Source organism: Rosa chinensis, chromosome 1 (assembly GCF_002994745.2).
Source record: "Rosa chinensis cultivar Old Blush chromosome 1, RchiOBHm-V2, whole genome shotgun sequence".
NCBI classification, from domain to species: Eukaryota; Viridiplantae; Streptophyta; class Magnoliopsida; order Rosales; family Rosaceae; genus Rosa; species Rosa chinensis.
The window spans coordinates 26,071,632-26,143,720 of NC_037088.1; the positions used below are offsets into that span (position 1 = coordinate 26,071,632).

At 38.1% G+C, this 72,089-nt stretch overlaps 3 protein-coding genes and 3 long non-coding RNA genes across 7 annotated transcripts; 3 read left to right on the forward strand and 3 right to left on the reverse strand.

Moving 5' to 3' along the window:
• Positions 1 to 965: 965 nt before the first annotated feature.
• Positions 966 to 3,074, reverse strand: LOC112191690. Its single transcript, XR_002933067.2, has 5 exons — positions 2,953 to 3,074; positions 2,630 to 2,753; positions 2,339 to 2,439; positions 2,056 to 2,209; positions 966 to 1,635 (listed from the first exon to the last, which is right to left on the reverse strand). It is a non-coding gene; the product is annotated as an uncharacterized LOC112191690 (long non-coding RNA).
• An 8,260-nt stretch (positions 3,075 to 11,334) lies between these two features.
• Positions 11,335 to 11,780, reverse strand: LOC112191701. The gene is made up of 2 exons (XR_002933072.2): positions 11,629 to 11,780; positions 11,335 to 11,515 (listed from the first exon to the last, which is right to left on the reverse strand). It is a non-coding gene; the product is annotated as an uncharacterized LOC112191701 (long non-coding RNA).
• A 16,510-nt stretch (positions 11,781 to 28,290) lies between these two features.
• Positions 28,291 to 34,156, forward strand: LOC112163909 (protein GLUTELIN PRECURSOR ACCUMULATION 3). The gene is made up of 13 exons (XM_024300175.2): positions 28,291 to 28,328; positions 28,907 to 28,956; positions 29,572 to 29,707; positions 29,805 to 29,833; positions 29,961 to 30,057; positions 30,145 to 30,200; positions 30,329 to 30,436; positions 30,859 to 30,915; positions 31,557 to 31,648; positions 32,345 to 32,429; positions 32,864 to 33,016; positions 33,635 to 33,736; positions 34,015 to 34,156. Exons 1-12 carry the CDS (start codon positions 28,291 to 28,293, stop codon positions 33,691 to 33,693), a joined length of 960 nt encoding a protein of 319 aa, XP_024155943.2. The 3' UTR covers positions 33,694 to 33,736; positions 34,015 to 34,156.
• A 7,976-nt stretch (positions 34,157 to 42,132) lies between these two features.
• On the forward strand, positions 42,133 to 42,982 carry LOC121052248. 2 transcript variants are annotated; one of them, XM_040516878.1, is made up of 3 exons: positions 42,133 to 42,669; positions 42,736 to 42,747; positions 42,825 to 42,982. In XM_040516878.1, exons 1-3 carry the CDS (start codon positions 42,231 to 42,233, stop codon positions 42,860 to 42,862), a joined length of 489 nt encoding a protein of 162 aa, XP_040372812.1. In that variant the 5' UTR covers positions 42,133 to 42,230; the 3' UTR covers positions 42,863 to 42,982. The 2 variants fall into 2 exon arrangements, with proteins under 2 accessions (XP_040372812.1, XP_040372809.1); XM_040516875.1 differs by having other exon boundaries at positions 42,133 to 42,747.
• Positions 42,983 to 48,464: 5,482 nt separating this feature from the next.
• Positions 48,465 to 51,168, reverse strand: LOC112163918 (nardilysin-like). The gene is made up of 6 exons (XM_040505738.1): positions 51,074 to 51,168; positions 50,031 to 50,274; positions 49,549 to 49,624; positions 49,424 to 49,470; positions 49,080 to 49,188; positions 48,465 to 48,482 (listed from the first exon to the last, which is right to left on the reverse strand). Exons 1-5 carry the CDS (start codon positions 51,166 to 51,168, stop codon positions 49,138 to 49,140), a joined length of 513 nt encoding a protein of 170 aa, XP_040361672.1. The 3' UTR covers positions 48,465 to 48,482; positions 49,080 to 49,137.
• Positions 51,169 to 53,008: 1,840 nt separating this feature from the next.
• On the forward strand, positions 53,009 to 54,681 carry LOC121052250. Its single transcript, XR_005808666.1, has 3 exons — positions 53,009 to 53,201; positions 53,972 to 54,044; positions 54,349 to 54,681. It is a non-coding gene; the product is annotated as an uncharacterized LOC121052250 (long non-coding RNA).
• The last annotated feature ends 17,408 nt before the right edge of the window (positions 54,682 to 72,089 follow it).

A 72,089-nucleotide genomic window follows, 5' to 3' on the forward strand; every position in this document is an offset into this window, starting at 1 on the left:
CGTCATAAAAAACATTTTATGACATTTTTCAAACGTCATTGAATGTTTTTGTGTAGTAGTGGAGCGAGTTAACAATACTGGACATAAGCCTAAGCGCCTGATAAACATTAATCACATGATAGTATTGGCAGAAAAAATGACATGATTATATTGAACAAGCAATGAACTAAAAGATGCACAACACAACTGACTTCTACCGACACAAATACATATGAAAAGTTGCTTGTAAGTGTCAGTTTTGCAGAGACATGTGGCATTTGCTCAAATTTTGCAGTACAATGGTGAATTATTTGTCTTCATGAGATTAAGATCAAAAGGATTATCTAGTCCAATGCTCAAATTTTGATGTTTCACCATTAATCGAGACAGTCTGATTATATGCATTGAAAACCATTTTCAAATAATGACGCAATTCATTGAGTGACTTACCTGGACATGAAGACTTAGAAAGTGAAGAGGCCAAGAATGCAGGTCATTGTGTTGAAATAGTGTACAATTGTGGCTTGACATTATCCGAATACAGAAAATTTATAATTGAAAACGATATCAGTAACTTGATATTTAGGCTATTTAGCATATAAGACTAACTACTTTTTTGAATTTTGAGGATTGGAAATTCATTGCCTTTTGCTTTATTGAGTTCAATTGAGAGTCTGAGAGCAGAATTCTAATGTTTTGCTCGCTCCATCATATGAATTTATATTTGTGATTGTGGTTGATAGTTGAAAGTTGAAGAAATTGTCCATTCTAGTTAAAGTTCAAAAGACAAAGTAGAGATAACTCGACATCAAGATGTACGTAGAAACAAGCAAAGGCCACTGGCGTTGCATATATGCTATAAAGTGGCTCCGCCACTGGCTGGCCATTAGTATGATTGAATCACCAAATCAAACCCAACCATATCACATCAAGGAGATTAAATTGCAGTACTAAGACCAAAAGAAAAAGAAAAAAAAATGAAAAAAAAAAAAAAAAAACCAGCAGGCAGCAATATATTTTCACTAAAAAAATTGAGTGAATCAATATAATTTTTATATCAATGTATCTACAATGGTTTCGATTTTCACTTTCATCGCCCAGGTGGGTTGTAATCAACGCAAATAATACCTGGCAAACAATAAGACCTCAAAATGCTCAGTTTCCATCAAAAATTCAGAAACCATCTATAAATTTTCAACAAATTAATGAGCATTTTTAAAGGCATCTTAAAGGCTGTAAGGTCTTCAATGACTTGTACAGACTCCGGCCGTGCTTCAGCATATTTCAAGTCTGTTTCGCATCCCCAAACATGAATTGCAAGTCAGTCTCCGACACTTGGGAGATGACTGTTGCAAATTTGTTTTTGTACCAGTTCATGACATCGTCCTTCTGAATGCTTCTGAGTTGTTCTGCTTCCTGTTTTGTATAGTCAAACATATACTTGCAGATCAACATTTATTTGAATAGTTCAGAGCTCGAGCATTAGAAAGGTCTAGGCAAAGCTTCCAGCAGGCAGAGAGGATATATACACTACATTTTATCGGTAATCTGTAACCAATATCGATTGGTTTCATAATGGAGGGATGGATCTTTCTCCAATAGCTTTGCAATTGGTCCAGCTCTGTAATTCTCAAAAGAGACATCATCCAGTCATTGCTGCAAATGCGACCACATTTTAGTTATAAGAAATTCCGCGTCCAACAATCATATATGATATATCGTTTTGCAGATGCTCAATAAGAAACCCACACGAGCTAAACCAAGTACGTGAGCATAACAAAATAAAATCAGATTCCCATGATCAAGAAATGCCTTGTACATTTCATTATGGCACCTCAAGTTGCAAGATCCTATAATCTTGGTTTTAAAAACTGTATACATGCATAGTAATCTTGGTTTTAAAAAGTGTATAATCTTGGTTTTTACAGTTAACAGTTCATGCTTCTGAAGTGTTTACAAAAAAGATTGGGTAAAACCTTAACCTCGTATTATTATTAATTTATTATTATCATTTCGCTATTAAGGGGGGACAAAGCCCCTTAAACTAGCAGTTTCAAAGGAACCTTGAATGCTTACCAACAACTCCTCCAGTCTATTTATAAAGTTCTCAACTCTCCTTTGCAAGTAGATCGGGTTGTCCTCAGCTGACTGAACGCAAAAATAAAATCCAAATGTATTGCAAGTAACCCACGGGCCACAATGAACAGTACAACCAAGCTGCTCCTTCGTCCTATTTCCAGAAGTACAAGGGCAATCGTAAGACTATACATCAAATTATAAATTCATCCAACTACAATATCACATACAATTTCTTTAGCTAATAAGAGTAAATGTAATACTCTCAGACTCGATAAATTACCTTAGCTGATTGAAAAGTGGTTCCTCCACAATTTCATTGAAAAGATCTAACACGGCTCTCAATCTAGGGGACTCGATCCTCAATTCCCGCTCAATTTGAAGCTGCAATGTGAAATCAAAACCAAGGGCCACACATAAGCCAAAGGCACATTTATATAGAAAACCAAAAAAATAAATAATTAATACTTATTCACCAAAATTGTATAGAAAACCTAAATCACCGAATTTGTTTTAGACTTATTCTTCACACTGATATCTCTAATGAGGTTAGCAGAAGGAGGAAGACAAATACACTGTTCACTACGCATCAGTTCAATTGGAAGTGGTTGTACACCAAAATTTGTTTTAAATATATCTGAAAGCCTGATTGCTTCTTTTTCTGACAAATTTCCATGACAGAGGCTTTCAATGTACACCTGTGCATATTAAGGAGACAGTAAGTTGAAATAATTCTATCCTTTTTACAGGAAACTACAATATATAATCACTAGACATCACATCTAACAGCCAATCTCCAATTCCTCCAGTATTTCTTACCACTCTCTACTTGATGGTTACACATGAAACTGGAAAAAAAGGAAATCAACAATCCTGGACTGTTTGTGTGTACTGTACCTTGGACCAAAGCTGAGGAATAAATGACTTCACATCAGAAATAGAAAGTCCACTTAAAATGTGCAACTTCTCATCAACATCATACAATCTCTGGAACAAAACTAGCAACTCTCAAGCATGTAGAGTGACTCAAAGGCTTCACATTGGTGTTCTTTAACTTTCGCTCCATATCTTCTTTAATAACCTGTTAAGTGTACCTGTCATAAACAAGCCCAAAACCAGCAAGGTATTCTTATCTATATGAAACTTAAACCAGACATAGAGCGGATAGCAGGGATGAATGTCTAAGCATACCATAAAACGATCAGAAATTGGCATGAAACTTTTGGTTGTTTTCAGAATCTTTGACAACAGAGCTGGAAGCTTGTCATTGAAACCGTAGACCCTTAGCTCCAGCCTGTCAGTCGATACAGATACCAAAGTTTCCAGATTGGCAGCACTAGCCTACATGCAGAGATAAGTCAATGAGGACAACCTGACCAATATTTTTCTACAAAATCGAGTATACCCTTCATAGACATCGGTAAACATTTCTTTAGTTCTCAAAATTAGCTACGCAAGGCTGGGGAAGACTACCATTATAAATTAAATTCAAGTTCAAAATAAGTGAGTTGTCAAGAATGGAGAGAGAACACATTTGTAATTTATAACTTGTATGATAAAAGGTAACAGCAGGTTTAGGGAAACATCGGTAAACGTTTCTTTAGTTCTCAAAATTAGCTATGCAAGGCTCGGGAAGACTACCATTATAAATTAAATTCAAGATCAAAATAAGTGAGTTGTCAAGAATGGAGAGAGAACACATTTGTAATTTATAACTTGCATGATAAAAGGTAACGGCAGGTACTTTATTTGGAAGTTACCTAAACCAATTTTCTAATTTTCAAGTCTGTACTATAAGTTACTATAGAATTCAGGTTCCTCTAGTGCACAAACTTGGATGCAGACTACACGGAGATTAAAAAAATGATCGAAATGCAAGTGTCTTCACCACCCCACCACCCCCCCCCCCAACAAAAAGAAAAAAAAAAGCATTAAGCACCAGCCATTAAAACTAAACCACAAAGGCTTTTGTCAATATGAGATGAGGTAATAACCAGATAAACAATCTCATTCAGCTCATCTTTGAGGAGGGATACTATAGTTCAGTCAAGACACAACTCTTCATATTATCACATCCACCCTTGGGATTGATGCGGAAATAAGTATTTTGCCCACGGAAGTTTTCAAGTACTATCAAGTTTGTACCAGAACTTCACCAATGGCTCATCCAGTATACATCTCGGAGAAGCTGTATCTGTAGTATCAAGACCATCAGAACATATGAAAAAATCAGTAGGAATGAACTCATTCTTTTCTGGGAGATGCAATGAAACATCAATTTCTGGAGGGTCATTCCACAAATCTATCAAAGATGGAGATATATCTTCCTCAGTATAATGTGACCCAGACCAAGGTTCGCACCGGAAATTTGAAACAGTTAAAACAAATACACGGAAATGTCAATGCTTAAAATTTGCTTCACTTAGTATAACCCAGAAAACAAATGCTTATGGCATGATTTAACATATAAATAGACAGAGAAATCAAGGTCCACTCTGAGTCACAAATAATAAAATTACAAGGGATAACACGAAAAAACCATCTATGAGACACTTCCTATAATGATGCAATGAGAAACACAATCTAAGAACACCAAAACAATAAAATAGAACAAGATATATAAGAAGCACCCTTCTTCTGTTTGGCGTAAGAGACAAATATTACCTTATGTTTGGAATAGATATAGTGGGGAATGTGAGATTGAATTGGTTGAAAGTGGGATGATATGTAGTCATCAAATAAGTCATGTTTTCTAGTTTATTCTTAAAATGAATTAAAGTAATAAGGGTGTAATTGATATCATCTATGTGAGATGTGCTTAGTTTTACGGAAATGGTAAAATTTGACAAAGTTTCATGCCCTAAAGTCATACAAAAATGTGAGAGCTTTGTAGTAGAATATTTATCTTATGGGATTTTGAATCATACGGAACTTTTAATTGTGAGGTAATTTCTTTCGCAACTTCTCCTTTACGTTTGTTTGAAGATCCCTTTATATGTTTTTTTTAAGTGCTACCAATAGTTAACGGAGTAACTAGAGCTTGGATTATAATTCCATTATCATCTATCCAAATGTACAAAAGATTTCAAAAGTCCTTAGTGGGAATTATTTGTGCCTTTTAAGGTCATCCTTCTCTTATGATGTGTGTTCACTCATTTTTCAGGAAAGATTTTTAACAAATCTACCTCTGATTCACTAAGTTTGGTTTTGGCAATTTTTTGGTTCGTTGGTTAGTATGTGTTCATAAATCAATGTGTTTGAAGCAATTTCCATGTGAATGGATTACATTAGTTATTTAAAATCTGATTGGTGGGTATGTGGTGTGTATAGTGTCGGCAGAATATCAGGTTTTCCTGGATCAACACATTGTTTGTCATTTCATAAAAAATGGAGGATTTGAATCATAAAGTATTTATAGACCTGGGAAAAAAATGCAAACAGTACCTGACTTTTGGTCCATTAGTAACTTTAGTACCTGAAAAAAAAAATATCACTTTGGTATCTGAAGTTCGGACCCCGACCTAACTTTAGTACCTGAAACACTGTTGGCCGTTACGGCGTCAGATAGGTGGCAAATATTGAAGGATAATTTTGTCATTTCATATTTTATTCATTATTTTTTTTCTTTAAGCATTTTTCCTCTCTCTCTCTCTCTCTCTCTCTCTCTCTCTCTCTCTCTCTCTCTCTCTCTCTCTCTCTCTCCCCTGTTCTTTATTATCTTCTTCTTCCCTCTCTCCAGATCTTCATTTTCCTAAGCACCAACCCTATCATATCACGCATAACTATCATATGATGGGTTTCACATCAGGCAATTGCATTATTTAAAGGCACGTGATTTTTGATGAACATCAATTCCCCATGAAGTTCCATTCTTTTACAACCCATTCTTCATCACCCTCAGATCATCATAAATCAATTCCATGTTTGTTTCAACTTCTTGTCATTTATCTCCACATTCCATCTCTCAGTCTCAGCAGAACCAGTACTTTCACCTTGTGCGAGCCACCACAAGCAACAACAATGTTTCTTCGGACTTTGATTGCAATAATCAAGATCCTACTGATACAACAAATGCATTTTTTTCGCGGCTTTTCTTTTGCTGACCAGAATGGTGGGTCCTCTTTGGCTATCAAGAATCTCTGTAAGGCTATGACAGCAAAAAAGGCATCAGAGATATCAGATAACAACAAAAATCATAGGGATCAAAGCGTTTTGAAGGAGATTAACCACAATTAAGTAAAAATTATCAAAAATAACGCAAAATCTCAATTTCAGCCCCATCACAATTCACATGTAATAATCAAGAACAAGCAAGTAAGCATTTTAATTGCCAAAGCAAACCATAATTACACACAATCCCAACTACCATCGATGGTGAAAACACATCATTAAACACCCAAAACCCAGAAACACGAGCAAATTACAAAGCTGAGCAGCCTAAATCAAGATTGAAGACGCCTTCGACAGTAACAAAAACCAATTTCAGAGTAACAAACAATAGCCCATGTAAGAAACCTAATACAAAAAACACAGTTGCAATATCAATTCAATTCTGCTACGCAATTAAACATTCAAGAAGCAATTGATGAGGAAGGCAAGATGAAGTGTCGTCATCGTCTTGGGTCAAGGTGACGACACCTTCGACGGTTGAAGTGCCCTTAAGGATGGCAACAACCTTCTTGGTGGCAGCGACGACCGTGAGGGGCTTGGGGGAGGCGGCGGCGGCGAGAGACATGGATTGGGATTGGGATTTGATGGGGAGCTTGAGAGAGACACTGTGGAAGGCGGAGTGGATAGTTGGGCAGGGGTTACGGGTTTGAATTTGGGCAAAGAGAGAGGGGGATGAGTGAGCTGAGAGCATCACAGAATGGGCTACTATGGCCGCCAGTGCTGCTTGCATTGGTTGGTGCAGAAGGGGAAATGAAGATGATGATGACGATGATAATCCACCCCATTCTGTGTAAATTTCAATCGACTCAAGACTGGGTAAAAATGGGAACTTACCCCAATCTGCAGGGAGGAGGAGGAAAACGAAGATCTGGAAAGAGGGAAGAAGAAGATAATAAAGAACATGGGAGAGAGAGAGAGAGAGAGAGAGAGAGAGAGAGAGAGAGAGAGAGAGAGAGAGGAAAAATGCTTAAAGAAAAAAAAAAATGAATAAAACATGAAATAACGAAATTACCCTTCAATATATGCCACCTGTCTGACGCCGTAACGGCCAACAATGTTTTAGGTACTAAAGTTGGGACGGGGTCCGAACTTCCGGTACCAAAGTGATATTTTTTTTTTTGTCAGGTACTGTTTGCATTTTTTTTCCCTATACACCCATTAGAAAAGGAATGAAGGACTACGGTGCCATGGCTAAGGTTTTATACATTTTTCATTCTGCCAAAAAAAAAAAAAACAAAGGTCTCCAATCTCTTTGATAACTTCACATATCTTAATTTTTGCTTGAGGATTGTTGAGAACTGACATCACTTGAAGTTTAAGATGATCTAATTTTTATGGATGCTAATATAGGGTTTCTGTTTACTGACTAGATACTCAATCTATTTGTGTCAGTTTTACAGCACCTAAAATCAATGGGCTAGAATTTTGTTTCTATACTTTGTATGTCATGTTTCCATATTTTTTTTATTTTGATAGTACCCAGGATGTATGTAAGAGGCATTTTTTGTATTGTCAAAGATGTATGAAGGAGTTGGTAGTATGTTTCTTTCGTGTCATGTATAAGAGTTTTGGTTGAATGTACTCTTTGATGAAATATTTTCTAGCTCAGGATCCTTTCACCTTACTAGAGGTTCTTTTATTGCAAGATAATAGCCACCAAAGAGACTTCAATAGAGGAAGTTGGGTTTTTTTGATGCGATAGAGGAAGCCGGGTTTAAACTCATTGTTTCCATGGTGGTTGTCATTGGTGTCCAAAAAAAAAAATGGCATTGTAAATTGAATATGCAAGGAGGGACTTGAAGAAAACATCTATGATCACTATGCCAAAAAGGCCTTCAGACGACAGAACTGTTCTGTCGTCTGAACGAACAAAAATGTGTCGTCTAGTACGGTGTCGTCTCTTGGGGGCATCAGACAACAGAAGTGTTATGTCGTCTGATTTTTCAGACGACATAAAAAAATAAAAATCTTGTGTTGTCTGATGAGTTTTGCATTTTGGGAACATTGTGATCTGTATCTTTAAAAGCATTCAAACAACAGTTTTGTATTGTCTGATAAATAAAACAACCACAGTATTTTTTAAATGCTATTGTGTGAAGCATATTTGCAAGACTTATTTGTGTGGTCTGAATGCCCTTAAATAAGAAATATGAAACCTCGTATGTAGTGTCTTCTCTCATACAACAACAATTAAAGGTTGTGCTAATTTACTTTAAACGATAATTATATGTGGTCGTAAAGAGCATCAGAGGACAATTAAGTGTCGTTCTAGGGTAGGTTTGTATGACATTTAAGTGTTGTGTGAAAGGTTTTGAAATTATACATATGTGATGTTGGGAAATGGTTTAGACAATAGATATCATATTCTTTCTGTTATGTCAGTCTCATTACGACGACAATTTACTGTCGTTTGAGATTATTTTGACAACAAATATTTGTGGTCTGAATATAAAAAGGACCACTAATAGTACATGTTTTATATTGTCTGTAATCACGTCCAATCACACTTATTTGTTGTTGTTATACACTTTAGCCAATACTTTTAACTAACTTATGTTGTTGTTTTGCCTTTCAGACTACAATTTTCTGTTGTCCCATTGTCAAAAAAACAATAGACTTCTTATTGGTTTTTGTGTTGTGTCTATGCAGCTGCAACCACACGTTTTGGTGTGCTTTTGTTGTAGGTTGCAGTTTGTGACGACACATTTTAGTAGTCCCCTGTACAATTGGTATGCATGCATTCTGGAAATTAAAATTGGCTATTCCTGAAACCATAAAATCCACATCCAAAATCATATTGCAATTTCCATTAATCCACCATTGTCTCATGTACACAAACCTAATCATCAACATCAGTTCTAAATGGCCCATATCTACTAATCTGAGCAGCCATCAAAATATATGCATGCAGTACTGCTTGCTAATAATCCAGAAGCACTAGACAACATAGCAAAATAGCTAGCAGTACTGCAATCAAAATCTGGCCTATATATATATATATATATCAACTATGCATGTCCAAACGCTGATGCTACATATCCCCAACTATTAATTAACCTACACACTAGTTATCTTTGAACTTAAGAACATACTTCGCCCACTCTGCCCGGACAACATCAGCATTCTCCACTGTGTGTAGTAATTTGCTTTTTTTTTTCTCACTGCAAGGACAATAAGGACAGAAGCTTAGTTGATCACAATTGATTAATCCAATAAATCACTATTACAGTAGATTAGTTACTGATTACCTTAGCACTCCACTCTTGGTTTTTGTCCTTAGCACTCCATTAATCGTGTTTCCCAGATCATTTATAGAAAGCAAATGAAAAAAAAAATATTTAATTCTGAATTCTCACTTCACCGGGAAATTGGATGGGGAAGACCAGCAAAAGGAAATGTAAAGGATCAAAATAACAAGAGAATGCTAACCTTAAGAAAAAAGCCACAGCCAGTCAGTTCAAGAAGTCCCTGCATCACAATTTTATGGTGAAAAATTGGAAAACCATTGGGCATAAAGAATTAAGCACGTATGGGATACCAAGGCTATTTGCCTTGAGAAGTTCAGAATCATCTTTTTAACTATTTTGTACCTTTATGACAGCAACGAGAAGATTCCTCCATGCAAGAAATTGTTCCTGCAGACAATAGTATAAATTAAACAAATGCGGAAAATTAAGCTTCATATCTAGCACTACAAAGAGGATCAGGTCTAACTCCATTTATATACAAAGAGGATCAGGTCTAACTCCATTTATATGTAGGTAGCAGGATATGCAGACTCATATTCCTCAAGTTAACTTTGTGATCACTAGTCCTGTGTCACTAAATCTGGACCAACTGTAAATCTTATAAACATTACACATGCTTTATTCATTACAATGCTAAAACTACAAGATCCGCTTATTCGTCCGTTCATTCCTCATGTTATCTTACATAAATTCCTGTTTCACTAAATCATTTATAACAGCAAACAAAAGCTTTATCTACTGCATTACAAGTTAAAACTAAAAGGCTGCTCATTCATCTTACTGTTTTTACATTGATACAAAATCTTGTTTCACTAACCAACTCTAACCCTTTCTAACATCAAACAAAACTTCTATTCCCTGTGTTACGATGCTAAAGCTCAAACTCTGAATGGTCAACAAAATTCATCATATCATAAGTAATAATTCTTGTTTCAGAAAACCCTAACCAACTCTAAACCTTGCACTAAAAAAAAAAAAAAAAAGTTTGATGACCACATTGCAATGCTACAACTAGTCCCACCTAACTAGAGAGAATGCTTAAAAAACTTATAAGACAAGAGTTAAGGTAAATAAATCAAGTGACACCTACTGCAGAAAAAAAAAAAAAAAAAAAAAAAACCAATAAAGAGAGGAAGCTATAAGGAAATATGTAATACTCACCTTACTGATCCTAAATATGTTGCAAATCCCCCCTTCTTGATTCCCAATCTTGATGATCTCATGTTGGCAACTGCAATCCGGTGTTCGTATTGCCTGAATTCAAAAGCGTATGCATTGAAATCAGAAAGTCAATAAACATAGTTCAAATTAAGATAAAAACTTAATAATAACACAAAATTAATATTTTCAAAATCTATTATTCCTGCTATCAATATTATTTACATATTTCCTCAAAGGAGAAATAATAACAATATCTAACCAGCTTATTAGCACTAATTTACATTGAATCATTTGAACTTACACAATAGCTAATTAGTTATAACATAAAGAAAGGCTCTGCCATTTTTACCCAACGTGCTGGAACACTTCTCGACAAAAGCTGCAAAATATCAGTTGCCTTGAAAATAATGTCTTCATCTTCAGCCCCTTTAGTTTTAGAGACCTTCATTTTACCCTCAACCTGAGCATAATTAGAAAACCAACGATTTAATATGTGCATCATATCTTACCCAATTTGAAGTAAACTAGTGGTGAATCCAGAGTAGATTTCACAATGATCAACAATCCATATTAATATACAAACTCTAGAAGAGTTGTCACAGACAAGATTGATGATACATACCAGATCTAGCTGTAAGACTGCTGAACCAATTCTTCCACCTTAAAAATTAATGAAACAGATGTCATAAATGTAGAATAGTTTACCTCCAACATAAGCCTAGTAGATTCTTTGAGATTTGCTATATAATTGTAAGAACATTTTACGGAGCTTATCATCGTGACACGCGTAAAGCAATGTGAAGTCCATACACATTTTACACATCTTTCCAAGCATCATTTTAACTCTCTAACATACCTAGTAAAGAATGCTTTCAAGTAGCCTACATTGACAAACACACTCCCTTTAGATACTGAAAATAAAACTTGAATAAATATAACATATGGCTATAACATCAGAAAAGTTTCGGATGGAATCATGAAATTGAGTCCTTACCAACAGAACTTTCATTCATAGATTCGCTTTCTCTTCAAAAGTGTTGGAAATATAATCACTGAACCAATAAGGAAAAGCACAAATAATGTTTTAAAATCGTAGAGGTCCTTGACTGACTTAAGATCCCCAAGAGCAAGGCCAGCCTGAAAAAATAACCAAAACCAGCAGCTATCAGTTACTGAAATGAAAATTGAACCCTCTTCTTTTTGGACTCCACTTTGAAGCACATGTGAAGATATTAAGAATTATCAATAGTGAAGTGTGGAACTTACCCCTCAAAATACATCAGTAGTAGTTTCTTTATAAGTTTTCTTTAAAATAGACTAGCTTTTTTCAGGTTGAAAACCAAAAGCTTCAGCATGAATCCATGATAATCCCAACAAAGTTACTAGCATCAAGTTAAAGATAATTTCGCAAGAGTTAGCTACCACAGCATTTCTCAAATGGATAGATCACACTCAGCAAACATTCCTCAAATAACTACACAGCAGCCTTACTAACGATAAATAGGATAAACAGGTTTGCAATTCACCATAAATTCTTGGAAATACTCGACAACATTGCTTCCATTAAGATTCATACAATTGAAAATGGGAGAAATTTGAACAATAAGAAGTCTAGAACTTCGGGATGACCTTCTATTACCCTCTATATTTATGTCCTCATTGCAGACAGCATAAGCATGAAGAACACTTACTTAGAGGAGGGTTCATCAAACTATATGCTTGTGTCATGTACAGGAGTCAAGTACTAGGAACAAAATTAACTTTCTTTACATCCGGACGGGTCATACAGAATATAATCAAATAAAGACAGTACTTTACATAGGGTTTTTTTTTAGGATTATACTATGTTAATAACATAATATATATATATATATATATATATATATATATATATTTGGCTACATATGTTGGTGACATTCTTAGATATTTAATTTAGCCTAATGTTATTAGGAACCAACTATCCTAGTTGTTCTAGAATTATTTGCCAGACAGATTTGATGAACGAATAGAAATCCTCCATTGCTGAATCTTGAATACCTCTCCTCTAATTGTACTTGCTGTCTCCATAGACTATCTAATATCTCATACTTATTCCTCCGTTTATTCTGTTCCGCCTTCTACAAACCATAACCTTTCTGTTATATCCTTTAGTTTCATAAGGCCTGATCTTACTACCAGTTGGTTCTATATCACACAATTCAAACGGGGCATGATGTGAGGGAACTCCAGTAGACACATGGTGCAAAGAGAGAACAAAACCAGAAGCTTTACTAGAATCCTTTAGTCAATCAGGATAGGTGGTGAATAGTGGCTTAATGCCTAGATCAGTCGATCTGCCACAGTTGGCTACAGGCTAACTTTGCTAGCTGTTGGCTTAAGACCAATAAATTATAAATAGGCTGTTTATATCTGGACCCTAGGAGTAATGGGACATGATGCGGGGAAAATGCAGTAGACATATAGTTCAAAGAGAGAACAAAACCAAAAGCTTTTCTAGAATCGCCAGTCAACCACGATAAGTGGTGAATATTGGCTCAGTGCCTGGATCTGAAGTGCTGGTTACAGGACCTTGCTAGCTGTTGGCTGGATAATATAGTCCTTATTTATATCTGCACCCTATGAGTAATGGGCCTTGATGTGAGGGAACTCCAGTAGATACGTAGTGGAAACAGATGATAAAACCAGACGTTTTTCTAGAATTGCTGGTCAACCACTATAGGTGGTGAATAGTGGCTCAGTGCCTCAATCTGCCCCAGCTGGCTACAGGCTACCTCAGTTAGCTGCTGGCTGAAGACCAATATATTATAAATAGGCCAGGTGACTTAACTCTATTCATCTCACACATTCATTTAGAAACAACTAAAGAGTAAAGTGTCAAACAGAAAACCTCAAGTATTCCCGAAAGAATTAGAGTATATTAGATATTGGGCAACCCAGTAATATACTTGTGGTGCCTGCATAATGAATAAGAATACCTTGAGCAGACCAAGGAGTAAAATGACAAGTACTCTAATCATCTAAAGCTGATTAGATAATACAGCCAAGAAAACTAAGTTGCTCAAACTATGGGTTTTAATTACCCCATTTCGTTTTCTCCTACAAATTCCTGGTCATGAATTGGTGGGTGTAGTCTTGCAGAAAGTTGAGATATTGATGATCATCAATGACTCCAGACTTTAGCATGTAATTATAAATTTGTCTGAACAAAGATGATTACTATTATTCAAATAGATGGCTATGTAAACCATATTTCAAAATTTCTCCATGATCAAATTACAAGGACTGTAACCATAACTGACCCAGGTAAGGTGTGATTGCATAGCATCACAACTTATTATGATATATTTGAGGTTAAACGGTAATAAAACCTGACTATATGTATTCTTATATATTCCTCACTACACTTACCAAACCTAAGGGGGTGTTACCCAAGAATAAAAGCCACAAAAAGAAGATAAAAACATGTAAAGAAGACATAGGATGTAGAAAAGAAGAATTTAGTAGGTGCCCTTCATTTCCTTTTAATGACCATTTCCCAATAAGATATCTTATAGATAAGATAATAATCAAGAAGCTTTTCGGTGCAATACATACCAAGCTTCTGCTATTGACATAATCATTTTGCCTTGATATGTGGAAAAAGAGAGTTTCAAATTTCCTTGACTAACTTCAACAGTCAACTTTTCCCTACTTTGAAAGGAGTAATACTTGTTTATTATCCTCACATACCTTGGGGTATACAACAACTAAGACAGTCGACGATAACAACAACACAGAACAAGAAAATTTTGGTTAATAAGCATAAACTATCAACCTCACATCAAATCCAGAAACCTAAACCCACAGTTGATCAACAATTCCAAACAAACACCTTATCCAAGACCCACAATCACAATCAGACTCATATTTTCAGGGTTTTAAGACCTTACGATGCTAATCTAGCTAGATCATCAACAAAACCATAAAGAACAAAAAATTATATAAAGAACAAATCAGACCCGTATCAGATGATGACACTAATTGATGATCTAGACCAAACCCAGAACAAAATTCTCATCGAATTACAGACCAGACCGATCCAAATCAGAACTTGACCACAAACCCACAATCAGACCAATCAGAATCGCAAAATTGAAAACAAAGCAAGCTCAAAAAAAAAGAAGAAGAGGGGTTTTGGGGACGGACCAATTTGGCATTGATGTTCTTGTTCCCGGTGGTGGCCATAAGAGTAATCGATGCAATGATCAGAATAATTGATTGGAAGTGAAAACGTTGATGAATTAGTGAATAAGTGTTATCAACTTGGGCAAGTTAAGCAACTTCTTCTCCTGCAAAAGAGCTACATATGGAATTACTGAATAAGTATTATCAGGACACAATATAAACGACAATAAATAAGACAATAAACAACACCTTCAGTCATTGAATAAATGTTCGCCTGAATGTCAGTATAGGGACAAGTACGCCTCGAAATACTTACAAATTGTACCATCTCCAGGATAACTTATCTAGTGCGCTATTTCTCTAAGACCATATCTCCTCAAAGCAGAAAATGGATATAGAGTAATACACTATGAATTGTCGTGTCAATGAAACAATAAAATTTTAAAGAGACAGTATTATTAGAATTAGTAAATTCATACCGCTTCTTCTTCTCCTGCAAACTTTTCATTTGCTTCTTGTAATGATTCTCTATATACTGCTTTGCAGCTGCAACCTTCTGCTTGGTTACATTTGAAGGTACTTCTTCCGTTGCTGTTGGTCCTTTTGACGCCTCTTTCCCATTACCTCTTGTATCCCTACTCTTTGAAGACTTCACCTTCTCTTTGGACTTGAATTTTTTCAACAAGGACCTCACAAACTCCTTTTTTTTTTTCACTCAACTAAATCAAAAGCACAAAACCCACACTTTTAAATGTACATTTTATCTCCCTGATACTGAAGTGAACATAAGTCATCAGATAGAGAGTCTCATAGAAACTTCTCTAAGCCCATTCATCATCAACTACACATTGAGCAATGCATGCTTCCTGCATTGACAAACAAACCAAACACTCGTTAATTAACCAATTATAATTCAAATCACGTCCCCAATAACCCATCTCTATCCGATTATAAACAAACCGATTATAAACAAAAACAGATGGAAAACAATTGGCTGCACTGTCTGTTGCAGTCAATGCAAGTAACATTCACAAGACAATACAAGATCACAAACACATATAGTCAAGAGAAAACAAGAAATACTGAAAACCAGGTCAGTCAGCCAAAAGTTTCTCATTTGGATTCCTAGCATGTAGTCAATGTGGTACTCAATTCACACTCAATAACACTTAATAACTACGCAATACAAAACCCATTACAAGTATACCGTAAACAAACCCACAAAGTCATCACCTTTGTCGATTTTTGTTTTCTTGAAAGAAAAGAGTACAAATTGACAGTAGTCAAATGTCATGAACATTTTCAAATCTGGAAGCACAACTTCCATCCATTTACATTTTCGGCTATAACAAGAACCAAGAAAGGCCCTTAAATTAGCCGAAACCCACACAAACAACCACTTTACTAAAAAAAACAGCAAATCTAGCATCCCAACCTTACTGCTTTCTCCTATGAACAGACAACTCAACATACCCAATTCCGAAACTTGAAAAAGAATCCTTCTTGACGATCCAAACAACCCAACTGAGATTACCCATTAACATACACTACAGATCAAAGCTTAAGCTAAACTTACATTCGATACAATACCATAAAAACACAGCGGCTTAGTTCTAATTCCCCTACAATGACCCCTGCCACATGTCTGATAGGAGCATTTTAATGCGACGTTTTAACTGCATTTCCCTACATTTTCTGCGTTATTTCCTTAATAAAACTCTGTTTAGGAAAGTTTCCATTCTTCCAATGGGAAAGTTCCTAATTGTAGAAAGTTTCCGTTTTGTAGTTTCTATTTTCCATTTTTAGAAAGTTTCCATTTTAGTTTAAGAAAGTTTCCATTTCTTATTTTAGAAAGCTTCTATTTTCAGGTTTTTGGAATAAATAAGCAGAATTGAGTTCATAAATGGAACGAGAAGTTTCATGAAGATGACATGGCAAGGAGAGAATCAAGGAAGAGTTTTTTTTTAAAAAAAAGAAAATATATTTTCCTTGGGGATTAAATTTGCCGTGTAATACTTAAGGAAAAACAAGGTGACAACGTGGGAATTGAAGATGATTGATTGAGGATTTCAAGGAGAGATTTTCTTGGGAGACTTTTATGGAAAGAAATATTGTTGGAGGAATAATTTGGTGTGATTGCCAACGTGAAAATCAGAAATAATCAAGGAGATGACGCCAAGAGAGATTCAAGGGAGATATTTATGGAAGGAAAATATGTGTGCACCAAGGAAAAGCTAAAAAGGTGTCTAGATTCATCCCTAAATTCCTTAAAGGAATGTTGGCCGAAATTCATGAAGAAAATCAGAATAATTTCAAGGAAATTCGGCAATTAAATATTAGGGAGGTATTTTAGAGAATTATGATTGGTTGGAACACATCACAAGGCTTACTTGGCATTCTATGATTGGTTGGACCACATCACAAGCTTACTTGGCGAATTATCATTGGTTGAAGCTATGTGGAAAATTCTGATTGCTTTGTGAACCCTAGCCATGCTCCTATATAAAACTCCCCTTTCTCAACGTCAAGGGTTCCTCTCCCCATACAATTTACACTTTAGAAAAAAATCAGAAAATCTTCTTAGCATAGCCGTGAGTTTCTCCATCCTCTAGTCATCTCCACGAGTTCAAGCAAGGCCAAGGGAGAAGAAGCATAGCCGTGAGCATCCATCATCCATCTCCAACCTTGAAGCTTGCTTTCGAGATTCAAGAGACCACCACATCAATCGTTCATCACCATCCCCATCTCACGGTGTAATCCGATTCTCCTTTGTAACCTTTGCTTTGAATTTCGTTGGTTATGAACTAGTTGACATATGTGTTTGAACAAATATTAATTTCTGGAATTTTTATGATTAATTGAGAATTTTCAGATTCATATTATTGTTCTTCGAGAGTTGCTTGTGTGGGTTTGTTTAATTAAATTTGCGTTATAGATAACTTTTGTATTTTAATCTTATGTGGTTGCAAACACTTAGGGTTTCGATATAATTGGTGCTAGGTTTAAGAACATGAAATCGACTTTTCGTTTTGTGTAAACTTGAATCAAAGTAGTAAAGGTTTTGTACAAAGATCGAATTTAATTAACGAGGATTGCAATTAGGTGGACTTTTCCATACTAAGTTGTACACTTGAGTTGATAGCCTTTCTCTCTGTGTAATGCGTTAAACATGACATGATTGACTAGCTTTCTAGGGTTTGATTGCATGTTTGATAGGATTAATCTAGGTGCTTTCGCTTAGGTTAATTAGCATTGAAAAGTAAAATATGGGAAATTGTTTGCTTTCGAACGTTTCACATGATCAACTCCTTTCTCATGACTTAGATGAACAATATTAGGGTTTGAGTCAATTTTAATCATATGTTTCGATTTTGATCTTTGTTCTCTCATTCCACTCGTATTTTTATGTTTTTGCATTTTAATTGTTTTGTTAACTTAGTTTTATTTTCGAAAAACCAAAAACAAAATCCCCCCTTTTCGTAAATATGTATATATTTTGTTATATCTTTGTAAATATTATACTTTGTTTTAATTTTAATTGTTTAACTGTTTGACAATGACAGGTGTACCCTCAATCCCCGGAATAGAACGATCCCTACTTACTTTTACTACTAATGACATTTCAGGGTTAAATTGTGCGCTTGCTTTCAGGCGCATCAATGTCCTTGGATCCAGGATGAGGGAAATCACACCACCTGTTCTGAAATTGTAGGAAGCTCTTCAGAAATTCACGCAAGGAAGTATCACTAGCCACTGACAATAATGTGAACCAATTAGAACAACAGCAGCTAGAGATCAATAAACAAAAATCAAAACTTAGAAAACAGAAATCCTAACAGTTCTTTCATCAAATTATGACAAGACAAATCCACCATTACCTTGTTTCCAAAATTCCTTAAGGTTTAGCTTGGGCAATAAAGAAAGCTCTCTATTGAGAAACTTGACGACTCTCTGAGACTCCACGGCGTTCAATCCACCTTCGTCGGCACCGAGGCCAGCGACAACCGCCTCATCTTGGGGCAATTAATTCACGAAATTTCCCTTGGTCGACACCCACTCACCTCTCTCTCCCATCCGAACCCTACTACTACTACTACTACTCTCCGACGGCGTAGAAGCAGCAGCACTTGAAACTTCGGCATTGGACGGCTGGGATAGCGATTGCCGAAGAGAGGCAGAGAGCGTGGGATTTGGGGATTTAGGGCTTCTGGGACGATTCTGGCCTTGATTTTTGGGGACGAAGACCTTTTGGGTTTTGGCGAAACCCTTGCTTCCTCTGGCTTGCCTATTGGTGTTGCCTTGAGGGTTCCGGTGACTCGACATGGCCTAGAAGATCCCAATCGAAATTCTAGAGAGCTCTACTAGTTGCTGGAGAGCTCCATAATCCGAACACGAAAGATGAAATAGAGACCAAGAAGAAGAAGGATAGGCTAAGAAGAATAATCGAGAGAGTGAGAATCGAGGTGAGAATCGAGATCTTAGAGAGCTGAGAAAGCTGAAGAGTTCGAGGGATAGAGGTCAAAAAGCACACGTCGCGGGTTCTAGGTTAGGTTGAGAGAGCAGAGTGAGAAGGAGAGAAAATCACTTAATTTGTGAGGGATAGAGGTCAAAAAAGCACAAGTCAAAGTTTTTTTTAAAACAGCCTCCACATTTAGACAACATTTAAATGTTGTTTGAATGTCACAACATTTTCTAATCAACTAGGGCTATTTGAGAGGGAAAATATTCAATCAACTTTTGGATATCCCTCCAAATTTGAGATAGGAAATCACCACCTTCTACAACTACACAAATGTGTTGTCTGAAAGGTCACCATTTATCCAAATTTGAGATAGGAAATCACCACCTTCTACAACTACACAAATGTGTTGTCTGAAAGGTCACCATTTATCCAAATTTGAGATAGGAAATCACCACCTTCTACAACTACACAAATGTGTTGTCTGAATGCTCACCATTTATCCAAATTTGAGATAGGAAATCACCACCTTCTACAACTACACAAATGTGTTGTCTGAATGCTTACCATTTTTCCAAATTAAACCAGTATGGTTTTAGTGTATATTCAGACAACAGAAAAAAAACTTATGTCGTCTGAAAAACTCAGACGACATAAAACAAAACTTATGTCGTCTGACGTGTGTCGTCTGAAGGCCTTTTTGGCATAGTGGATAAGAATTTTTTCTTTTGTGTCATGTGAGATGGATTGCAACCACATGTACTAAATATCATTATTGTAATTATTGTATTTATTCAGTTACTTATACAAGAATGTATTGCTATATTATTGGATGTCTACTTTTTGGCTTAGTTTTTTCCTAAAGGAGGGGTCATCATTTGGCCCTTAGGCCCTAACCCGCCCGGCCCGTAGGGCCGAAGTTTGACCCTTTTTAAAATAAGGTAGGGTATGGGCTAGGGGTCATCATGGGCTGGGCTAGGGCCGGACCTACCCTAAATTTTAGGGCTTAGGGTAGGGCCGGGCCTAGTCAAAGTCAACAAAATTTAGGGCCCGGTGGGGTAGGGGTGAGGTTTAAATATGCTAATCCTTACCCGCCCGAAAAGTCCGAGTCACTAGGGCCAAAAGGGCCTGGTCGGGCCGACCTTCCAAATATGGCCAAATAGGGCCGAAATGGGCCTAAAAGGGCTTTAATTTGTTTAACAAAAAGAAATACATTATTCTTTTTTCCTTAAAATGTGGCTCCATGGTCATATAGGCAATATAAGACTCATTGTTTTTTGTTGATCATATTTAATATATATATATATATATATATATATATATATATATTGAGATGAACTTATAAGTTATGACATTTATAAATATTAGTTAATGAGGTTATATTTAATTAACTATCTCTCTAAATCTCTAAATTAATTTTTATTTAACAAAGGAAACAAGAATTAAAGAAAATAAAGCTTAGGAAATCAATTACCAAAAAAGAGATAAGTTGTATGCTATAGAAAAAAGAGAAATTTATTTTTTAAATAGTAAAAATAGAAAATATTAGGGCTTAAACGGGCAGGCCTAGAGGGCTGGGCCCTAACGGGCTCAAACGGGTAGGGCTGAAGGGCCAAATGATGACCCCTAGTACTATGGGCCATGAGAATGAAACCCGGCCCGTTTGAGACCTTTAGGGCCAAGCCCGGCCCGACCCTTTAGGCCCGCCGGAATATGCCATAATAATTTTCTATTTTTTAATTATTATTATTATTTTTTATAATATGCAATTTATCTCTTTTTTTGTGATTGATTTCTTAAGCTTTGTTTTCTTTAGTTTTTATTTTATTTGTTACATAATAATTAATATTAGGAGATTTAGAGAGATAGTTAATTGAATATAACCACCTTAACTAATATTAATAAATGTTATAAGTTAATTCCTACACACACACATATTAAATATGATCAACTAAAAACAATGTCTTATATTACCTATATAACCATTAAGTCACATTTTGAGGAAAAAAAATAAAGTAAGTTTTTTTTTTATTAAACAAAATAAGGCCCTTTTCAGCCCTATTTGGCCCTATTCGGAAGGTCGGCCAGACCCGGCCCTAATAGATCGGACCCTAAATTTTGTTGAGTTTGACTAGACCTGGCCCGACTCGACCCTAGCCCGGCCCATGATGACCCCTATGTGTATGTATTGTCTAATATATAACATCCCTTACCCCCCCCCCCCCCCCCCCAAACACTATGTGTTAAATGTAGATTAAATTAAAATTAGAGAATATAGGTCCTGCCCGGCCTGAATAAATGAGGGCTATCCGACTTGACCCGAAAAAAACTCGCAAAACCCAATTTATATAGATGGGTTTGGATCTTGAAATTTATAATGAAACCCGACCAGGTCAGGCCGGTCATTATATAAAAATATTACAAGGCCCTTCTCAAACCTGCTATAGACAAAGCCGCAACCTGGCCCGTTGACGACCCCTAAATTTAGGTTTGGCCATTAAAAACGGAATAACCGATCCAGGCTCGAACGGGTCGATTTAAAAAGCTTGATTTTTACTGTTTTGTCTCGGCCCGGCCCGAATCGAGACAACAGAACGGGCTGTGGTTTCAGTTTATAAAATTCGGGATAGGCCCGACCTGTACCGAAATATAAGATTTTATACTTATTTTTGGTTTTAACACATGTCTCAGTGTGATTAGTTATTTGGTTAAGCCTATACCCCTATTATAAACTCTACCACACCAAATTCTACTCAATCTCATTTTTTTTGGGAAAATGATCATTTACCCGATTTTAGGCTAAAAATTGTCCACTTGCTCCACAAACTATTTTTTAACCCCATTTACCCAAAACACTCTAAGGGATTATTTCCCCTTTACCCAATTAATTCTTTTTTTTTTTTTTTTTTTTTTTTTTTTTAAGACTTTTTTACTCTCTCCTTCTTTCTCACTTAGAGAGAGAAGTCACCTTCCACCTTGCTGTGCTCCGGTGACCAGTGGCAGGCGCGGTCTCCAGCGACCGGACTCCGGCGAACGGTGACGGGATTCCTGCGAGAATCCGGTCACCGGTAACCGAAATCCGGCGACCGATGACTGGAATCCTGAATCCGGCTATTATTGCCCACCAGTAATCATATTACTGCCCCCAGTAATCATATTATTGCCTCCCAAAAATCATATTATTGCCGTCCAGTGAATTGTATGAACTCCCAAAACCAAAATGAATATACTACAGGAACAATTGATCAATTTATAATCATATTACTGCCCCCCAGTAATCATATTATTGCCCCCCAATACAAAGTCCAATGTCTCTACTGCCTCCCAATAGACCACCAAAAATGCACCATTTTGTATGATTCACATATAATTTGGCTTTAATACACAAAAAACAACAGGTAACTTATCAATACACCACACTATAGTGATCCCTGCCCCTCATTTCAAAGTCTACTGGGGGCCAATAATGTGTCTACTGGCCCCAGTAGCCAGGAAATGTATTGGGTAGCAAAAAAAAAAAAAAAACCAGAAACTGATTTGGGCACCCAATCACCATCTTCGGCGGCACCGTGGCTTCGTCTCCGGCTTCTGAAGGCTATACGTCGGTCGACGTTCGGGTCTGGACGACAAGTCTGGTTGAGTCAGTTGCACTGGGGTGTGTACCAGTGATAATAGCCGACAAAATCGAAACCCAAGAACCCAGATGATGAGTACAGCAGATCTCGTCGATGCATCAGACCAGATCGTGAATCATCTTCAGACGCCGACGTCAATGACCCAAATTCTTCAGACGCTGCCGACGTTCGACCCATACTCCATTTCGGCAAGAGATCAGACTTGAACCAAAACCAAGTCGAACCAAACCCGGCCACTTCCAATCGTCGGCCACCTCAACTTCTTCCATATTGACGCGCCGGAATAGAACCTGACAACGCCGCCGTGGCTCCTAATCGATCCGCTCCCAAATCGGATTCCGAGGCTTCGGCGATGTCGTCTCTGCCGTCGATGAAAGAGAGGAAGCGTGTGTGAGAGAGAGAGAGAGAGAGAGAGAGAGAGAGAGAGAGAGAGAGAGAGAGTCTGAGAGGAAAGAGTTTAATAGGGGTAAAACTGTCACTATAGGTTAGATTGGGTAAACGGGGTTAAATAACTCTCGGTGGAGTAAGTGGGCAATTTTTGACCAAAAATTGGGTAAGTGGTCACGGATCTTTTTTTTTTTTGATACGTACTCTCACTCTCACTCTCACTCTCACTCAGACCCCCTCTTTCCCATTTTGATAAACCCAGAAAATGTAATTCTCAATTCAACCATCATTCCCTAATCACCTTCACCAATTCGTCAACGATTTCTTTACGGTTTAACGAGGACTTTCGTCCCATACCGAAACCGATCGGTGAGAGAAGATGCATTACCGGGTTCGAGCTTCTTCGTCTGATTTCGCCGGAACTCTTCCCCAACCTCGCAGGCAAACCCTTGTCTCTCCGTCTCTATTCCATGTTATGTATTATTAACTCTGGAGGTTTTTCCATCTGAATTTGTCATGTGTTTGAATTCTCAGTGGTCACACTGCCGTTAACATTGGAAAATCCAAAGTGACAACCGCCTCATCTTGGGGCAATTAATTCACGAAATTTCCCTTGGTCGACACCCACTCACCTCTCTCTCCCATCCGAACCCTACTACTACTACTACTACTCTCCGACGGCGTAGAAGCAGCAGCACTTGAAACTTCGGCATTGGACGGCTGGGATAGCGATTGCCGAAGAGAGGCAGAGAGCGTGGGATTTGGGGATTTAGGGCTTCTGGGACGATTCTGGCCTTGATTTTTGGGGACGAAGACCTTTTGGGTTTTGGCGAAACCCTTGCTTCCTCTGGCTTGCCTATTGGTGTTGCCTTGAGGGTTCCGGTGACTCGACATGGCCTAGAAGATCCCAATCGAAATTCTAGAGAGCTCTACTAGTTGCTGGAGAGCTCCATAATCCGAACACGAAAGATGAAATAGAGACCAAGAAGAAGAAGGATAGGCTAAGAAGAATAATCGAGAGAGTGAGAATCGAGGTGAGAATCGAGATCTTAGAGAGCTGAGAAAGCTGAAGAGTTCGAGGGATAGAGGTCAAAAAGCACACGTCGCGGGTTCTAGGTTAGGTTGAGAGAGCAGAGTGAGAAGGAGAGAAAATCACTTAATTTGTGAGGGATAGAGGTCAAAAAAGCACAAGTCAAAGTTTTTTTTAAAACAGCCTCCACATTTAGACAACATTTAAATGTTGTTTGAATGTCACAACATTTTCTAATCAACTAGGGCTATTTGAGAGGGAAAATATTCAATCAACTTTTGGATATCCCTCCAAATTTGAGATAGGAAATCACCACCTTCTACAACTACACAAATGTGTTGTCTGAAAGGTCACCATTTATCCAAATTTGAGATAGGAAATCACCACCTTCTACAACTACACAAATGTGTTGTCTGAAAGGTCACCATTTATCCAAATTTGAGATAGGAAATCACCACCTTCTACAACTACACAAATGTGTTGTCTGAATGCTCACCATTTATCCAAATTTGAGATAGGAAATCACCACCTTCTACAACTACACAAATGTGTTGTCTGAATGCTTACCATTTTTCCAAATTAAACCAGTATGGTTTTAGTGTATATTCAGACAACAGAAAAAAAACTTATGTCGTCTGAAAAACTCAGACGACATAAAACAAAACTTATGTCGTCTGACGTGTGTCGTCTGAAGGCCTTTTTGGCATAGTGGATAAGAATTTTTTCTTTTGTGTCATGTGAGATGGATTGCAACCACATGTACTAAATATCATTATTGTAATTATTGTATTTATTCAGTTACTTATACAAGAATGTATTGCTATATTATTGGATGTCTACTTTTTGGCTTAGTTTTTTCCTAAAGGAGGGGTCATCATTTGGCCCTTAGGCCCTAACCCGCCCGGCCCGTAGGGCCGAAGTTTGACCCTTTTTAAAATAAGGTAGGGTATGGGCTAGGGGTCATCATGGGCTGGGCTAGGGCCGGACCTACCCTAAATTTTAGGGCTTAGGGTAGGGCCGGGCCTAGTCAAAGTCAACAAAATTTAGGGCCCGGTGGGGTAGGGGTGAGGTTTAAATATGCTAATCCTTACCCGCCCGAAAAGTCCGAGTCACTAGGGCCAAAAGGGCCTGGTCGGGCCGACCTTCCAAATATGGCCAAATAGGGCCGAAATGGGCCTAAAAGGGCTTTAATTTGTTTAACAAAAAGAAATACATTATTCTTTTTTCCTTAAAATGTGGCTCCATGGTCATATAGGCAATATAAGACTCATTGTTTTTTGTTGATCATATTTAATATATATATATATATATATATATATATATATATTGAGATGAACTTATAAGTTATGACATTTATAAATATTAGTTAATGAGGTTATATTTAATTAACTATCTCTCTAAATCTCTAAATTAATTTTTATTTAACAAAGGAAACAAGAATTAAAGAAAATAAAGCTTAGGAAATCAATTACCAAAAAGAGATAAGTTGTATGCTATAGAAAAAAGAGAAATTTATTTTTTAAATAGTAAAAATAGAAAATATTAGGGCTTAAACGGGCAGGCCTAGAGGGCTGGGCCCTAACGGGCTCAAACGGGTAGGGCTGAAGGGCCAAATGATGACCCTAGTACTATGGGCCATGAGAATGAAACCCGGCCCGTTTGAGACCTTTAGGGCCAAGCCCGGCCCGACCCTTTAGGCCCGCCGGAATATGCCATAATAATTTTCTATTTTTTAATTATTATTATTATTTTTTATAATATGCAATTTATCTCTTTTTTTGTGATTGATTTCTTAAGCTTTGTTTTCTTTAGTTTTTATTTTATTTGTTACATAATAATTAATATTAGGAGATTTAGAGAGATAGTTAATTGAATATAACCACCTTAACTAATATTAATAAATGTTATAAGTTAATTCCTACACACACACATATTAAATATGATCAACTAAAAACAATGTCTTATATTACCTATATAACCATTAAGTCACATTTTGAGGAAAAAAAATAAAGTAAGTTTTTTTTTATTAAACAAAATAAGGCCCTTTTCAGCCCTATTTGGCCCTATTCGGAAGGTCGGCCAGACCCGGCCCTAATAGATCGGACCCTAAATTTTGTTGAGTTTGACTAGACCTGGCCCGACTCGACCCTAGCCCGGCCCATGATGACCCCTATGTGTATGTATTGTCTAATATATAACATCCCTTACCCCCCCCCCCCCCCCCAAACACTATGTGTTAAATGTAGATTAAATTAAAATTAGAGAATATAGGTCCTGCCCGGCCTGAATAAATGAGGGCTATCCGACTTGACCCGAAAAAAACTCGCAAAACCCAATTTATATAGATGGGTTTGGATCTTGAAATTTATAATGAAACCCGACCAGGTCAGGCCGGTCATTATATAAAAATATTACAAGGCCCTTCTCAAACCTGCTATAGACAAAGCCGCAACCTGGCCCGTTGACGACCCCTAAATTTAGGTTTGGCCATTAAAAACGGAATAACCGATCCAGGCTCGAACGGGTCGATTTAAAAAGCTTGATTTTTACTGTTTTGTCTCGGCCCGGCCCGAATCGAGACAACAGAACGGGCTGTGGTTTCAGTTTATAAAATTCGGGATAGGCCCGACCTGTACCGAAATATAAGATTTTATACTTATTTTTGGTTTTAACACATGTCTCAGTGTGATTAGTTATTTGGTTAAGCCTATACCCCTATTATAAACTCTACCACACCAAATTCTACTCAATCTCATTTTTTTTTGGGAAAATGATCATTTACCCGATTTTAGGCTAAAAATTGTCCACTTGCTCCACAAACTATTTTTTAACCCCATTTACCCAAAACACTCTAAGGGATTATTTCCCCTTTACCCAATTAATTCTTTTTTTTTTTTTTTTTTTTTTTTTTTTTTAAGACTTTTTTACTCTCTCCTTCTTTCTCACTTAGAGAGAGAAGTCACCTTCCACCTTGCTGTGCTCCGGTGACCAGTGGCAGGCGCGGTCTCCAGCGACCGGACTCCGGCGAACGGTGACGGGATTCCTGCGAGAATCCGGTCACCGGTAACCGAAATCCGGCGACCGATGACTGGAATCCTGAATCCGGCTATTATTGCCCACCAGTAATCATATTACTGCCCCCAGTAATCATATTATTGCCTCCCAAAAATCATATTATTGCCGTCCAGTGAATTGTATGAACTCCCAAAACCAAAATGAATATACTACAGGAACAATTGATCAATTTATAATCATATTACTGCCCCCAGTAATCATATTATTGCCCCCCCAATACAAAGTCCAATGTCTCTACTGCCTCCCAATAGACCACCAAAAATGCACCATTTTGTATGATTCACATATAATTTGGCTTTAATACACAAAAAACAACAGGTAACTTATCAATACACCACACTATAGTGATCCCTGCCCCTCATTTCAAAGTCTACTGGGGGCCAATAATGTGTCTACTGGCCCCAGTAGCCAGGAAATGTATTGGGTAGCAAAAAAAAAAAAAAACCAGAAACTGATTTGGGCACCCAATCACCATCTTCGGCGGCACCGTGGCTTCGTCTCCGGCTTCTGAAGGCTATACGTCGGTCGACGTTCGGGTCTGGACGACAAGTCTGGTTGAGTCAGTTGCACTGGGGTGTGTACCAGTGATAATAGCCGACAAAATCGAAACCCAAGAACCCAGATGATGAGTACAGCAGATCTCGTCGATGCATCAGACCAGATCGTGAATCATCTTCAGACGCCGACGTCAATGACCCAAATTCTTCAGACGCTGCCGACGTTCGACCCATACTCCATTTCGGCAAGAGATCAGACTTGAACCAAAACCAAGTCGAACCAAACCCGGCCACTTCCAATCGTCGGCCACCTCAACTTCTTCCATATTGACGCGCCGGAATAGAACCTGACAACGCCGCCGTGGCTCCTAATCGATCCGCTCCCAAATCGGATTCCGAGGCTTCGGCGATGTCGTCTCTGCCGTCGATGAAAGAGAGGAAGCGTGTGTGAGAGAGAGAGAGAGAGAGAGAGAGAGAGAGAGAGAGAGAGAGAGAGAGAGAGAGAGAGAGTCTGAGAGGAAAGAGTTTAATAGGGGTAAAACTGTCACTATAGGTTAGATTGGGTAAACGGGGTTAAATAACTCTCGGTGGAGTAAGTGGGCAATTTTTGACCAAAAATTGGGTAAGTGGTCACGGATCTTTTTTTTTTTTGATACGTACTCTCACTCTCACTCTCACTCTCACTCAGACCCCCTCTTTCCCATTTTGATAAACCCAGAAAATGTAATTCTCAATTCAACCATCATTCCCTAATCACCTTCACCAATTCGTCAACGATTTCTTTACGGTTTAACGAGGACTTTCGTCCCATACCGAAACCGATCGGTGAGAGAAGATGCATTACCGGGTTCGAGCTTCTTCGTCTGATTTCGCCGGAACTCTTCCCCAACCTCGCAGGCAAACCCTTGTCTCTCCGTCTCTATTCCATGTTATGTATTATTAACTCTGGAGGTTTTTCCATCTGAATTTGTCATGTGTTTGAATTCTCAGTGGTCACACTGCCGTTAACATTGGAAAATCCAAAGTGATCGTGTAGAGAAGAGGTTTCTCAACGATATCGTCGTCTATGACATTGGTACTCACTTTCTCTTTTCTTACTTCACCCACAATTTTTTATTTTTTATTGAAATCGTTATCTGGGTAATTCATTACAAAAACATAAATCCACTGTCAACTTACTATTTTCCAGCTTCATTTGATTGGCATGTTACGTTTTACTTTTATTAAAAATCAGCGGCATTTAGGATGCAAAATTTGAAGGAGAAGGAATATAGTGTAAATAATATGTATGTTATAGAGTTACAAGGGAGGAAAATGGCTCGGAATTCGAGCCGAGACGATGAAAGGAACAATGGCAAGGGAATGGAAGAAGTGGACTGTGTGTCATCTTGTTTGGGGATAATGATGGATCGGAATAGATAAAGTGGGGAATGTGAGATTGACTTGGTTGAAAGTGGGATGATATGCAGTCATCAAATAATCCATGGTTTTCTAGTTTATTTTTAAAATGAATTAAAGTAATAAGGGTGTAATTGATACCATCCATGTGGGATGTGCTTAGTTTTATGGAAATGGTAAAATTTGACTAATTTTCATGCCCTAAAGTCACACAAAATGGTAAGAGCTTTGTAGTAGAATATACACACAAGTAAAAGTAAAGAATCTCATTTCAGGCTTTTGATTGTTTCAGATAATAAACTATGGTATAAGCCAGAGTGCACTGGCGGCACTGATGGACAAGTGGGTCCAAGTCCTCGGGCATTTCACGTTGCTGTTGTGATTGATTGTCATATGTTCATCTTTGGTGGGCGTTGCGGTGGCAAGAGGTGTGTTCACATCCATTGAGTGTTCTACCTGCAAGATATTGTGCTATAATTCTATTAACTACCCACATGCTATTAACTATAAGGTTGGCCTATTCAGGTTAGGTGACTTTTGGGTCCTAGATACTGGTAAGTATCTATTTATTTTTCTTATAAAAATGTGTTAAGAGTGATATGAGTTAATATACTTGGGTTAATGCTTGTTTTGCCTCCTTTTTGACATGCTGAGGATAAATTAAAGTTTTGTTTCTTCCAGATATATGGCAATGGTCAGAGTTGACAAGCTTTGGTGACTTACCCTCAGCACGCGACTTTGCTGCAGCTTCAGCTATTGGAAATCAGAAAATTATTATGTTAGCATATAATCATTGCATTTTTTATTTACCAATTGATGTGACAATTCTAGTATGTTTTATTAAGTAAAATGTAAATAAATGCAGGTATGGTGGCTGGGATGGTAAAAAGTGGTTGTCAGATGTGTACGTCTTGGACACAAGTAAATGGTTTTCTGAGTCTTTTTTGTAATTATTTTTATTTTCTGCTTCATATTTGGTTGAGTTGATGCTTTATGAAATGAATCAAATGATCATAAAGTTACTTGGATCTTTACTCTTATTTGAACAGTATCACTAGAGTGGATGGAACTGTCAGTTACTCGATCACTGCCACCACCTAGATGCGGCCACACAGCTACTATGGTTGAAAAACGGTTGCTTGTCTATGGCGGCACAGGTAAAGTACAATGCTGCCACTGTTAATAATTGGTTATTCATTTCATTTTGGTTTTGTTTTCTTTTAATAATGTTTGCCCAGATGGTTGCCTTCTGTTATAGTAAAGTAGTATAATCTGTTAATGATGTCTATATAAGTATATAGTAAATGACATTTTTTATAATTGTTTTAATGATTATTTCTTCTCGACATTCCAAATTCTGGAAACCGATTTGTAGAAAGCAAGGGGAAAAAGACATGCTATTGTTTTTATTGGTTCTGTAACATTATGGTATCTAAACAAAACTCTACTGTCTGGCAGTCCATTTGATTACCAAGGATTGTTTGATTTGAAAGAGAGAATATATGACTTCTGTTAAGATGCTTGAGTTTATTTAAGGGGCTTTGACGGGTTTTTGCTGACATAATCTTGAATGTTGTAGGAGGTGGAGGTCCTATCATGGGTGATTTATGGGCTTTGAAGGGTGTAATCGCAGAAGGTTAGTAGTGATACTAATGGTTATTACTTATTAGTTGATCCCTTTATCTACAGTTTCCCTTGGACTTTTCAAGATCAGTTTCGTTGTGGTTTCCTATTTCTAGTCTTGCCTTCTATTCTAGTCTTAAGATTATAGCCATCTTAATTTTTCTATTGCTGTAAATCATGCCATCCTATTAAAGCACCTGTCGAGATGATGCCTTCTGATATATGCCATGTAAATAACAATATTTCTACTAGACATTCCGCTGTGCGCTTAGATTTCTGATGATGTACTTCAAGTATATGATTTGTGAAAACATTAATGTTGTATACTGTCAGTACGCTGATCCCCTACATAAGAACTATTTGTTCTGTAAAACCCATTTCACTTTTGTTCCTGTTTTTGTTCTCTGTGAACTCACTTGAACTTTGTATTGAGATGGTCTGCAAGCCTGCACGTGTTGGGCCATTTTTTTTTTTTTTTTTGGTATATGGCTTTGGTGTTTTTAGTATCACGACTTTCTTCTTGTTCATTTTTTCAAACTACTCAGCTTCATGAATTTTGGTCTTATATAACTCAATTCAGACTATTATACTTAACTGCTCAGTTTCTTAGTTATTCAACTTGAATTTCTGTTTTGTCTTTGTTGTGGAAGGAAGAAAATGAAACACCTGGATGGACCCAACTGAAGCTTCCAGGTCAAGCTCCTTCTGCACGTTGTGGCCATACCATCACATCTGGAGGACACTATGTAATTGACATTTCACAAGTTTTATTAGTTTTTCTGTCTTTGTTTTGTGCCTGTCAATAAACTGATGACAAAATGTCAATTAAGATTAAGATCCTCCTTTGAATTCACATAAAAAATGGAGAGTGGGAAATCCTGAAGTATTCATGAATTTGATTATCTAAAACCTTTTGTTTCTTCAATCCATATTACCCACACAAACACAATAATTTTGACAATCCTGTACCACTGGCAACCTGAAGTTTATATTTCTGACATTATTCATGGACAGTTTTAATTAGTACTTTGGTTTAGTTTATTTTGTAATGCAATATTGTTATTATGGAAAAATTGTATATGGTAGATAAATTTAGTTAGGCTGAAAGTAAATCTTAAAATTTGGGAAGTAAATTTGTCAGCTGCCCAATATAAAATACCCTATCTCTAGGCAGGAAGACACTCATTTTCTGAACCATGGCAGTAGCATAAAACTGAAAAGATTTTTGCAATTATTGAATAAAATAGGATGTTTTCAACTGTATGTAAAATTTTCAGCTCTGTCGTTCTAGGGTTGGGTGGAAGGATCGTAATTTAATAATGGTGTTGGAGATATTAACTTATCGTAGAATTTTTTTATTATTTATTTATTTATTTTTATATTGAAGTTCACTCTATTTTGTTGATGTTCTTTGTAACTGAGTTCAAAAACCATTTATGCAGCTGTTGCTATTTGGAGGCCATGGAACTGGTGGCTGGTTGAGTCGTTATGACATCTATTACAATGACTGCATCATCTTAGACAGGGGTGAGTGCTTCTTGCCTTTACTCTCAAATTATTAGCTGATACTGAGTTGACTATCATAATGTATTGACCATCCATCTTTCACCATGCTACTATGATGTATTTACTTGCTAGATGATACAGTAGACAAATGTATACAATGCCCCACTCCCCACCCAAAACACACATAAGGGAGTAGAAAAAAGGGTGCAAAAGTAGAGTAATATCCTTCTTACCATGTGGATAGAGATTCTCTAATGCTCTTATTGTTAATTGGTGGTTCCCTTGTATACCCCCGTGTTTATTGGGTTCCACCTGTCTGATAATACATGTCTTTACTTGTGGAAATTTAAAATATTTTATGCCACACTTTCATCTCATGACGAGATTGCAACATCTTTCACTTCTTTTGTGCATTTAATTATAATTCCTTACCCCTCTTTTTCCCAAACATTAAGTTTCTGCACAGTGGAAGCGGTTACCTACTGGCAATGAACCCCCTCCTGCTCGAGCATACCATTCACTGACATGCATTGGCTCACGTTATCTGGTATTTGGTGGCTTTGATGGCAAATCCACATTTGGTGATCTATGGTGGTTGGTTCCTGAAGGTACTACACGGTCTTCTTATTGCTTCTGATCGAACTCCTTTGTTTCTGGACCCCTTTTTATCTAGGATTTCATCATGACCAATCTTCTATGTAACTTGGTGCCTTTCAGTTGTAAAGGGCTCAAATGCGGCTGTGTTAGGTCATAGCCTCGAATTTAACTGAGCATATAATCTTCATGAACTTTGAGTCTTCAACTGTTTGTCTGTTAGGTCATATGTATTACTAAAAAAAAAAAATCTAAAAAAAAATCTTTATTTTATCTTGATTCAAGTTTCTCCTGCTGGAGCACATACAAATTCTTTCATGTGATCGTGCTTGAAATTGGACGTAAAACTTTGATCTGATGATTCCATAATGTAAAACAATACTGTGTTGAGGGGTTATCCAAAGTGATGATGAGAAGGCTCCAAAATCATCTCTCAGTGATATCAAATTTAAAGAAAGAAAACTTAGAAGTTAAGTAAAGGAGAGAAACTGTTGTGCGCATCTTGGTATGGAAAACAATGTTGTGTTCCTATTATATATCTAAGCAGAAGGGAACAGTATTTCTTAGATGTTTCATGCAGTTGAAACCTTATTCTAACACATTCTAATTGTCGCATTTTGCTTGTTGTATAGAGGGACCCTATTGCAAACAGGCTTCGTGCAACTTCACCAACCAATATTACCGAAAATAAGGATGTCATGATGGAAAATGATAATGTCCAATCTGAACTCAAGGTATTAGTGCTACTGCCTCTAATTATGCCGATCATTTAATATGATTTTGCCAACGGCCATACTGCTTTACTTCTACTGTAAATATGTGTGCTTTGAATCATGTCTGCTAACATCATATTGAGCTGGATTGCATGATATTAGAATAGGGAACTGTTCTGCCAAAATTTCAGGCATGCATGTCATATCTTGAATGGTTCCCTCAATTACTAGTACACTACTAGATATTAACTTTTTGTTTTTGGGTTGGATATTAAATTTGTAAGTCATTCTCCTAACAGGAAAGCGAAACAGAAGAATCTGCTGTCTCAGAATTGCGAAAAAGATTAGGAATATCAGTTTCTCTCCCTAGTAATGGGGTTCCTGTTGTGGATGAGTTAGAAGACAGAGAACTTATTGAACTAGCTTCAAGTTTGGTTGGAGAAAGAGATACTACTTGTGAACATATTTCACATATTCAGGTAGGATATTTGATCATCATTTAATCACTTTTAAAACAACAAATGTTCTCTATGGTGCAGAAAAGTACAAAATTACTTATTATGTATCTCAGGCACTTCGTGACCACTGGAGGAATTGTACTGCAAGGTTCATACCACTTAAAGAGCTTGGGCCTTTGCTTCGGGACTACCAACGCCAAATTACTCGTCGTCACCTGTAAGAATGATGTTTTACACCATGACTTGTTTACAATCAGCTAGATTGTCCTGTTTCTGTGGTTGTTTACAAAAGTCTAACAAGCTTAACCAGCTTGATTCATCGATGAACCATATTTTAACTTAAAATTTTTTTACCTCCGCGCATTCATTGCATATGAACCAGAATGATATCCAGGAGCACTCCAAATAAATACTTACATGTATTGCCCGTAAATTTTGTGGACTGTCACTTTCTAAACTTGGTTGATTAATCCTTCATTTGTTGGTGGTATTTGCTTGGCTATGATAGGGAGAATGGCGGATCTGATCCAGAGTTGGTTGAGTCTGGTTCTCCTGGAAAAGTGGCTTATGGTTTCTATCATATTAGAAATGTTAATCAGGTATCCATCATATCGTTATTTTGTGTAATCCAATTAATCACCATCTTTACCAGATCGATGCTACTGATTTTTTTTCTTTTTGCACATCTGGTGTATGTACTCTACTGATCCTTGATATGTTTAAACCTTGACAAGAGAGCTTTCATCCATCTCTATTTATTCTCTCCCTTTATTATTCCGTCTTACCATGTTGATAATGTGGGTGCTGATGATTTTCAGTTGCGTATGGATGACATTCCAAAGCTGCTGGCAGAGTACAAACAACTACTTAATTAAGGGAGGGACGCCCCTTTGGGTAAATTAGAAGAGGAGGAAAAAACAAAGCAAACGAAGCATTTCCTCTACAGATGTTCTGACTTGAATTTTGCACTCTCCAGTTTCACTGGCACAAAGCTTCCGTTGTGAAATATGAACTGATAAATAGAGTAGTGCAAAGACCTAGATGTCTACTACGGAATTGATGTGATATCAGTACCATTTTTATAACCTCCGAAATCCACTGCTTTTATGATGTTTTATGAGTTACTGTACTATGTGGCTTCTGTTGACCTTATTAAGGTGTACAGATGTTTGGTATATTAAAATATATATGTTTACATCCATAATTTCTTTTATTACAACCGATAAATGTCTTAAAAGTAAAATGAGAAGAGAATATAGCAGATGGCGGAATCCACTAATCAGCATTAGGCCATTTGTGGTATAGCTCAACAATCTTTAGAAGCGTTTTAGTTTCCGCATCGCTCAGTCTCTCACCCAGTCCAAAGCTCGCAAGTGTCCTCCAATCTTTGCCAAAATGGACCACGAGATCACTGACTTAGAGGCTTTTGCCTTGTTTGCAAGTCTTTTCGAAAGAGTCTTTATTCTTAAGAGTATGCAGAAAAGAAAAAGAGTTCGATGGTGGATCCAAACTCATTCAAGACCAAAAATAAATTCAGTGCTTGAATTAATTTCTTTTGATTTGGGTAGTGTTAATGCTTGTATCCGTTGGGGATCTAATTAACGATAAGTGAGAGAGAGAGAGAGAGAGATAGTGACACAAGATGTATAGTGGTTCGCTTCCCGCCTTAGCGGGAAACTACGTCCACTTGAATGTTTAACTAGTGTGTCGAGCCTCGCGGCCCAAGCGCATTACAAAGTGTGTAATGGAGTGGAGATGGAATGGTGTTTAAGTGGGAGGAAGCATTCCTTTTATAGGTGAAGGAAGCCATCTCCTTTACATTTTCTTAGATGTGGGACAAGCAAAGATAACTATTCTAGTGTAGAAATGCCTAGTGTGGAGGCAACTTGGCAAGGCCGGAAAGGTGGCTTCCCGGCGACGGATTTGAGACTTCCGGATACCGTAGCGTAGCTTGAACATAGGACTACAAGATGGATGTCGCGGTTGGGCCTTGCCATGTCTCGTGGATGTCCCAAAGTGGGTGTTACTTATGCTTGGTGATGTAGAGAACTAGCTTGCTAGTGTAGGTATAAACAAGTCCCCGAAGTCCCCGAGTAAGAGTAGCTTCTTGGTTGGGGAGTTCAAATCATGAAGTCATCAAGCATAAGTAATATCCGAGCGGTACGGAGCCCCTACAAGTCCCCGAACTCCGTAAGCAAGAAGGGACTCGTGAACCTGCAAAACAAAGACAAAAAACAGGCATATGTAGGATTCTCGTTGCATTGGCCACAAATGTGAGTTGCACTTATATGCGTTGGCATATACGAACGTACGGGGTGCATGATACATGTTGATGTATACACTGGAATGGCGCCGAGTACGATCGCTTATGACGTACAAACTCGAGAACGCGTATGGTCGTGTGAGCATATGGATTGCATACGATAAATGTAAGTTGTATGAGCGTTGCGGAGGTAAGCGTTTGTAATTCGTGAGTGTTGAATGCTTGAACGCTTGTGTTTGTTTGGTTGTCGCTCGTATTAATGGAACGTGAAAAGAATTCGATTTGTCACAAGCGACAAATGGTAGAAGAATTCAATGTTCCATTAACGTGTAGTGTGTCGAGTAGACATGAGTGTAAAGCTCAAGGATTGCCGGGAAGGCATGAGCGGGAGCTCGTGAGCCGAAGCTCGAGGGTTGCCGGGAAGGCATGAGCGGTGAGCTCGGGGGTGCCGGGAAGGCATGAGCGGGAGCTCGGGGGTGCCGGGAAGGCATGAGCGGAAGCTCGGGGGTTGCCGGGAAGGCGTGAGCGGGAAGCTCGGGGGTGCCGGGAAGGCGTGAGCGGGAAGCTCGGGGTTACCGGGAAGGCATGAGCGGATGCTCGGGGGTTGCCGGGAAGGCATGAGCGGAAGCTCGGGGTGCCGGGAAGGCATGAGCGGGAAGCTCAAGGGTTGCCGGGAAGGCATGAGCGGAAGCTCGGGGTGCCGCGAAGGCATGAGCGGTAAGCTCGTGGTGCCGGGAAGGCATGATCGGTAAGCTCGTGGTGCCGGGAAGGCATGAGCGGAAGCTCGGGGTGCCGCGAAGGCATGAGCGGTAAGCTCGTGGTGCCGGGAAGGCATGAGCGGAAGCTCGGGGTGCCGGGAAGGCATGAGCGGAAGCTCGGGGTGCCGGGAAGGCATGAGAGGGAAGCTCGTGAGCGGAAGCTCGTGGGTGCTGGGAAGGCATGAGCGGAAGCTCGGGGTGCCGCGAAGGCATGAGCGGGAAGCTCGTGAGCGGAAGCTCGTGGGTGCCGGGAAGGCATGAGCGGAAGCTCGGGGTGCCGCGAAGGCATGAGCGGTAAGCTCGTGGTGCCGGGAAGGCATGAGTGGGAAGCTCGTGAGCGGAAGCTCGTGGGTGCCGGGAAGGCATGAGCGGAAGCTCGGGGTGCCGGGAAGGCATTAACGGGTAGCTCGACGGTGATGCCCTGAGGCATGAGCGTGACCGTTGCTAATTATGTTGGGCTGTATGCACAAGTCCCCGAAGTCCCCAGTCAAGGAGGGTGTTCTTGCGGGTTGATACCAAAGCGTAGTTTTATGCCATATATCAAGCATAATTAGTGCGAGTGCGTCGTCCATCTAGAATTGTTAGAGCGAACGCTTTTGCCCTTTCGGGTGGGCCCCTGCTAGGCCCTGCGAGGAGTCCCCCACTCCTGGCTATAGACCTCCGGATGGTCGGAAAATTGTTTGATGAGGGGAGCTGCGCGGAGCAGAGGGTGTTGGGTAGCGAGCCCAATCTTTGGTACCCAAGCGTCGGGGTTAACTGCCGGATCAATGGCTGCCGTGGGCTGTGTTAACTAGTCCCTAGCTGTTTTCTCGAAGGAGAAACTTGACTGCAATGCCGAGTAGCGGTCATTGTCATTATGAGGCGTTACCTTACCGCCTGGCGGTTTGGTTTAAAAAATGATAAACACATAGAGCAAGTAATAAAATTTTGTTTGAGTGTCCCATACTTATTTAATTGGGTTGCAATTAAAATAGAAGCATGGCATATGTGTATAGTATGTACTTGTAATGTGGATGCTAATATCATTTTTGCATTTTTGTAGATATGCTAAAGGATCATTGAGATCGGTATGTGAAGCATGGCATATCTAGTATGTGAGATCTAGAAAGTGTTGCCAAATCTACGAAATGTTGTTGGCATGCTCAAAAGTTTATGTAAGCATGCAAAAGCGTATCAAGTGTGATATATTGTAGGCATGTTTAGAAGTAGTAAAAGCATGGTATTGGCATGGTAGTAGCTCTAATTGCAAGAGCGTAAAAATAAGAGGAAGGCACTTATCTTGGGCCGGTTTGGAGGCTAGCGGAGTTGGCCGAGCATGACGATCCATTGCTTGGCGGATTTATAAAATCGACACCAATAATTTGCATGTGTACTGTCATGATGAAGTGTGCGAATAATACGTATACACTTGAAGTATTGATTTTGAATATAAGGCAATCTCCGATAGGAATAATTTGAACCTCCGCAAATCAAAAGTAAATTATTAGTATGAGTCTATAACTTACCACAATAATATCATTAGTTTAAGTAAGCTTATGAGGTAGACAAAGTGACTTTGTCATTATGAGCAAGTTTAGCACACAAGCAGTGGTTTAAATTAAAGAATTCTCAAGAAGAGGTAGTGTACCAAGCAAAGTCTTTTGCTGATATGTATGTGGATGGTGAGCAGATCGTAAACTTGGACATAAAGATAAGATGTAGACAGATCTTATATATGCAATGATTATTGACATAAAGAAGATATGAACTTCTGACCAAACCCACCTTAATTTAAGATGCCAAGATGGTGCAAGCTAATGTTGGAGTTATGTGCATGCAAAAGGTTTGATTGACAAACAATGTTATCAAAACATTTGTGAGACTGCACGTAGCATGTCCATTATGAGATTTTGCATGTTTTAGTGTGATACCGTGAGGAAAAAATTGATGCTGCAAATAACATATATTTCTCCATGTGAATGCTTGTAAAACATTTAAGTGATTCATATGCCGAGTGTAGGTGTCTAGCATGTATGAGCAGCAGACAATACGTGGGCAGAGAATTGGGATAAGGCGGCTAATCTTCTCTGTCATGTTTCTAATGGTAACGACAAGCGTGGTGTGCATATGGCCATTAGGTAACTAAGTACTGACCAGGTGTCTAATATATATAAACACCAGATGTATGAACTATGAAGACTAGCTGTGTGGCTGAAACATGCTCTGCTTTATGTGGGGTTCATATATATGAACTTAAGCATATATATACTGATATAAAGCTATGTATGAATGACGGAATAAAGCGAAGATGTGAGGTGTCCCGCTGAGAGCTTGAGCATATGTATGCCACACAATTTATTCATAAATTAATGCAGTGCATGTATAAAGTACTGATAAATATATGCATTATGCCCACAAGCCGACAATTATAATATGCGTTCTTGCTCTTAAAGATAAGAGTTACTCTGTTTCGCAAATGAGCGTGTTGACTGCGTAAGAGTGAGAACAGCGAGAAACTTAGCTTATATGGTTGGTCTGGCCGCAGGTGAAGTCTGTTCTGGTGAAAGCAATGTTTGAATCAGGAAACTCAGAGTTGCTGCTCAGGGAAGAGACGAGTCGAGACGCCAGTACTTGGGTGTGAAGAGAAGATCAAGCGGTGATTGGCTATTGGAGCTCAGCGGAGGTTTTGTGCTCAGAGGAGGCTTGACATGTGAGGTCAGCGGAGACCCAAAGATCAGCGGGGACAGCAGACGTAGAGTTCAGCGGAGCTCCAAAGAAGGTTTGCTTTGATCAAATGTTAGGTGTTGGAGCTCGTTATGCTTGCTGTTGCTTGGCGGTGGCAGAGGGGTGCCTAGCGGTTGGCTGGGTTTTGCTCAGCGGTGGTTGGATGAGTTCCCGCTGGAGATCGGCGGTGCTGCAACCTGGCGGTGTCGCAATCCGCTGACGGAGATTAGCGGAAGAAACCTTTCGCTGATTGTGGTTAGCGGAGCCGTTGAGGTTAGCGGGGCTGGCTACCGCTGCTGGTTCAGGATAGGCGCTGCCACGCTCGCGCTCGACAAAAGCTTGGCGGAGGTAGTTGGGCGGTGGTGTCTAGCGGTGGTCCTGGAACTCAGCGGAGGCCGGCGGAGCGGAGCCTAGTCTAGCGGTGTATAGTCCGGCGGTGAAGACCAGCAGTGGTGAGGCTGGCGGAGCGGAGCAAAGGTTGCTGACCGCTGGGCATAGCTAGCGGTGGTGTGCCGCTAGTGTTGATGATCGAAGAATAGCCATGGGTGCCCATATCAATTGCAGTTTGATGTTTTGTGGCCGGCGGTGAGGCTTGGCTTGCGGTGGCAGCGAAGCTTGCTGGTTGTGCCAGTAAGGCTTTGGCGGTGCCTAGCGGAGTTTTACCCGCTGAAGAAGTGTGGCGGAGAGGAGCTTTCGGACATGAGCGAATCATGGACAGCGGAGCTCTTGGCCAGCGGAGCCTTTGTCCAGCGGAGCGGACCCCTTGACCAGCGGTGAAACTTCACGATGAAGTTCGGCGGTGGAGCTCGAATGTGAAGCTATCCGGCGGTGAAGCGTAGCGGAGTTCTGGCTAGCGGTGAAGCTCGGCATGGGGACTTGGAGGCTGTTTAGCGATGAAGTCCAGCGGGCATGGCCAGCGGTGATGTTCGGCGGAGCTTGGTTGGCGGTGTAGCCTAGCGAAGGCCTGCCGGCGGAGGTGGCTAGCGGTGTACAGTGTGGCGGTTGATGTATGATTCGAAGAATGAACATGGGTGCCCAGAGAAGTTTTCTGGGTGTCCAAAGTAGTGAGCGGCAAAATTTTTTTTTTTTTTCTTTTTTGGGTGTAGCGTTGACTACTTGAGCTGGCGTTGACTTTTCTTTAACTTGAAACCCTGTAACTTAGCCAGCATTGGGAACAAATTTATGTTGAAAAAATTTTGTTACCGCCATGGATGGGGCTGGGTGCCATGCTTGCCAGCAATTTATATAATAATTCAAAGGAAAAAAGAAGATGGCAGTGAGCAATTTTGATAACTCAAAGAAGAGAAGAAATAACTCTTTTGAGCTTCGTTAAGATGACTTAACTCAATGGTAAGTGACGAAGCCTTTGTGTTGGCTTCCCACAGACGGCGCCAATGTTAATGCTTGTATCCGTTGGGGATCTAATTAACGATAAGTGAGAGAGAGAGAGAGAGAGATAGTGACACAAGATGTATAGTGGTTCGCTTCCCGCCTTAGCGGGAAACTACGTCCACTTGAATGTTTAACTAGTGTGTCGAGCCTCGCGGCCCAAGCGCATTACAAAGTGTGTAATGGAGTGGAGATGGAATGGTGTTTAAGTGGGAGGAAGCATTCCTTTTATAGGTGAAGGAAGCCATCTCCTTTACATTTTCTTAGATGTGGGACAAGCAAAGATAACTATTCTAGTGTAGAAATGCCTAGTGTGGAGGCAACTTGGCAAGGCCGGAAAGGTGGCTTCCCGGCGACGGATTTGAGACTTCCGGATACCGTAGCGTAGCTTGAACATAGGACTACAAGATGGATGTCGCGGTTGGGCCTTGCCATGTCTCGTGGATGTCCCAAAGTGGGTGTTACTTATGCTTGGTGATGTAGAGAACTAGCTTGCTAGTGTAGGTATAAACAGGTAGAATTTTCTCATTCCATGGAGAATGTACCCTTAAACAGTAGAGGTCCCTTGAGGCATTAATTTAAGTATTTTGTTTTGAATTAAAAAAAAAAAATCAGTATTTTGTGAATGAAAAAAAAAGAAAAAGAAAAAGGTTTGTTTTGTAAATAAATTCAAATTTAAATAAAATATCTAAGTTATAATTTTAATGAGTCGGTGGCCAAATATTATTACCGTTGGGAGCCCCAATCCGATCAAGAGAAGGATAGACGGAATCCCCCTTCTATATATTCCTAATCCTAATCTCCACTTTCCAATTCTTTGTTTGTTATCAATCTCTGATTCTCTGCTCTTCTCTTCTCTTGTCTTAGGAAAGTTTCCCAATTCTCGATCTCTAGGCTCTAGCTGTTTGTTCTTCGTTCATTACTTTCGATCTCCGTTTTCTTCCATGGCGCGGGCGATCCCGTTTTCTTCCATGGCGGCGGCGATCCAGAAGAAACCAGAGTCGCTCCAGTACTGGAGGGATTTCTTTGCCACTGCAAACAACTCCTCCACCATTTTCGATATTCTCGACCACGCCATCACCGTCGCCGCCTCTGATTTCCCGGAGGAGTTCACTCGCCAGAGGACTCGAATTCTCGATTCGATTCAACGTTTGGGTTTGGGCGGCGGCTCGGATCTAGGGTTTTGTGCTGGTGCTGCATCTGGAAGTTCTGGGTCCGATCAAAAGGCTGAGCAGCCTTCAAAGCCATCGCTCAAAATACGCATAAAGATCGTGAAGCGAAATGTTGATGGTACCCTGATCGAACCCAGTTCAGATGAAGGGAAATTGATCGAGCCCTGTTCTCATGATCTGATCAAGCCCGCCGCACCCTGTGTTGGTGTTGGTGATCAAGCAAAATCGATCAAGCCCTGTTCTCATGATCTGATCAAGCCCGCCGCACCCTGTGTTGGTGTTGGTGATCAAGCAAAATCGATCAAGCCAAAGCAGCCGTGTTTGGATGAAGCGGCTATTGAGGCCAAGCTTCAGGCCACAAAGAGAAAGCTCCACGATCGATATCAAGAAATCGAGAACCATAAGAGGCAGAGGAGGATACAAGTCTTAAACCATCTTCCCAGGCAAGACTTCAGGATTCGATGCCCTGCTAAACCCAGACTTGGAAACCATTGGAAACCAGTACAACAAAAAATCAGAACATAAAAAAAAAAAATAATAATAATAAAAAATAAAAATAAAATAAAAAATAAAATAAAAAATCTGAAATGTTGACAATATTAATATGAAAAAAAATTACTCTATCAAGGCTTGACAAGATTTGAAATCAATGTAAAAGAAAGTCCAAAAATCATACCTCAAGTCCCAATAAAATGAATAGAGCGAGTTAACAATACTGGACAAAAGCCTAAGCGCCTGATAAACATTAATCACATGACAGTATTGGCAGAAAAAAGGACATGATTATATTGAACAAGCAATGAACTAAAAGTTGCATAACACAAGTGACTTCTACAGACACAAGTACATATGAAGAGTTGCTTATAAGTGTCAGTTTTGCAGATACATTTGCTCAAATTTTGCAGTACAATGGTGAATTATTTGTCTTCATGAGATTAAGATCAAAAGGATTAACTAGTCCAATGCTCAAATTTTGATGTTTCACCATTAATCGAGACAGTCTGATTATATGCATTGAAAATCATTTTCAAATAATGACGCAATTCATTGACTGACTTACCTGGACATGAAGACTTAGAAAGTGAAGAGGCCAAGAATGCAGGGCACTGTGTTGAAATAGTGCACAATTGTGGCTTGACATTATCTGAATACTGAAAATTTATAATTGAAAACGATATCAATAACTTGATATTTAGGCTACTTAGCATATAAGACTAACTACTTTTTTGAATTTTGAGGATTGGAAATTCATTGCCTCTTGCTTTATTGAGTTCAATTGAGAGTCTGAGAGCAGAATTCTTATGTTTTGCTTGCTTCATCATATGAATTTATATTTGTGATTGTGGTTGATAGTTGACAGTTGAAGAAATTGTCCATTCTAGTTAAACAGCTATAGTGGTTCAAAAGACAATGTAGAGATAACTCGACATCAAGATTTACGTAGAAACAAGAAAAGGCCAGTGGCGTTGCATATATGCTATAAAGTGGCTCCGCCACTGGCTGGCCATTAGTATGATGTGAATCACCAAATCTAAACCCAACCATATCACATCAAGGAGATTAACCTGCAGTACTAAGACCAAAACAAAAAGAAAAAAAAAAACCGGCAATATATTTTCACCAAAAAAAATTGAGTGAATCAATATAATTTTTTATATCAATGTATCTACAATGGTTTTGATTTTCACTTTCATCGGCCAGGTGGGTTGTAATCGACGCAAATAATACCTGGCAAACAATAAGACCTCAAAATGCTCAGTTTACATCAAAAATTCAGAAACCATCTATAAATTTTCAACAAATGAGCATTTTAAAGGCATCTTAAAGGCTGCAAGGTCTTCAATGACTTGTACAGACTCCGGCCGTGCTTCAGCATATTTCAAGTCTGTTTTGCATCCCCAAACACGAATTGCAAGTCAGTCTCCGACACTTGGGAGATGACTGTTGCAAATTTGTTTTGTACCAGTTCATGACATCGTCCTTCTGAATGCTTCTTAATCGTTCTGCTTCCTGTTTTGTATAGTCAGACATATACTTGCAGATCAACATTTAATAACCTGTTAAGTGTAACTGACATAAACAAGCCCAAAACCAACAAGGTATTCTTATCTATATGAAACTTAAAAATCAGACATAGAGTGGATAGCAGGGATGAATAACTAAGCATATCATGAAACAATCAGAAATTGGCATGAAACTTTTGGTTGTTTTCAGAATCTTTGACAACAGAGCTGGAAGCTTGTCATTGAAACCGTAGACCTTTAGCTCCAGCTTGTCAGTCGATACAGATACCAAAGTTTCCAGCTTGGCAACACTAGCCTACATGCACGTATAAGTCAATGAGGACAACCTGACCAATATTTTTCTACAAAATTGAGTATAACCTTCATAGACATCGATAATCGTTTCTTTAGTTCTCAAAATTAGCTATGCAAGGCTGGGCAAGACTACCATTATAAATTAAATTCAAGATCAATATAAGTGAGTTGTCAAGAATGGACAGAGAACACATTTGTAATTTATAACTTGTATGATAAAAGGTAACAGCAGGTACTTTATTTAGAAGTTACCTAAACTGATTTTCTAATTTTTAAGTCTGTACTATAAGTTACTATAGAATTCAACTTCCTCTAGTGCACAAACTTGGATGCAAAAAAGCATTAAGCCCCAGCCATTAAAACTAAACCACAAAATCCACTAGTCAATATGAGATGAGGCAATAACCTGATAGGCAATCTCATTCAGCTTATCTTTGAGGAGGGATATTATAGTTCAGTCAAGACACAACTCTTCACATTATCATATCCACCCTTGGGATTTATGCAGAAATAAGTATTTTGCCCGTGGAAGTTTTCAAGTACAATCAAGTTTGTACCAGAATTTCACCAATGGCTCATCCAATATACATATCGGAGAAGCTGTATCTGTAGTATCAAGACCATCAGAACAAACGGAAAAATCAGTAGGAATGAACTCATTCTTTTCTGGGAGATGCAATGAAACATCAATTTCTGGATGGTCCTTCCACAAATCTATCAAAGATGGAGATACATCTTCCTCAGTATAAAGTGACCCAAACCAAGGTTCGCACTGGAAATCTGAAACAGTTAAAACAAATACATGGAAATGTCAACGCTTAAAATTTGTTTCACTTAGTATAACCCAGAAAACAAATGCTTATGGCATGATTTAACATATAAATAGACAGAGAAATCATGGTTCACTCTGAGTCACAAATAATAAAATTACAAGGATAACACGAAAAGACCATCTATGAGACACTTTTTATATTGATGCAATGAGAAACACAATCTAAGAACACCAAAACAGTAAGATAGAACAAGATATATAAGTAGCATCCTTCTTCTTTTTGGCATAAGAGACAAATATTACCTTTCTGACTTAAATGAGGGCTTTGATACAACATCAATCCTCATGTTTTCTGGTCTAAGGAAATCAAGAACATATTCTCATCCCAAATCTTGTATGCATAGGACGCATAAATAACATGTTCTGCTACATAAATTAGTAAATTTCATGCAACATAAAGACGTTTTGACATTAGTCAACAAGACATAATATTCTAAGCTATGTATTTTATCAGGGGTGAATCTGGTGATACTATCTTTTAGATGAAAAGATGTGCAATTTCAATAACAAAAGAAACCTGCAAGTTCTGAGGCATATAATCATCCTGAGGCTGCTCCTCTGCAAATCTAAATCCCAGTATCCTGCAGTTCCTTAAATATCCATTGTTGTGGGGACACTTGATGCAATAAATTTATGTATTGGTAGACCAAGCCAATTGTATAAAAAATCTGCAAGTATCATAGATGGAAAATGAGAAGTAACAAAGATGGAGCAGATTTTGATTCACTGGATATGTTCAAACAGTAAATTAACTGATGTTTTACCAATACCATGCATATCAAGAGAACATTGAGGCGTGCATTTATAAAACCAATAATTTCTCAAAAATTTATGTAGGATTGCAATATCATAGACTAATGTTTACTCCCATGACAATAGACAGACAGAAATGGAATAGTTATTCTTCTACCCACCAAAAAAAGGAGTTATTGTTCTAACAAAAGATTCTTGAAGATAAAATAGAGATGCTACCTTATCCAATCCAGAGACCAGAGTCAGTGAGATGAATGTCCGTGCGAAAGACATAAACCAAAAAAGAAAAATGATGCATCCCGTCATCCCCAACACCAGCAGCCAGAGATGTTGCCCACCCTTTAACTTTGAAATAGGAATGCAAACTTCCCCTGCCCTCTGGAAAACACAAAACATAGTGCTCAGTGTTAAAAGTCAGAAAACCACTTTATAGTTGGACGACAAACGATCAGAAGCACACAAGAGCAACAAAATCTAATGCAGGACAGATGCCAGTCAAAAGAAATATACTACACAAAAGGTGATAGCAAAGAAGCATTCAAGCTCCTTCCTTGGATCTAAGCTAACTTAAAATTTTCAGAGATGTCTACTTCAAGGAGTCACAAGACTCATAACTACTGCCTTTTCCTTAAAAAGGAAAATAAAATTCTCAACTTCACATTCTTTTATCCAATAAAAACACCTTGCGCCCTCCATAGGAACAACAAATAAAACTAATTAATAATGGTCATCTTACCAAGGAGATGAGATAAATATTCTTCTGATTTCTTTAAATACTCTTGACGAAGGCATGGCAATGTCCATGTTAAGTGGAGTATACGAACATCTTTAACAGCCCCTAGCCTGTAAAGTTTTCCAACTTTCCAAATTGGACCTTCAGCCTTGAATTCCAGATTTACTGGGGGACCTTTTTTGACTTTACCAAACAATTTCAAAACCCAATTCTCAAGTACATCAAGAGATTCCACATCGAGTACAATATCACAATGAATATATATTTTGATATGTCCGGGGAATTAAAAAGCAAGATATTATATGTCAATGTAATAACAATGGCTCAATAAACGCATACAAAATTCCATCTACATTATAATAACAACTGTCAAAACACTATGATTTCTAACTGCCCAAGGCCTCATTGAAAAGTGCTAGTGAAATTATTTTCGGATTCAAAAGCCAAAATATACCCTAGATCTCTCCAGCACTTTTGCCTATTTGGAATTCCCACTGTGATTTCTAACGGCCCAAACGCCTCATCCATAAGTGCTAGTGAAATTATTTTCGGTTTCATAGGCCAAAGAGTACCACAGATCTCTCCAGCGCGTTGCCTATTTAGAATTCCGGGGTATCAGAATACTCGCTATGAACACCATTACTGACAAACCCACAATGCTTGATTGTGTTCTCCAACATCAACCTCTGGTCCTCTACAAGTTCCCAGAATCAAATATGATGATCAACAAAAAGAATCCCTAGCCTAACAAATGTAATCTGATTGAAATTTACTAAGCAAATTTAAATTTTCTGCTACTGGCATATCTTTTATTCAACTTTCAAAAGACAATGGTAAAAACAAAGAAAACAACAAGACATAGAGATGAAAACTTTCACCTCCTCCTATTACAACTAGATTCATCAATCCACCATGGTAATAATCTCTGTACAATTTCAATATTGTTCCCGCAAATTGATCCCTTTTTCCATGGCATCACTTAAGCTCTTTTTATTCCCTTCATGCATACACAACTACAAATAGTTGCATACATTATTATGTAATAAAGATCTTACTTGAGCAAAAGGAAACGGAAAGATAAAAGTAAAACCCCAAGATTTAAGTTTTACCTCATGCGAATCTATTAAACGGGTGACCAGGTGACCCTGTATGGCATTGAAGTTGTTCAAGGTGGCAAGCACCGTTCTGCAGAGCCTGGTTAAACTCTGCATTCCATTTTGTTTAACATAGAAAACCATTCAGCAATAAGGAACTTGTACATTGTTTATCAAAACTGGGACGTTTCTTGGAAAACTATCAAAAATCAGACAAGAGTGGCATGCACCTGAATCTACAGCCTGTACCTCCCGCTCCATGGCTTCATTTTTTACAAGGGGTGAAACAAAGAGCTGAGAAAATATGATAAATCAAAGAGCCCTAGTAAACAGAAGTCAAGTTACTGAAATAGAAATGTAAACAGAGAAAAAATGAAAAGTTATGACAGAGGGAAATATATTGCTACAGTAACATATGCAAAAATATTCTAATAAATGAGTGTTTAGACTATTACATATTTGATTAGAATTCACTGAAATGATATAACACTTGAGACGCTGAGGGACCACAAAGAACACAATTGGTTCTTAGATTTGCAACCTAAATCTCATGTCCATCCCAAAATTTTCTGGTAAGGTAGTCTAACAAGTAATATCCTTAATATATATGGAACATATAAATATAAAAGAGAAAAGAAGTACAAGAAAAGTTGCATAAACTTTTACAGAACAGATCCTGTAGTCAATTCACATTTGTTTTGGAACATAAGTATGACTAGCAGACATATATCCGTTCAAATTTTCATATGAATGAGTGAGACAAAGCTAATACTAAATATCAATGCAGGAAGCATCACCAAAATTTACAACCTCAGTTTACCAATCACAAATATCTTCAATACCAAGGAAATGACTTACTCAAATCGAGCACTTGAAGAGCTCAGTATTTACCTCGTCAAGGCACCCTTGAGAAACTCTTGTTTCACTTCAAAATGGTAGCAGGTATGCTCTACTTCTGCATAAGGATTTGAACACCCTCCGTGCTTGGATAAGTAATTAACTGTCATATTAGGAAAGAAACGAGTCAGAAAAAGTGATAACCATAACATAATTCTTGAATTTCCATGTAGTAACCTCTATTAGAAACAAAAATGATGCTGCTGAATCACTGCCATGAGCTCTCAGTAAATCTCAATTTAGGATAAAGAACACAGAGGAGCACGTGCATTCCCAAAGATTTGCGAATCAAAACCAAGTTAACTAGCAAGAAGAAAATACTCAATTGCCAAACATACCTCATTTTCATCTGAAAATTCTGTACTCCCCATGAAAAGCATGTGTTCTGCACGCACAACATAAGTCCACACATCAAAAATTTAACCACGCTTTGGTTGAGCATATGCACACTTATAACACAGACCTAGAAAGTGTGCAAGCCCCTGTGCCTCAGGAGGGTCAGAGAAGCTGCCTATTCCTACCCACATTGCTGCTGCTGCCTGCAAAAACAAGCAATCAAGTTCACTTATCCAATCAAACAAAATGCTAGTACCTAGACTTAATATTCACCATTAATTCCAACTTATCATTCTCAGTAATTATACTTGGACATAAGAGAACCAAGCACTAAAGCAAAAGCTCCATCCAAATTAGCTCAAGAAACTTAACATTTGTGTGAAAAGGAATGATGGTGCCATCTACAAGTAGTAACCAAGCATTGATATTTAAGTTTGTGTAATTGGGTTTCGATCCCACAGCCATAAAGTTCCAATCTTTTCCAACCTATATGCATTTTCATCAAACTAACACTGATTTTATCAAATTCCAACAACTGGGTTGTTTTCTATAATAAACTCCAATACAAATTGGGCATTGCATATTTTGAACACAAATCACAATACCCACCTTGTTAGTCCGAGAATCCCCTCCCTTTTTCTTATTCAGTTCATCTTCATCCTCCCCTTCACTATCGTCGTCTTCCTCAGAGCCCTCGGAGAGTTGGGATTCTCCAATCTCAGGATCGTGAACTAGCAATGCAGTGAGGCCATTCTCGAGCTTGATTAATCGGTACAGGCTTCTCTCATTCCGAGACTTCAAAACGACGTCGTCCGATGAGAAAATGAAGATTGAACAGTCTCGCGCCGGTGGTCTTAACGGGCTCAATCCATTATAACCAAATTAAGGTGGGTTACAATGGATTGAGATCGATGAATTCGCGGGTAACTAGTTAGAACAGGTGGTGTTGTTGTGTTTTTTTTTTAATCTTTTCTAATTAATTACCTATTAAACCGTAAGAATACCTATTATTTTTATCAAAACCCTAAGCGTGTTCTCTGCACACACCCAAACCCTAATACCCTTGATGGTGGCACAGGCTACTCTTCTTCGTGCTGAAATGTCAAGCCATCATAGCTTCCATTGAAGATGTCACGGAATCATTTGCTGCATCTCTTGCTTTAGCTGGTAACAAGACCATTGATTTGTCTCGACATGGGGGGGGGGGGGCGCACAGTTCCACCCAAAACAATTGTTCCTTCTGTACAAGTCTTTGGCAAAACAACCGGGTTCGCTGAATGACTTAAGACGATTTTTTAGAAGGGTGTGGGTTGTTGACAAAGGCTTCAAGATCCAAGAGCATGAGCACAACAAATTTGTGTTGGCTTTTGACGTACTGCAAGATCGTAACAAAGTCCTTTGGGGTGGACCATGGAGGTTCAATCATGCTCCAATTGTGATGCAAGAATATCATGGTATGGCATCGATTCAATATGTAGAGATGAACTCCCTTTTCTTCTGGGTGAAAATCTCTAACTTTCCACCATCTTTTGAGGATTCATATACCATCAAAGATACTGCTGCTGTGACGGGTAAGATTTTGGAGTTGCATGACAAACTATTTGAAAACATAGGGAAGGTTAGGGTTAGGGTTTTTCATGACCTATCCAAGCCTTTCTTTCTCCAAAAAATGCTCCGACTCGCTCAAGGTGTAGAAGCTGAAACATCCTTCTTTGAGAATTTGGTTGGCATGTGCAACTCTTGCCATTTTCGAATGCATGAAGTGGATTGATGCCCAGTTAGCATGGGAGCTGCAAAGCAGGATTGGGCTCCTGCTGAAAGGCTTGATATTGGAACTCCTTCTTTGAGTTTTACTGCAAGTACCTTTCGCTTCTAGGAGTGCAAATGCTGGTGTTACTGCTCGTAAACCGGGCTCTATTCTAAAATAGCACAACTACACGCAAACCGGTCATTCTGCATGATAAGCTGCTTCCCAAAAAACTTGATAATTCCTTGGCATTAGTTCCAATTACAACCTTCATAAGAACATCAAGTCTCCTTCAAAAGACAAACTTGTAGTGGCTTCACCGTCAAATGTGTTGGTAATCTTTCCTGAACCCGCACAGTCTCTCTCAACTGATAGTGAAGAAGCAATGTTGTTGCAAGAAACTACTAAAACTGCAACGCTTGTGCAGCAAGAGAATAGCGCAACCCCTACAAAGGTTGAGCCAAAGATGGAGAAAAGAGGCCGCCCTCCAACCTTTAAGGCTTCTAAAAAAAAATTGAAAGATTTGGTACCTGAACTGTTCAAGAAAGTTGAGATACTGGATGCACCAACAAAGAAGTTGAAGACACCTACCTTTCCAAGCAAATTTACTGCACGGTCTCTTGGTCTCATTGAGGCACCAGGTAGTTCTAGTGGCAAGGGAACCTATAATGGAGATGCAGGAACTAAGGAAGAAAAGAGGAAGGCCACTTGGTTCGAAAAATAAAAATCTCCCAAAGTCTAAGAAAGTTGTTGCAGTACAGATGACCTATTTCGAGTACCATACCAAGCTTCCTAGCCCTAGCGAGAAGGGCAAAGAGAAAATTTAAGTTGTTTTGTTTGTGGCTTAGCCTATTCACTATGCTTTGTATAGTTTATAGGCTCACTTAAAATAAGTGAACATTGACTTGTATTAGTAAGTGGTGCTAACATATCATTGTCTTACTATCCCTATGGTGGCAGTGGATGATATGTATTCGTGCTGTTCTGGCCTTTGCTAATAAAATTCCTATTTAGCCATTTAAAAAAAAAAATACCCATTAAAACCCCGTTAGCAATAAATTTGCCATTGAAACCCATTAAGATCCGCTAACATAAAATGAATGTGTGTGTATGTGTGTATTTTTTTTATTTTTAATTCAATTCATATATATATATATATATATAAATAAATATATATATATATATATATAGATCGATCCTATCAAGACCAGAGTTCCGCTTTGAAATTACGAAGTGAACTTCGAGTTTTCGGTCACTTTTAGGTCGCATATCCATATCTCGACCGTTCACTACAAAAATTCAACCAAATTAATGATCATTAAGGCATTAATTGATAATTGCCTTAAAGCTCTTACGGTTCATATTGGACAGATTCAGTTCGTCGATCGGTTTAAATGAGTTCGATACCTTAACAATCATCAATTTGGCTGAAATTTTGTAGAGATGATTTTTACACTAGTACCTAAAAACTGAACGGTCGAGATGTGGATATGCGACCTAAGAGTGACCAAAAAAATTAAAGTTCACTCCGTAATTTCAAAGCTGACCTCCGCTCTGGATAGGATCTCTATATATATATATATATATATATATATATATATATATATATATATATATATATATATATATATTCGCACATCAGAAGGGTTCGAAAGAGGACGTCCGTGAAATTATAAAAATGCGGACGAACGTTCTCAGCCGCTGATCAGCTTAAATGAAAAGGAATGGCCCAGATGAGAAGCTTCCAATAACAATCGCGTCAAATAGTCTTGCACTTCAAACCCGACTCCTCAGTCTCACCCTCAACGACAAAACCAAAGTCACCGTCTCCAATTCTCTACCCAAAATCCATGTCTTCCCACCATTGATGTTTGAAACTCGCCTCAGGTTGCACGATTGTCATAACCCAAGCTTCGTTCTTTTTCTTTCTCTCACAAAAATTGCAATCCTCCGATGGTATCGACCTCCCTTGGAGTTTTCGCCCCAAAATTGGAGGCTTGGAAGCACATACAGTCATCTGGAGTTTTTCTCGAGTATGGGTTCTCTCTTTTCTGATACTTTTGATTTCCAATTACAAAATTTAGGGTTTTTTTTTTTTTTTTTTTTAATCTTTTTATGCGAGATGCCATAATTGAGATTTTTCCTTTCTATAACTAGTTAGCGAATCTGTTGATGTGTCTGTTCTCCTTGGTTTTTGTTGCTGCTATGTGTATGAATCAAGATCGCTAGCTAAAGTTTAAAACTATTTAATGAATTCATAAATACATCTGATATCTAGCAGCTTTTTGTTATGTGGGAAATTGCAAGTCGATTGCTTATTCCTTTTGCTTATCTATATTTGGTTAGTGTTAATGACATGTCAATGATTTATGCTGAACTCTTATTACCACATTTGGGCCTTGCTTTCCCTTCATGTATAGATTTTCTTCTGGGTTGTTCTTCTGAGTATCTATGCAACCAGTATCTCATTAATTGGTTACCATAAACAACGCCAAATATCAAATCATTCATGTAATATCTATTTTATTCATATAAAAACAGAAGGATATGAACGTAGAAGGGCTAGTTGTAAGTTTGGTACAAACTTGTACTGAACCTATTTAAAGAAGCTTACCCCTGTTTATTCTCCAATTAACTACATGCATGCATATAAACAACGTTGAAGTTGTGTATGACTTTGATACATGGTTTTCTTTTAAAAATTGCTAGGCTCTTATTTGCAAGGTTTAAGATAAATTTTCTATTCTTCCCTTTTTTTCTTTAAGCTTTGCAGTAGTTTTTGATAGAGAATAATGTGTTTCAGATTGCAAGGGAGTTACAACTGAGAGATATTGGGGGCATAATTGTGGTAGATTTCATTGATATGGCCGATGAATGTAAGTCAAAGTTTCTTTCTTTTGTGTGTGCAAATGTGCATGCTTCACATATGCACATATTTTTGCACATCCATGGGACTAATTGTGTACTTAGTTGCTTACTGGACTAGCCTATTATCTTTCAGCTTGATTTTGTTCCAGTTTGTGGTTGATATCATAATTTTTCACATTCACTTGTAGAGATCCTACATATCATGAACTTGTTTAGGCAAAAACTATATTCTTTTCTGCCGCCCCCCCTGCCTGGACAGAAAGTGAATTTGAAACTTTGACAACATGTATGATGGTTCTTTCTCCTATTCAGATAAGAGATTATGCTGGAGATTATTCAGACGAGTCAGAGAATGATGATGCTGTAAAAAAGTACACCAAAATGTTTGACTGGTCGAAGTACCCTCCTGAAGGCTATGTTCCTATCTCTAAGAAACAAGTCATCGAGGACAATCCAAAAAAACCCAAGGATCTGGAACAAGACAAGTTATGGTGTGTTTGATACTTCAGGTTTTGGATGCAAGACAGTTTCTATCTAGATGTGGTGGATTGGTCTTCGCATAATGTATTGGCTGTGGATTGGGAATCTAGGTTTATTTGTGTAATACTTTTAGTAGTAAGGTGAGCTCTACTGTATAGACTTTGTCAATGTAATGTGCATTTTCTGAGAACACATATGTGGTTGTTGTGGTTGTTTTGTGCATTGTCTCAGAACACAGAGCTTTGCTTTTGCTATACTAGAGAAAGGTTCATTTTGTTTTGTATTTTATTGTATTATAGAATGAATGATATCTTTACATGAATGTTGTTTACGTTGGGTGTATGTTGTTTTCTTGGCTGTGGACTTGTGGTGGTTGTTTTCCTGCAATTTGTTATTTCTGTTATCAGCAGGCACCACTGGCAGCAAACATTTATTGGAAACAAAATGAAAAGGTCATGCACTGTAATTTGTTTTCCTTTTTTTAGTCATATGTTCAAGTTATTGTCATATCCTAGCTTTTATTCCATCTTCATGTACATCAACTCACTTTCAGGTGCCAAAACTCTAAGAGTATCATTATAAGTTAAGCGAGAGCTGGTTATATAGTTCTCAACAACGAGTAATATACCAATGGCAATCAATAATATCAGTTCATACTTCCTTGGCATTCTTAAACAAAACAAGATTGCTCATGTACAAAATTTCATTGAGCCTATTTTTTAACCAATCTTCCAAGTATCCAACTAACCATTCACAATTGAAACCATTACATACAATAACCTTCATAGGAACCTGGAAATTGCATTTGTCTGACAAGTTAATTCCAATGTGAGAAAATCTCCTATAAACAATCATATATATTGGGAAAGATTGGGAATTAATCTTTGGCTCTCCTCATAAGTGCATGACGACATTCTTTGCCACTTACAGGCATCATTCTGAGCAACCTCATGATAATCATTTGTCCCAGATTTGGGACTAGCCAAACTCAAAATTGCCCCCATTCAATATCTGCAAAGTATCAATATCTGCAAAAAAATATTGGATATCTTTTGACCTCATGATATTTTACGACAAAAAGATACAAACTTCTTTCTGGTGCATTTCCTGGCATAGCAGTTAGAAGTTCCTTGAATAACCAAACAAAAGAATCGGCTGTCTCATCATTTAAGAATGCACAAGCAAAGATGATTGTCTGCCCATGATTATTAACACCAGTGAATGGTGCAAAAATAATTCCATACCTATTTGTGTTGTATGTAGTATCAAAGATAATTACATCTCCATAAAAGCTGTATGCTCATCTTGAAATTAAGTCAGCCCAAAAGCACCTTGTTACTCTGTTTTCCTCATCTGACTCCATTGTATAGACAAAAGAGGGATCTTTTTCTTTCTCATTTTGAAAATGCATATACAATAGATCTCCATCATGCCCCTTCTTCGCTTCACGACAAGTTCTTCCATAATTATATAGATCATGCTGTGTACAACCAATATTCTCAATGCCACCCGCCTGAACACCAAAGAATTCAAACTGTGTATGTTTCTGAACATTTACCAAGCTTAGTTGCTGTGATAGAACTGTGTTAACTTTTGAAACACAACGGTGAGATCTCAACAAATGTACTCTAGGTGGGCTTGTTAATGGCTGGTTATGACCCTCGACAAATATAGAGATTGCATATCTCCCATACTCCTTCTTTCTCACAGTTGCAATTCTTGCTTTACAACCCACTTTTGGTAATCCTCTCTTACGTTTCTCTCCTTCAACTTTGGAAGCTCCTTGCTTATAACAGACGTACTCCTTCCTCATAAGTTGGGTATTATCTTTGTTGGTTGCACTAGAATGACTTCTGATACTAAACCCTGCTTCTTTTGCATGTCTATTGTAGAAAGCAGCAACATCATCTATTGTTTCAAACTCTTGGTGCAATATAGGCATCAGCTCTGCCTTTACTTGAGGAATATAAACATGATCATCCTCTGACTCCATTTAATTGAAACTGAAAAGCACAAATACACCCAACTTACTTTTATCAGTAAGCAATGCTGATGAAAAGAAAAGATAGAAATTCAACCAATGTCAATATGCAAATTACCCATGAATGCTTTTCATTGCTGCCTAAAACTAAAAAAGATACATATGACAATCAATGAAAACACCATAACATCGACAAAAGAAAGAAAGAAGAAACGCCCCAAATATGGTAAAACCCTAAATTTTGTAATTGGAAATCAAACAAATTAGAAAAAGAGAGAACCCATACTCCAGATGTGCTCCTCTGCTTCCAAGTCTCCAACTTTTGGCGCGAAAACTCCAAGAGAGGTCGGGACCATAAGAGAACTACAATTTTCATGAGAAAGAGGAAAAAAAGAAAGCTTCGATTGCACGATTGTTGCAACCTGAGATGAGTTTAGCATCAATTGTGAGAAGACATGGATTGGAAGATATGGATTTTGGCTGGAGAACCAGAGAAAACTTTGGTTTTATCGTTGGGAGTAGTCGGGTTTGAAGTTCAAGACTATTTGACGCGATTGTTATTGGAAGCTTCTCTCATCTGGACCATTCCTTTTCATTTAAGCCGATCAACGGCTGAGAACGTTCGTCCGCATTTTTATAATTTCACGGACGTCCTCTTTCGAACCCTTTTGATTCACACATTATCCATTAAAACTCTTCTAAAAAATAAAAATATATATAATATATATTGCATTATTTTTTTAAATTCGATTCTTCTCCATCACTTTCATGCATCCACCGCTACCAGACTCCCACCCAAACCCATCCCAGCCTCAGTCTCAGCCCGGACCCGACCCACCCCACCCCAATGCAGAGCACTACCGTTTGATCCTTCCACTCCAAGCTGGCCTCCCACCAGACCTCCTTCTCTAACATATCTGACTCCATGCACTGGGCTGAGAACCCTTTCTCTACACTCTCCTCCCCAACCTCCTCTCCACTCTCCAGTGCCTCAAGGCCCTCGCTGCCAATGCAACGACACGTCATTCACTGACAAGAAGCTCCATATGCAGACCTACCTCAACATGGCTGCCGAGTCCCTCACTAACCAGATCCAGGACCTCGACTTTCTGCTCAAATCTGGCATGCTCTACCAGTCAAACGCCATCATTTTGTTCCACCCGTCTCCCAAGTCAGATAAAGAAAATTTCAGCATCTACAAATCGGTGGCGTCGAGTTCAAGAAGAGTGCTCTCTTTCTCTACCCTCTTTTTCTTTCTAATTGGGTTAGTTGGGTTCCGTTAGGGAACCCGTCTCCGCATGTTAACTAATGGGTTGTTAACAGGTTGGTAGCCTGTTAACACAATTTTTTATCGGAGGGAATGGGCGATTAAAGGATAATTGGTTGAGTTGTCAGGTGTAGTTGATAGAATTGACAAGGGATTAAGAAGTACGCTCTGTGTTGGTATATATACCTCCTAGGCATAAGTACCGGAAGCACAAAACTCATTAAACTATCAAAAGATAACAAAGGAACTCCAACCAGGAATCCTGATACCCCTCGGGGCGGTATCGGAAGCCTAATCATCCCACACAGAATGAAAAAGGTAATTGTTTACTATCACTTTTCATTATCTTTATCTTGTAACGATACTGACTTAGGCATCAGAACGTTGAAGGCCGGCAGATTCTGTCTTCCCTCTGACCTTTGCTCATCTTGCAGATAAATGAGACCAATAACGATAGTAGCAGAACAAGAGATCCTGTGATTCAGCTGAACTAGACATCCCGCTATTCAGCAGAAACACTCTGTATCGCAAGTGTGGACATGTAGAGCAACGAGCCAGGTCCATGGGTCTATAGGTGCGCTAACGCTACAACTTTAGATTCATGGATCTTACACCCTTGCAATTTAGTCGAGGATTGAAATATCTGCGATATTTTATCCCCAGATATCTCCCTTTTTGGAGGGATCGATATATCATAGGGGTAAAATATCTTATTTTCCACCATTTCTACTAAATTTCTCTGATATCGTCAAATATCCCCGATAATATATTTGGGATATATCCCCAATAAAATCAAGAAATATTTGTAAAATTTGATTTAAAAAAAAAACTCAGTTATTCACAAAAAACATACATTATGGAATATGGAGGTTATATCAAGGTGCAAAATTTTTACAACAGTTTCTAATTAGGATATGACCTAATAAAGAGGTAAATTAACATGTTTGAGAAAAATACCTTGAAGTGAAACATCTGAAGGTAGATTTGGATGAAGTGAAATTCTCTCAAGATGAATATGGTTGAGGAGAAACCCTCTCAAGGGCTCAAGGCAATTTTGGGTGAGAAATAATTCTCTAAATAAAAATTTGTATGAAAAGAGATCTCCTCAAGGTGAATATGGACGAAGAGAAATATCCTCAAGGTGATTCTGGGTGACAAGTAATTTCTAAATGCAAATATGTTTTGAGGAGAGATCTCTTTAAGGCGAATATGGGTAAGGGGAAATCTCCTCAAAAGGACCTGGGTGAGGAGCATTCCTTTCGAGGAAAATCCGAATGAGTGGAATCTAGGTGATGAGAAATTACTTAAAGACGAATCTGACGAGGAGAATCCATGATGAAGCAATACAATCAAGCTTCGCAACCATTTCACCAACCAAATTAAAGAACGATCGATCAGACAAATATTTTCTATGTTTTGAACGTCATTTTCCCTACATTTTACTTAGTTATTCTCTTAACAATATCATTTCTAACCTACTTTGTTGTAATTAGGTACAAATGAGCTTCAAACGCAGGAAATGAGCTAAGAAGAGCTAGAAATGAAGGAAATGAAGGCAAGGAGGAAATGTGGCGCAGAATTGGGAAAGAAATGAAGCTTTCCTCCTACCAGGAAAAGGAATCTCAGTTGAAGTAGGAATCCTAATGCAACTAGGAGTGAGCTTGGAAAAATGGTGTTCGGAAATGAGAAATGATGGAGTCCCAGTTGGACTAGGAAACCTAATCACACTAGGAGTCCTGATGCTGATAGGAGACCTGGTGAGGCTAGGAGATGTTGTGGCTTCAAGATGACTCAAGATAGTTCAAGAATGTTAGAATGCACAAGAAATTTCGGCAAAAGAAGAATGGGCTTTGAAATTGTCCAATTGAAAAGTCTAGCCCAAAGATTGAAGCATGTGACTAGCACATGATGTTCTAGACACTTCTTGACGTCTGAGAGGAGTTCTAAATCAATTATTATTGATTTTTGCAGAAAATAAATAGAAGATTCATGAAGATTTCGGCAAGAGCATATATGGAGAGTTTGGGAGAAATTATACTTCAATCCGGAAAAGAAAATAAAAATCATTGGAGGTTTCCTAGTTGTATTCTACATGCATGGTGGCCGAATTGGGTCTAGACACATTGAAGAATTTCGGCCAAGAGAAGGTGACTTGTTCTCTAATTCAAATGGAATTTTCTTATTGGTCGGATGATGCAAACAAGGAGAATTCTAAGGGAATTAAACCCTCGGCCATGCACTATATAAAGGAGGGATACAATGCCGTGAAAATCATCAAGAAACCCTGAATCAAAATCGCAAATTCCTCCCCTTTTTCTTTCAAAATTTCGGCCTCTCCAAGTGTTCAAGATTTTGAAGCCGTGAAGCAAGTTCTTCCTCCATCCTACATGCTTGCCATGACTTTCCTTGCCATCCACCACCTTTGAAGATCTTCTTGCGTTCTTGAAGTCTCTTTAAAAGAGTAACCATGAACCCTAGAACTTTGTTTTCGGTTTTGTTATTTTGTAACTTAAAAATCAGATTCTTTAGCGTTCATTGTTTTTTGTTTTCTTGGATGTTGCGACTTCTTGATAGATTAAAGTATATGTTTTGATGTTTAGTTTCCAATAACCTTGAAGCATGAATTCATTTTAGGATTTTCATATTTATAGTTTTCGATTTCTTTGTATATTCTTGAATGTTTGTTGGTTTTGTTCTTCAATTCTACCTATCATGCTTTCGATTTCTTTAGTGGCCACTTTAGGTTTCGAATTGCATGATTGAATCCATAATAAGATGCTAGCATTCTAGGTCTTGTTAATTAAAGTGGAAAACCTAAAATTACTTAGGTAAATCAACAAAGAGAATTGCATGCTTGATTAGCGTTCTAACTTGTGTGTTTTTCTTAAATCAATCAAACTTTCAAGGTTCTTCTTGCGTTGAATATGTGTGTTATTGGATTGATCACTCACTAGCATTGCATGTTTAATAGGGTTAACTATGGTGCATTCATCTAGTTAATTTAGCTAAGGAAAGTAAAAAGAACTTATGCATAAGTGCATGGTTTGTTCTTGATTGATTTCATTCAAGTTGACATTTTGATTCGAAAATTATGAATTGTAGTCTTGAATTCGTGTTAGAGGTTGTTAACTTCATCAATACATCTCATCCGTCCATTATATCTTTGATTCTTGGTTGATTGGTCAATGCAATTAGTTAGATAATTAGTTTAGTAAATAAATCAATTTCGAAACCCCTTGTTAATTATTTGTAATTTTCATAAATATTGTATACTTGTGATTAATATTCTTTTCTTTGACGTTTAAATGACAAGAGCACCCTCAATCCCTGGATAGAACGATCCCTACTTGCTATATACTAACAATAATTTTGAGAACTCACTTCGAGTCCATCAAAGAACCAACACGTACATCTCTCTAAAACCACACTAGAATTCACATTATCTTCGTAAGTCAAAATGGGTATCAGGTGCTGATGGGTTGAGAACAATAATAATTAATACAAAGATGAAACCAAAATGGGTTACACAAAGGCAAATGAACGAGTTTCAAATTGGGGTTCTTGTAATTACCTTAATCATTGAATAGACTAGAATCTTTCTATCCCCAAATTCTTGTATCTCTCTGGGTCACACCAGAAACTAGATTGAGCCCGAACCATGTAGAGATATATCCCACTTGTCAAGTCCCATAATCCAAACCCCTCAAAATTGAGCTTTCTTCTTTTCTGGTCCGGTCCCAAAAAAGTCTAACAATTACTCTCGGCTACTTTTTTCTTTTATTAAACAAAAGTAATAAAAGAGTTTCTGTATTAAAAGATAAAAGAAAAAAAAAATTAAATACAAGGCGTAGAGAAGAGAAGAAGAAGAGACGTCACTCCCCAACGGTATAAACCCTTAGCGCGTGGCATTTTTGCTATCTTGACTGCATTAATTACTGCCAACTGGCAACACCAAAGGTAATAATCTCTCTCTCTCTCTCTCTCTAAGTATCATTGCCCACTTCACTCATAATTCCTGATTTCTCCGATTCAGAAAGTCTCTCTCTTTCTTCATTCTGAAAAAAAAGTCTCTCTCGTTTTGTTTCAATCCCAAATTTTCGAAACCCTAATTCTGTCCCTCAGGTTCCTCAATTCGCCATAGAAAGAAACTTTGATTAATTCTCAAATTGACCATGGCATCGGGTGCTTTCCTAGTTGGTTATAGATTTCATCCTACAGACCTGGAATTGGTGGCTTACTACCTCCACAACCGGGTTGCCATGGTTGATCAGTTTCACTCGAGTTCAATCTTTGATTTTCCTGATTTCTATGGCCAAAATGAGCCTTGGCTCATTGGGGACATGTTCCGTGCCCAATCCAACAGTACTATGAAGGAGGAGGAGGAGGAAGAACCTCTATATTTCTTTACTCACCACAAGAAATTGAATCCCAAAGTGAAAAAATTTAATAGGAAATTGGGATCGGGAACATGGAGTGCCGAGTATTCAAAAAATGTTTTTGTTGCTGATGATGATAGTGTTATTGGAATTAAAAGAGAATTTTGGTATGAGGGTGGATATGATCCACATCAAAATAGGGCTTGGTTGATGCAGAAGTACCAGATCACATCTCACAGTAATGATCTCGTACTCTGCACCCTCAGAAAAAATCCCAGAAAACTTCCACCCCCAACTTTTCCTGCTCCTTTGAAGCAAAGCCACAGTATAAGCAACAAAAGGAAGGTGAATGAGGAGGCTATAAACACAAAGTCTTTCAAAAGAAAAAAAATGGAACTTCCTAAACAAAAAGAACAATTATGTTACCGTTTGATCAACCGTTATTTACTACTGATGATCAGCTTCAAACGGTTCAAGTTGACTGGACTAATATTTCCATTGCTGATTGTCCTAATGATACTTCATATGCCTATTTTGATTATGAAGTTGAGGAATTCTTTGGCTTGACTACTAATGATATATATGATGATGATGACTGTCAGTTTTCAAGTTCTGAAATACAGGCATTCTTAGCTTGTCTGGATTAAAGGAATGAATGAGTAGCCTTCAATGGAATGGCCCTAAAATCTAGAAACAATTAACAAATTTAGTACAAAAAAAAAAATGACAGAAGTAGCAAGAGACTTGAATAAGGACATTGAGAATTGGAAATTCATCCAAATCAAGTGCATAAATTTTGACCTACACAAATTAGTGTATCAATTTAAAACCCTATCAATGTAATAAGAATAAGTAAGGATCGTTCTCAACCGGGGATTAGGACCTAATTAATTCCTGAAAATAAAACGTTAGCAAAACAAATTAAAGAATATTTATACATATTTATAAAAAATACAAGAAAGGGATTTAGGATTTATTTAATTTAACAACTAAGTATTATACACATGTGACACATCAAAACTAGAATCAAGTAGAATTATATGGATGGAACGAATTTAGATAGGATTAACTACTACTAACACGTTGGCAAGGTTTCAAACATCAAATCACGAATCAAAATATGTTTAAACATAGAATCGATGATGAACGAATACAAAGTTCTTTTTACTTCCCTTAATTAAATTAACTAGATGAACGTACCATAGTTAACCCTATTAATCATGCAATCACTAGTGGTAGCTAATCACTAACAAAAACACTTTCAACGCATTAAGAATCATGGAAGTTTGATCGGTTCAAGTCAAGAACATAAGTTAGAACGATAATCAAGCGTTCAAGACTCATTGTTAATTTAGCTAAGTATTTATAGGTTTTCCACCAAAATTATTAAAGCCTAGAATGCTAGCACCTTAATATGGATTCAATTACATGTTCATCAACCTAAGTATGCATCCAAAGATCAATTAACACCTAAAAATTGGGATTGAAGCTCGAAATTAACAATCATGCAAGACATATACGAAATCGCAATTTATCAATTCAAAAACCTAAAACATGCTTCATAGTATTCCAAAATCACATAACTAAAATCAATCTTTCATCCACCATAGAAATGGCAAATCATCATAGAATAATAAAACAAAACCCGAAATCATATTGGAATTGAAAATTGTTTTACAAAGTTCCAAAAACCGAAAACATATATAGAGTTTTGATGGTTACACTTTTTGATCTTCAAGAACGCAAGAAGCTTCAAAAGGTGATGGAATGGATGAGAGCTATGGCAAGGATGCTTGAATGGATGAATGGATGCTTCACGGCCTTGAACTTGGAATTTCTTGAAGTTGCCGAAACTTTGGAAGAGAAAGGGGAGTGTTTGTGGCTTTTGATTCTGAATTTTGTGGTGTGTAGAAGAGCTTCACAAACCTCCTTTATATAGTGAACGGAAAGGGCTTGAGAATTTAAGTCAAAATCTACTTGTGACATCATTCAGCCAATGAAAATAATCCTTGAGAAGTAGAGAACAAGTCACCTCCTTGCTTTGCCGAATTCACCATGTATGTAGACCTAATTTTGGCCTCCTAATATTTAGAGTCATAAATCAATACTTATTCCTCTATTTTCTCTCCAAAAATTCCAAAGAAAATCCAAGAATAATCCCAAAAAGAAATTTCCGAAATCATTGATATTCTCCTTGTATTTCTCATGGAAAAAAGCAATTAGAATGGACGTATGACTCCTCCAAGACGTCAAGAAGGATCTAGAGACTCATGTGCAACTTACATGCTTCAAACTTAGGGCCAAACTCTCCCAAAATGGGCCAATTCGAAATTATTCTTTAACATTACCGAAATTCCTTCAATAATCTAGATCAATCTTGAACTATCTTAAGTCATCTTCAAGTCACTCCGAGTCTCACCAGGTCTCCTAGCAGCATCAGGTTTCCTAGTGTCATCAGGTTTCCTAGTCCAACTGGGACTCTGTCATTTCTTCATTTCCGAACATCATTTTTCTGAGCTCACTCCTAGTTGCATTAGGATTCCTACTTCAACTGGGATTTCTTTTCCTGGTAGAACTGGGAAAACTTCATTTCTCCATTTCTTTTCATTTCTGCGCAAATAACTCCTTGCCTTCCATATCCAGACTCAAAACTACCTAAAAACATAAAACAAGTCAGATATGACATTGTTAAGGAAATAACTAAGCAAAATGTAGAGAGAAATGTACTAAAAATGTAGTAGAAATTAGTCTCAACAAATTTTTCTTAAAAAAGAAAATTAAAAAAAAATACGAAAACAAAAAAAGAAAAACAAATCAAAGCAGAAATCTTCATTATAGAATACTAAAGCGTTTCATTCTAGTTGATTAGATGCACTCCAAGCTGTTCTATTTCTCAATGAATGGCATCAAACTTGCCGACCGGTCTTTTTGGAGCAGATTCATCAGTCGAATTACTAACAAAGTATTCATCTTGCTTACCATAATTTTCTCTATTCCAACCTTCTGTCATTTTTCTCTACTTTTTGACTAGCTACATCAAGAAAATGAAATCTTGGTTTCTTTTTACAAAAAAAATCATGTGTGGTTTTCCCTTCGATCAGAGAAACATCCTAATTCAGATATTGTTCCCCATGTGTGGATTCAAAAGACCTGACATGTCATAGGAGGGAAATTTAAGAATGAAATTCACACTGTATCAAGACATTAGAAGTTTCTTGATGTTGATTGTCTCACTTTTGGTTGATATTTGTTCTTCAAGTAAATTCTTAGTATTTGTTTCTGGACCAGTTAATCCTCATTCACTAAAAAAATCAGCATTCAAATTACTAGAGAATGGTTTCAAAGAGTATTTGAGAAGTCACACGTAGTTTCAAGATGCACTGAGCTCAAAGAGTTAATGGAACTGTCTAGTAATATGTCTAAGTATCTGGTTGAGACATCTTATGCAGGCAACTGCACAAGACATGTAACTTGACTGTTAAAACTAATTCAAAAGTTGAAACTATTTAAATATCTTTGAGGGAATAACACTCAAATGATAGAGGATCTGCTCAAGATCAGATACTTAAAGGTTTTATCCTCCCAAAATAAAGAAACCCCTTGCAATCCTCAAGGTATAGGAGCAATATCCATGAAATGAATACTAACTTATTTAGGGAGTTTTAAGCTGAAAATGGTCTTTCATAGATTTTGAGTGCTATTTTTATCTTTTTTGTTTTTCTTGAGTTTAATTCTTTATCTTATACTATGGAGAGATTTTAACATTTACCATTAAAGGGAAAAAAAAAAGTCTATGTTTATTTGAAACATGCTCAAATCTTTATCACCAAGGGTTTCCAATAATTAAAGAGATGTTGTCACAATGGGATTGTATTGGGTCTCAGCTATGTATTTTCTACATATATTGGATCAAGTAATCTATTTCTTTGATGCAAATTCACTGATAGATTGTGCAAAGATGGGTTTCTTTTCCCTGCCATTGTCTCAACCTCTTTTGGTCTAGTGACCAAGAGACAACTGTGAACCTCCAAACAACTACATCTCCAGAATTTTATATGCAAGGTTTGGCAACTCTTCTGGTGTTTGTAAAAATTAGGCCACTGGAAGCTTCCAGTATGCACTAGGATAATTCTAGTGCGAGGAAATGAAGCAACTCAGAATTTTGGTGCCATGTCCAAGAAATAGCAAAGAATTATTGGTTGATGCACAATGTCCATGATGCTAGACTGCCAGTGTACGTACATGGGATCATCTACTACATATATAGAAGAATCTATTGCTACTTCTGTGGCTATATGCAGAATGTTACCTGTAGTCTATACCACTAGGCAGCGCATATACTATTTCTCGGTATCATATGCAGGAGGTATTGGATTTGTAATTACAGGTAAAATATTTGAATTCAGTATTTATTCCATGCGCTTTTGAAAAAATAATAAATAAAAGATCAATACATAGACCAAGCTCAGCCTTATTTGCTTGATTTGTTCTAAGATTCCTCTCCTAATTACGAAAAGTACAAGCTTTTTCCACCCTTTTGGTCATTATGAGAATTGGAGCTGAGCACATCTGCATATATACCTAGACAATTCAGATGATCTGTTTTCAATGGAAAATTGGAAGTAAATTTCTGAAAATTGAATATCGCTGACATAGATTCAAGTGATCAAAATCTGTTTTGTTAAGTAAAATACTGCTAAACCAACTAAACCCCAAGCCATAGTTGGTCGGAAACTTTTGTGAATAGGAGCCTCATGAATACCATATCTCTCTTGTGGGTGAAGAATGACTTGAAGGCTAAGAAGGACAAGGATTAAGTTTAAAAAAAAATTAAAAAAAGGAACAAGGCATTTGTTGTAACTGTCTTTAGATAAAACAAAGTGCAATTAGACAAAATTATTTTCCCAGGAAGGACAACAAGGCAAATGTCACATATAGATGAAAACAAAACAAGACCAATGCTTTGTCAAGTACAGATTTTCACAACAGTGCTCCCTTAATTGGAGAAAATGGTGTTTCGAAAAAACGATGCTTCAATAAAAATATTCAAAAGATGTTACCTCCTGATGCTAAGCCTTACTATCTATACAAATTCTTAGTAAACAAAAGGTCAGGACACCATGTAGTCTTAAGTAGGAGTTGACACATTGGATTACAGCATAATTACAATTGGGGTCTCCATTACATGATAGAGTGTAATATCCAACTGTGTAGCAAAAGATATGCTGAGCTTTTGATTGGTACTTTCTGGCATGGTATTCTGATAGCTATAAATACTTGTCCTCAATTGCTTTCATGCATTAATCTGCAAGCAAAGAGATATTCTAGTCATTCTCCTTTTAGCAATTTTCTTGGTTAGTGAAGCTGACCAATGTCATCCAAGTGGAAGAATCAGAGGAAGGAAGCCCCTTCCTGGACAATGTAACCAGCAGGATGACTTTGACTGCTGTAAAGCTGGAAAAATGTACCCAACCTACACTTGCTCACCACCAATGTCCGGTAACACCAAGGCATACCTCACTCTCAATAGCTTTGAGGCAGGTGGTGAAGGAGGAGGCCCATCTGAATGTGACGGTAAGTATCACAATAACAACACTCCAGTTGTTGCATTATCCACAGGATGGTACAACGGTGGATCAAGGTGCCTCAACAACATCAGAATTAATGGTAACGGGCGTAGCGTGGTGGCCATGGTGGTGGATGAGTGCGACTCTATTGAGGTATGTGATGCAGACCATGATTATCAGCCTCCTTATCCCAAAAACATTGTTGATGCCTCCAAGGCCGTCTGGAAAGCCATAGGTGTATCTGAGGACAACTGGGGTGGATTGGATATCACATGGCCTGGTCCGACTGAAAACACTAAATGGAATAAAATAGATAGTTATGAATAATCAACACAAGTTTTGCTAACGCAGTGTAAACCTCACCATTGAGGAAACATCACTACGAGGTGTTTTAGGTAGCCCACACATAAGAACAATCCACTATAAAATTAAGTTCTTACAACTCACAAGTTGTGGTATTCAACACAACCACTTTACAAGCATCATAGCTAACTTGTTCACAATTTGACAACTCTATTCTACACAAGAATAGCACCACCTGATGTTGTTATCAAGAACATAAACTTTCTATCTTGTTTTGGAATAAGCACCTCACTGATCTTGAATGATATGCATGCAATGACTTTAGTGAGCAATCACGAATAACAGAAACAATGATAGTTTTTCAAAAACAGTTTTCAAGAGTTATTTCTCACACAAAGACAATACCTTTTGATTCAAAGACTCTACATATAAAATGCAGTTTCAAAACCTTTTATAGAGGAGCAAGACTCCCCCTCAATCAAATCCCTTTCGCATCACCTAATAAGATACATATGGAAAGGTTTTAAAATTGAAATCAAAACTTCCTATCTATGTGATATGCATGTTGAAAACCTTTTAATGCAGATAAGTATATCAAATCAATTTAATCGATATGAATATCAATTTAAATCATATAACATGATATGAAATGAATACCATTTTTACTCAAGATCAGTCAGAGTGCTCATCCTTGATTTCCTCTTGGTGATTCGATCCTGCAATCTTCTTTTATATATTAACTTGAACCAACGGACAACCAGGAGAAATACTTCCCAAATCGTTTGCAACTTCTAATCTCCTAGTGATATTGGGAAAGCACGTATTGAACGGTAATAGCCCAATATACTTACAATCTCCCCCTTTGAGCATTCCCATTCAACACATGACTTTTTCATCTTTGTACCCCTGCATGATAGATTTCACAGATAACCACTTATCAAGAATGAAAAGTTGCTACTTGGATTAAGGAATCAGTTTCCATCCTTTTCCAGATCCAAGTTGCCAAAACAGATATAAAATAAAATAGTAATAATAATAAGCATCCCAAATAGTTTGAGCTTATGGACTTACAACCCCAAAAACCAAATTAAATATTGTCCAACAAAAATTAAAATGCAGAAACAGAAATAACATAAAAAATGAAAAAGTTCTTTTACTTCTCCCCCTTTGAATGGGAAGGCACATCAAACTCCTCCATTAGTTTGGTCACAGTGTCTTGAAACTCCTCGCTGTCCATGGTGCCATTGCTTTCCTCATGGATAAGCATGGAAGTTCCGGGAGCACCTGTTGGTCTGGGAAACCCTATGGATGGCTCTGCATGTTCCGGACTTCCTTGAGAAGGTCGGTGAGGGTGTGATGAGTGCGGACAAGGAGAGAGTGCATGTCATCCATGTTGTTGGTGAGGCAGGTGATCCTCCAGTCAGCCACGAGGATGGCATCACAAAGAGAGGAGTAGCGAGTGGGATCAGGACATGGAGATCGATGAGGAAGGGGAGGAGGACTGTGGCTCCATTCATGATGCATGCAGGAATGGAGAATGCCGGCTCTGGCAGCAGCCTGGAGGCCTTCCTTTGGAAAAGGAAGACGTCAGCGGCCACCAATTCTAGAAGTGATCTTAGAGGAACCATGATGAAGAGAGAAGTTTCGGAAAAACCTACACACTTAGACAAACCAGAGTGAAATCCGAGAGAGAGAGAGAGAGAATAGACGTTATATATCGGACCAGTAGGGTTAGAGAAATCCAAGGGTCATGCCAGTTGGAGATAGATCAAGTGGTTCATCTTCCTCTTCTATCTCTTTCACAGCCTTGAAGGCCACACCTTTGGATTTCTTTTCAGGTTTTAGCCTTAGTTCATAAGTTTTTAGATTTCCAATAAGTTCATCCAGTGGATAGTCATCAATGTCAAAAGAATCCTCAATACTAGTGACCTTAGAATGAAACTTTTAAGGTAAGGCCATAAGAATCTTCTTAACAACCTTATCTTCATCAAAAGGGGCACCCAGACTACGACATTGACCTGTTATTTTTAAAATTCTACCATGAAAGTCATATACGGTTTCATCATCTCCCATAGTCATAGTCTCAAATTCATAAATCAGACCTTGTAATTTTTGTGCACGTACCTTTTTGTTACCTTCATACATAGTCTGTAGTAGATCCCAAGCTTGTTTTGCGGTATCACAGTGACTAATCCTCAACTTCTCACGTTCAAAGAAAGCAGTAAAGATGCAATTCTTTGCTTTGAAGTCAGCTTGAAGATCACGCACTTCCTCATCAGTCCAATTTTTCTGAGGTTTAGGAAGGGTAGCAGATGAACCTTCACCTTTAGCTGGAACTGTAGGGGTCTTCCAGCCATTTTCCATGATGTTCCATACGTGCTCATCTTGAGCATGCAGGTATGATTTCATGTTTATTTTCCATTGAGTATATTTCTCACATCTTCCATCATACCATGGAGGACTGTTAATAGATCCACCAGCAGCTCTATCTCGAGATTGTTCCATCATCCCTGCGATTTACTAGAAAAATCTAGAACTTGCTCTGATGCCAATTGAAAACACTAAATGGAACAAAATACACTACACTAAAAACTGCATCACACAACACTAATCACACAACGAAACAGAAATCATCCATTGTGTGTTTAAGTAAACTCGATTGTACAACGGTATTAGTGATGTTCTGTTGTGTGAATGTCAATAAAGTGATAACTTTTTTTATCAGAACTACATTGCACAACGGAATTAATTATTGTCCGTCATCTGAGTCTTAAAAAATTTAGCGGCAGATTTCCCTCCACTTTGGAGTCTTGGTTGCCTCTTGAAACACTGAAATTTCGGGTACTAGGTACAACAGATTTCACTATTTCCGTTGTATGATTGAAAAACTGAGCACCAAAGTTTGAGGAAGCTTGCTTGAATGTCTTCCCCTAGATAGCTTAGTGCAAGTTGTAGAAATTATACAACAGAATTAAGATTTTCTGTTGTGTGAACTTGGAACTGGGTGGCAACATTTTGTGAAAAAATGCTGTAGGCGCCATGTTTCCCTCCATGATTTCAAATTTTGATTTTTAGTGCGACACTCAGACGACAGTTGGGTGAGGTTTCTGTTGTGTGAGTAACTTTGACAATTTTATTCTAGGTTTAATTGCCATGCCACATTGTGGTGCAAAGAAAACAAAGCGAGAAGGAAAACAAAACCTAACACGACATGCAAAGACTCTCAACCTTCTCTCTCGAATAGCCTCCCCCAAACGCCTCTCTTTCTCTCTCATGAAAACTCGATCTCTCTCGTGAATCTTTTAGTCCTCCACGAAAGTTCTCTATCTCGTGAAACCTCTCTCGGCCCTCTCTCCCCAGTTTCCAATTCCACACTTAATTTCAACCCTCTAAATCCCTAAATCCTCCACCTTTACAGGGTGCTGACTACGATGGCCTCGATTCTCAAGCTGTCCAATGGGGTGAGATGGGAAGACGATGGCAATGAGCAGTAGCGGAGGTGGCGTTTCGATGGCTGATTTGAGCTCTCTACGGGAAATTGGGGTTCCAATTTGTGCTCGCTCTTCACTTCTTCAAACCGGCCTTCAACTCCGTCTTCCTAATGGATAATTGAAGCTCCGCTTTGCGTTACCCCCCTCTCTCTCGCTCGCTCTCTCTCTCTCTCTCTCTCTCTCTCTCTATGTCTAAAGATCTAAATCAATTCAAGGCTTCTCAATCTGGTAAGGTCCCTATCTCCAACAAATTTACTGATTTTGGTTTATTCCCTTTCAAAATCAGTTATTCCATAGTAACTCCTCTCCTTTTCTCCTTGCTGACGACGACCTGAAACAAAACAAACCCAACGAGATAAAGGCGGTTTCTATTGCCAATGGCTTCTTCAACGGAGGGTCTGGTGCCCATGACGAGGGCTTTTCTCACTTCTTGTTACGACACCTACAAATTCCTTCCTCTGTCCGATGACATCCCTCGCCTCTCCTTTGAGATTCGATCCCTCACCGCTGATTTGCTCTCCAACTCTCCGACCACTCGCATTAATTATTCCTCATTTCAAGTCTCTGTTCAATTGGTTCCCTTGATGC

Coding starts and splice junctions, on each gene's coding strand:
- LOC121052248 (XM_040516875.1), top strand. CDS start 42,231: ATGGCGCGGGCGATCCCGTTTTCTTCCATGGCGGCGGCGATCCAGAAG. Junction 42,748..42,824: donor CTGTGTTGGTGTTGGTGATC/AAGCAAAATCGA, acceptor GCCACAAAGAGA/AAGCTCCACGATCGATATCA.
- LOC112163918 (XM_040505738.1), bottom strand. CDS start 51,168: ATGGCAAGAGTTGCACATGCCAACCAAATTCTCAAAGAAGGATGTTTC. Junction 49,471..49,548: donor GGGGCTTGCACACTTTCTAG/GTCTGTGTTATA, acceptor TTGTGCGTGCAG/AACACATGCTTTTCATGGGG. Junction 49,189..49,423: donor AATTTTCAGATGAAAATGAG/GTATGTTTGGCA, acceptor CTAATATGACAG/TTAATTACTTATCCAAGCAC.
- LOC112163909 (XM_024300175.2), top strand. CDS start 28,291: ATGTCGTCTCTGCCGTCGATGAAAGAGAGGAAGCGTGT. Junction 28,957..29,571: donor TATCGTCGTCTATGACATTG/GTACTCACTTTC, acceptor TGATTGTTTCAG/ATAATAAACTATGGTATAAG. Junction 29,708..29,804: donor GGGCGTTGCGGTGGCAAGAG/GTGTGTTCACAT, acceptor TGGCCTATTCAG/GTTAGGTGACTTTTGGGTCC.